The sequence below is a fragment of the Theropithecus gelada genome, chromosome 2 (assembly GCF_003255815.1).
Source record: "Theropithecus gelada isolate Dixy chromosome 2, Tgel_1.0, whole genome shotgun sequence".
Taxonomy (NCBI): Eukaryota; Metazoa; Chordata; class Mammalia; order Primates; family Cercopithecidae; genus Theropithecus; species Theropithecus gelada.
Genome location: NC_037669.1, coordinates 29,773,844 through 29,845,932, shown reverse-complemented (window position 1 = coordinate 29,845,932; position 72,089 = coordinate 29,773,844).

The following is a 72,089-nucleotide window of genomic DNA, read 5'->3' as shown; positions in this document are numbered from 1 at the left end:
TGGTGATTATTTTCGTTCTTGTACTTACTTGTAAAAGTTATTGATAAATGAATTCCTTTGTGTTTATGTTTTTAATGATCTGAATGCTCTGTTTGCACGTATCCATCTTTTGGGTTTTGATTGTCATCCACTTTTACTCAGTCCTTTTTTATTGTAATGTTCTTTCATCAAATAAGGGCACAATGTGATTAGAATAAATTTTTGTAGATTAAATTTCTTTTGATTAATGTAGAGATGACATAGTCAACTCCAAATATAAAAGCATTGGTCATTATTTCCCCAGGAAAATTAACACAAATTAATGAGTGCCTGTATTCATGTATTGAATAAATACTTATTGCCCACCTATTACGTGACAAACATTAAGTTCATCTCTGAGTCTGTAAAAGCAAATTAGATGGTTGTTGCCAGGGTCTGGGGGAGGGAAGAATGGAGGTACTAGTGTTTAATGGGTACAGAGTTTTAGTTGAAAAGATGAAGTTCTGGAGATAGATGATGGTGATGGTTGCACAACAATGTTAATGTACTGACTGCCACAGAACTGTACATTTAAACATGGTTAAAAAGGTAAATTTTATGTTATGTATGTTTTACTACAATAAAACTAATTAGAGAAGGTCTTCAAGGAGTTTACAACCTAGTTGGAGCAACTGAGGAGTAAAAGAATTGTTACTATTTACAATAGACATGAAAAGCTCTACAATAAAAGTATTCTTTCACCATTTAGTGAATACAAATGAGGGACATCGAGACCAAATCAGGGTGGGGAAGCAGAAGGAAGGGTGTTACTGCATAGTGTCCAAAAGAAAGGGTAGAAATGAGGTTGTTAACTATGAAATAGAAAGAGTATAGGCAGCCGGGCGGGTGCAGTGGCTCATGCCTGTAATCCTAGCACTTTAGGAGGCCGAGGTGGGCAGATCGTGAGGTCAGGAGATCGAGACCATCCTGGCTAACATGGTGAAACCTAGTCTCTACTAAAAATACAAAAAATTAGACGGGTGTGGTGGCACACGCCTGTAGTCCCAGTTACTTGGGAGGCTGAGGCAGGTGAATTGCTTGAACCTGGGAAGCAGAGGTTGCATGAGCCAAGATAGAGCCACTGCACTCCAGCCTGGGTGACAGAGCAAGACTCTGTCTCAAAAAAAAAAAAGAGAAAAAAAGAAAACAAAGAAAGATTGTATAGGCAGAGTTCCAGCAGTGAAGATTCCCAGTGCAAGAATAAGAACACATGAGTCCATCCTACTGTCCAAAGCTGGTTATGTCCAGCAGTCTTCTGCATGCCTCTCCTCATCTCTGGGAATTTATCCAATGGCTCACCAGCCTCCATCCTGCACCTTCAGCCTTGCCTATTTTACTGAGTAATTCCCATTAACACTTGGATATGTTCTAGTATCATCCATCGTCACACACACACACACACACACACACACACGTTTCCTGATTGTTACACTCTTCTAATAGCCCCCAATCTAGTTCGACAAGAACTACATCCCAAGAGTTATGTATAGAGTGAAAGTCGGGGAAGGCTTACTTGAGATTCTAATTTATATTCTTCAATATAGTTTTTGAAGGTTTAGATGAGGCTTATCAGGATTAATATGTTTGGTTTCCCTTTTGACTAGTCATCATATATGTCCATACTATTTCTGGACCGCAAGAATAAAGTAGATTGACTAGTAAGCTATAAATCCCCCAAAAGGAAAACAGAATCACATTCTGTTGCATGACAAGGAGAGGAGTGAGAATCAGACCAAAGGAGGAAGTGTAAACTGGGCATGGTTTTTACTAGTTAGGTCTGTTCTTATGAGTCCTCATCTAAAGGACTCATATCTGAATTGTAAGTAATGGGAACTACAACAACAACAACAAAGGAAGGGGGCCTAAACAAGCTGTTTTACTACTATTTCTGTAATGAGTGACACCCTTAACATTAGCCATTGACAGACGGAGAGAGATTTTTGCTGTCACAAATAATGATATCATTCTTTCCATCATGAGACTTTGAGCAGAGTTGGCTAGAGAAACCACTTCATGCCAAGTATTCGTTGGTCACAAAGACCATTAGGGCAAACATCAATGGCCTGAGCACTGTGTGTTATTAACCTCAGAGCATGTTTGCAGGCATCAGTTTCAGAACAAGTGGCATCTTTGAGACTCATCAGTAGCCTGGCTCCTGCTTTGCATATCGAGACAGGATGTTTCTCCCAGTGGGCCAGTGATGAAGAGGAGGAAAAATCAATGTCATGGAGTTTCCAAGAACAGGGGTCAGTGGAACACATATTGCGCACTTTCTAAGGATTATCAGAATCACTTGAAGGAAATTTTAGTGAAGTTAGTTCTTCTGCAAGTCAAGTGAATGTATGAAGCAAGAGAACTACTCTTTTGTGATTAATCCTATTACTCTATTTTTAATCCCTGACTAGCATAGTTAAATATATTTGAGGACACATTTAAATTGTCTCAAAGTTTAAAATAAATACATTTTGCATAATTAAGTTATGATTCAAGGAGATCACAAAGCATACTTTATAATAATGACCTAAGTTTAAAGACTAATTATGGTTAAATATTAACACTGTTTTAAAATATGACACATGTCCTATAAAGAATTAAAATGTTTAAGGCCCTGGTCTCCTTTTAAGATCAACTATTATCCATATTACTTTTATACAAGGTTCACTAAGCCCCTAGGTATTGTAACTATTTTTCACTTATGTCTAGGCTAGAATCAACTGCACATTTATACTGCAATAGGAAACTGCATTAAAAGCCACCCATGCTTTTCTTCATACCAATCACTTTATCTCTTATAACATTCTTAGTATCACTGTCCTGAACCATTTTAAATATTCATATGAACGTGTTAAGATGCCTTTAGTTTTAAGATAAGTAGATTATCAATGCAACCAAAAGGAATTATTCCAATTCTACAAAGAAAAACAAATCACTGAAGAAATCATAAATCTTGCCTTCATAGCATTTCCCAGATTTGTAATGCAGAAGTCTTTTTTTTATTATTTTTGTGAAAATAACATAATAACATAATGTTCTATGCGTAGATACTACTTTTCTAATAATTATCAACTCATTTATCTATTTGACAGCCCTGGGTAATAAAGAGTGAAACATTATTGTTTCTATTCTATAATGAGGAAACTGAGGCAGAGTGCCGAAAAAGAAAAAACTACCTATGGAAAACATTTGCCTGGCCAAAAAAATGAAAGATTAGCCTTAGTTGTTTATATACAACTAAGTTGAGTAAAGAAAAGACAGAAAAATAAAGAAACATGGGCCAAATTAATCACTGCTCCTTATAATTAAAAGTAGTTATGGGTTGTTTCACCATTGAAAAGAAAAGGGATTAATGGAGTTTATATATTATATAAAAATACCTTTCATTGAAGCCCATAGCTTGTCATGGACTATGGAGATAGAACAGACTATCATGCAGTAATAAAGAAACCCTTAAATCTAAGCAGTTTAACACAAGAAACTTTATTTTTTCCTTAAGTTAAAGTCCAGTAAAGCTGAGTTATTCTCCTTGACGGTTCTCTTTCAAGTGATGATTCAGGCATCTGAGCCCCTGCCATTATGTAGCTAAACTCTTTGAAACACATAGTTTCTGAAGTCAGCAGAGAAGGAAAAATGAGACTATAGGACAGGTTCTTATGGGATATAAGTCCCAGTCCTGAAACCGGTGTAAATCAATTCTGACCATTTCCTATTGGCCAGAAGTTAATCCAATACCCCCGTTTTAGTCCATTCAGGGTGCTATGGAAAACACCATAAACTATACGGCTTATGAACAAAAGACATTTATTTCTCACAGTTCTGGAGGCTGAAAATTCTAAGATTTTGGGTGCTGGCAAATGTGATATCTGTTGAGGGCAGACTTTCTTGTTCATATAGGATGCCTTCTTACAGTGTCCCCCTATGGTCAAAGCAGTGAGAGGATTATTCTTGAGCCTCTTTTATAAGGACACTAATCTAATTAATGAAGACTCCGCTCTTATGACCTAATCATCTTCCAAAAACCCACCTTCTAATACCATTGCCTTGGGAGTTAGAATTTCAATATAGGAATTTTCAGGAAACACAATCATTCAGGCCATTGTACTTTAATCTATGAAGACTGGAAAACATAGCCTTGTTTGCCTAAGAAGAGGAAAATGAAACAGGGCCTGGAAAGCATCATAACATTGTCTATGCCACTGGCTAGCACGTGGGTAAGCAAGAGGTTGATGGAACATGTATTAAAAAGCAGTAGATCAGCTTTCAAGAGAACCTGTGTTTCATCCTACTTCTGAAGATAGCTCTTAATTTTATTTTGGGAAAATTCCTTGACTCACAAGGCTTCAGTTTACTCAGCTGTAAAGTAAGAAAAGGATAAGCTATAGGAACTAAGATGATATAATACATGACAATAATATCAATCAATTTCTAAGTGTTTACCATCTGCTATATGCTGTGCTACATTCTTTAAATTGTATCTCATTTTTTCCTAAGTCAACTTTTAACATTCTATGATACCTAAGGATGAAATACACTTCAAAATTCTTATGTCAGACTACATGAAGCAATAAAATAAATTAGCATTAGGTGCTGTTCAGAATTACAGGGAAAGAAGAACTAGCACTTATGTCTCAGGAATGATCCAGTTAATAGAGAAGCTCAAATCTCATTAGAAGAAGAAAAAAAAATGATGGTAGGTTGGTGGAAAAGTCCCTTGTTGATAATCACAACTTTCCCCTCTTTATTTCTGTAAATCATGACTCATTCCTTCTTCTATTCCTTCAGATACATTTCTGTTGAGCACCTATAATGTGGGAGGTTTCAATGCTGTCGGTCTAGAATCAAGGGAAAAGACAATGATTTTTAAGTTGTGGATTTCTTTATGACCCATAAACTGAGAAAATATAATACATATTTTTATAAGAAATAAAGAAAAGTCAGTCAAATGGCATTTCTAGTTCTAGATCCTTGAGGAATCACAACACTGTCTTCCACAGTGGATGAACTAATTTACACTCTCACCAACAGTGTAAAAGCATTCCTGTTTCTCCACATCCTCTCCAGCATCTATTGTTTCTTGACTTTTTAATGATTGCCATTCTAACACAATCAAATCATTATGATTTTGATTTGCATTTCTCTAATGACCAGTGATGATGAGTTTTTTTTCATGTTTGTTGGCTGCATAAATTTCTTCTTTTGAGAAGTGTCTGTTCATGTCCTTCACCCACTTTTTGATTGTGTTGTTTGGTTTTTTCTTGTAAATTTGTTTAAGTTTCAAATGATTATAAATTATTATATCATAAAGACACATGCACGTATATGTTTATTGAAGCACTGTTCACAATAGCAAAGACTTGGAACCAACCCAAATGCCCATCAATGATAGACTGGATTAAGAAAATGTGGCACATATACACCATGCAATACTATGCAGCCATAACAAAGGATGAGTTCATGTCCTTTGCAGGGACATGGATAAAGCTGGAAACCATCATTCTCAGCAAACTAACACAGGAACAGAAAACCAAACACCACATGTTCTCACTCGTAAGTGGGAGTTGAACGATGAGAACACATGGACACAGTGGAGGAACATCACACACCGGGGCCTGTTGAAGGGTGGTGGGCTAGGAGAGGGATAGCATTATGAGAAATACCTAATGTAGATGACAGGTTGACGGGTGCAGCAAACCACCATGGCACATATATACCTATGTAACAAATCTGCACATTCTGCACATGTGTCCCAGAAATTAAAGTATAATTTAAAAAAAGAAAAAATATATTTTGAAAGAATCAGCCTTGCATGGTGGTGCATGCCTATAGTCCCAGCTACTTGAGAGGCTGAGGAAGAAGAATGGCTTAAGCCCAGGTAGTCAAGGCTGCAGTGAGACATAATTGTGTCATGGCATTCCAACCTGAGCATCAGAGCAAGACCTTGTCTCAAGGAAAAAAAAAAAAAAAAAATATATATATATATATATATATGTATGTGTGTGTGTATTTATATTTTATATGTGTGTATATATATGTATATGTGTGTGTGTGTTTCCATGGAGGGTTTTGAGGGCTTGAATACGTGTGTGTGTATATATAAGTTTTGCATATATATATAAGGGTTTATATATACATATATAGGCCCTCAAAACCCTCTTTGGAAAACCATGGGCCCCAGATCTTACCGTAATGTGTCTCATTTTCCCAGGCACATCCTCAACCTTGACAAAATAAACCTCTAAATTGATTGGAAAACAAAAAAAGAAAGAAAAGTTGAAAAAATTGAAATTCAAATCCTGTTCTTTGTGGACAATAGCATCAGTTCTACAAAGATGTCTTGCAACATCTTTTACTGAGGCACTTGTAAAATGAATAGAGCTTGTTTCATAACTATCCATAAATCAAAAACCTCTTGTATTAGAGAATTATACTCTCTAAAACTCAACTATTAATATTTCTAAGACACTTTTGCTGGAACCATGAAGATAGTGTTGTCCATCAACTATCAGGCTACTCCTCAGTGTAAATTGATATATAATTTTCTCTTAACATCTTTTTTCTCAACCTGCTTTGATAGAAGTAGATTCCTAGCAGATGAGGGCCACCTAGGGATGTCTTGGCTTGAAACTTTACTGTCTTATAGGAGAATGAACAATTAGTTTAAATATTCACATTATTTTTTACTCAGATCTAGCAAAGACAGATTAGGAAGGTGATTTATTTCTGAAGGAACTAAAAGATGTATTATGATACCTTTTAAGAGACATTTTTCAATGTTTTAAAAAATAATCAACCAGTGGTGTTATTCTGCACACACACACACACACAGACACACACACACACAAATGTTTAAAGACTTAATGGACACTTTTAAAGATCCTACCAAAAGGGTTTTAAGTTACTAATGAAGGGAATTTGTCCTTCACATTGGTAGATAACCAAGCAATGATAAATAATTGTATCAAAGCCAGTTCCTGATCTCAAAGTTCCAATAGATTTCACTCAACTCACAGACTGTTGGAAGCATCAAAATAATCTCCCCTTGTCTCTGATATAGAGCAGGTTTGATGCTCAGAAACCCTGGTGTTCTTAACTAACTGTAATCAAATCAGATAAATTGTCTTCAGCATTCAGCTGCCATTATCTTCTGTCTAGAGATTATTGTCTTTCTTTCAATGGAAAAGAAATATTACTTTGTTATGTAGAAATACCATTGCTTTTGCTAAGTGCCTACAGGAAAACATTCCTCATTAAAACATTAACAATGAAAACTCCAGAGTTGTTGATTTGTTTTTACTTCTCAATGACTTGGAATTAAAGATACTATAAAATTTAAAATATATACAGTTCTGGATTTATATTAGCTTTATGCACTATAGTGTTAAACTATGCTATTAAACCATATTTCTCGACATATTCAACTAAAAATTCAATCTCTTAATGAAAATGTTTCCAAGGCTTAAAAGTTTTAAACAATTATTTACTAACTCACTTACAGTTTGACAAATATATGTATATTGAAAATATACAATTATAAATAGGTGATTCCTTACTTTTTAAAAAGCTTTTGTGTCACAAAAGAACCTCATCCCAAACTCAGTGATTCAAAGTGGTTTTCACCAAGTGGTTCTAAACCTCTACTACACATTAAAGTTTCCCACGGAGGTTTTAAAAACTCTGACGCCAGATCACACCCCAGACCAAATAAAGCAGAATGTCTCTGGGCAGGACTAAGACTTTAGTATTTTTTAAAGTTCCCCAGGAGATTCTAACATGCCAACAAAGTCAAGAAGCACTGCTCCAAGAGATGATCATATCAGGTAAATATATTTGTTATTTAAGATCACAAATTTTTGAGGAAAATAGATATTCAATTTTCAGACTGCCATCATGAGCCTCATCTTTTACCATATTTACCATATCTTATCAATAAACTATTTATAGAATATTTTTTCCTAGTCCCTCGTCTATTTTGAACACACAGGCAAAAGCCATTCTTTCTTTTCACTAAATAATAGCATGTATTTAATTAGCATAACACTAAAATTAGCAAAGGTCATAGCTTTCTGACTAGTATATTTGCATCTTAAGGTGCCAAGGAGGACAGTTACCAGATTTAAGAGAGTCCTTTCCATTCCCCCTTCTTCTTTATTCCCCTTGGAGCTGTGTGAGAGCCCTTACAATTTACCTTTGCACTAACGAGGGTAAAGTGCCTGAGCTGCACATTCCATGGCAGGCACCGCAAACTTAACAACAGAATTTACGAGGTGTGTGCTTGCCAGAATGTCTCTAATGTTCAGGTTCACTCATCCCAAGCCTTAAATTGGCTCTCTTGGTGCTATTTTAATCTGTACAGACCCAATCACACACAGCGTACAAATGGTGGTTCAAAGAAATGCACATAAGAATGCGGCAGAGGATGTAATTTCTGTCAGAGAACACCATTGTTAACTATGATTGAAAAGACATGAATCCTGCTAAAGATATGAAACATTTTTTATGTCTGCTGAATTTTAAAGGAAAGAAATAGTCAAAAGGTAAAATTTAAATCCTCTGGGAGCCCCGACCAGATAAGGGCACCTACAAATAATGCATGCAGTAGTAATCTAGTTACATACTAATAAGCAAAGGTTGGAAGGGTTACAGTAGACCACACAAAATGCGTTAGACCTGTGGGGGGGGGGGGTCCCTGACCCGTGGAGTCAGCATGTTCTGTTACTTTTGTGCATCTATTCTGACACTGAGTTGATATTCCCTACTGAACAACAGGCATTTTGATACGCAAAACGAATACTGATTCGACTCCTCACCAAAGACCCAAGAGGACTAAGAGCCTGGTTTTGCTCCTAAGAACATAAAGCCAATATATTATTCAAAAGCAATTAATTTTATATTTCCTACCCCACGGCATCTTTTCTTGTTTGAGTCTTTGGGGGGCATTCCAGCAGTTAAGAATTCGAGCAGTTACAACTGATGTGACATGCGCTCAGAGCAGTCCAGTAAGAGACAAGAGCAGATCCTGCTGAGTCTCTACCAAGTCAGTGTCTAAAGCTTTAGTTTCTAGATATTGGAGAAATCTTGAGAATCTCAGGGACCCTTATGGACCCAGCAAGGGACTTGGTGGCAAGGATATATTCAAAGGTTTGGGTCAACAGATAGGTACAACAGATAGGTATTTCAACAACTGGCCTGGCTATCCTGAGTAAATATCAGCCCTGGCTCCTAATACACAGGTTTATACAATTCTAGCATTGATCCCACTGATCGAAGAATTAGGTTTATTTGGATTTTTAGCCTAATGGTGTTGGTCTTGGTTATTGCTATGTTTTTTCTTGTCTCTTATCAAAATAAAATGCTTCACAAAAGATAATAGAGGAAAGAAACATAGAGATGGGGGGAGGAAGGAGATTGAGAAAAATAAAGAGAGGGAAAGGCTGGTTTATCTAAACAATGATTCCAATTACACAAACAATCCATCCCCCCAACCTTTCCTAATATTTCATGCTTGCAAAGGATTTGCAGCCACAGGTTTCTGCCACTCACAATCAGTTCCTCCATTTATCAATTTTACCTTGCACGGTAGTCAGCAGAATACAAATGCAAAGATACAGGAATAATGATAATCTTAGCACACCCTCCCATAGATAGTAATGACTGTTGGCTGGAGCAGGTGCTGAGAGGTAATAAAATTCATGTTAAGCAGCATTCCTATTCTGTAGTCTATCACATGCACTATCTCTTGGTAGCATGTGGCAAATAATCAGTCAATTCTATTTGACTATTTAGTGAGCAGTGAAAGAAATGTGCTTCTGTCTGTACTAGGCCAATTCTACTAGATGCCATGAGGTTAACTCGACTTCCCAGCATTCACTGATTAAGTGGTAAAAAGTGTGAGTCCCCACAGCTATGTGGTCATGATTTCTGCATCTTTTATGCTATTAACCTTTATTCAGTTCAATTGCAAAATGCTCCTTTTGTTTCGTCTCAGACTGAATGTAATAACTGTTGCCAGATTGACAGTCTGACAGATTGAATCATGAAGCTCTGGCCAGTGATACCCTTAGGAGCACTTAGACAGGGGATAGCCAAGGTAGTGTCATTAGGGAGGTTCTGGGAAGTACCCAATCTCTTTAAATTATTTTCACTTCCTAAGCTAGGAACCTACTCCAACAAGATGTTGTATCTGTTAGCTTCAAGCTCTATCCCCTTTAGAAATGTTTCTACCATTGAATGAATGACTCTATACTTTATCAGTCATTTGAACCATTTAATGAAATTAGGTTTACCACATCCTTTCCTGAAATAAGTTTCTGTAAGTAAAGGGATGAAAGTACATCAGTCTTATGTCTTAAAAGATAAAGACTTGAGGAAGAAGATGAAGAGAGATGTATGGATGAGCAAAAAAGCATACTGTTGTCTGACTCCTGTTTTTGCCTAAATGGCCTTGTGCCTACCTCTAATTAAGGGAGAACATCCCACCTTACTCCCCATCCCAACCACAGGCTAAATCAACTTCTTCTCTCCTCCTTTAAAGATACTCATTAGGCAAGACATTGTTTCATACTGTGACGGAGACTAGTTGCTTTCTGTGTGCACTCCCCTTCTTCCCTAGCAAATAACATGGTTTTAGAAGAATGTATTGCTCCTTAAAATGAAAGATTAGATTTTCCAGAATCCCTATAAGCTATGTATTGCCACAGGACTAATCTGGCCACTGAAATGTAAGTTTTGGGGACTTCCAAGAGGGCTTTTTAAAAGAAGTTGACTAGTCTAGTCAGCACCGTTTTGCTGTCCTCTGCTCCCTTCTGTTACAAACTTGGTCAGTGAGAGTTTTAGCAATCAGCTTGCATTTCACAATCAATCACTAAATTAATTGCTTTGTATATTCTTTGTTTCTTGATCCTCTTTTCACATGACCTAATTGTCTTAAAATCTTGGGAAACTCACATTTTAATTTGCTCTTTATCTGTAACCACACTACTAAAACGGAATATAGACACAAAACCATAATGAATGGTCTCATCTTAAATTCGACTTTTAACTATTTTTTAAGTTTATTTATTTATTTATTTATTACATGTGCACAATGTGCAGGTTTGTTACATATGTATACATGTGCAATGTTGGTGTGCTGCACCCATTAACCTGTCATTTACATTAGGTATATCTTCTAATGTTATCCCTCCCCTCTTCCGCCACCCCACAATAGGCCCTGGTGTGTGATGTTCCCCTTCTGTGTCCACGTGATCTCATTGTTCAATTCCCACCTGTGAGTGAGAACATGCGGTGCTTGGTTTTCTGTTCGTGCAATGGTCTGCTGAGAATGATGGTTTCCAGCTGCATCCGTGTCCCTACAAAGGACATGAACTCATCCTTTTTTATGGCTGCATAGTATTCCATGGTGTATATGTGCCACATTTTCTTAATCCAGTCTGTCACTGATGGACATTTGGGGTTTTTTGGTTTGTTTGATTTTTCTTTAGAGACGATGTCTTGGTATGCTATTGAGGTTGGTCTCAAACTCCTGACCTCAAGAGATCTTCCTATGTTGACCTCCTGAAGTCCTAGGATTACAGGCTTGAGCCACTGCATCCACCCTAATTTTTCAATGTCACAAAATATACGTAATATAAGATTTACTATCTTAACCATTTTTTCAGGGTACATTTGAATGGCATTAAGTAAAATCACCCTGTGGTACAACCATTAGTAGTATCCATCTCTAGAACTTTATTTAACTTATAAAACTAAAACTCTGTATCCGTTAAAAAATAACTCTCCAATCCCTTTATCTGCAATCCCTGGAAACAACCGTTCTACTTTCTGTACTTGTGGTTAACATCAGAATAATATTTAATGTCTTAAAGTTATAGTTCTCTAATTTGAATCTATACCAGCTTAATTTTAATAACATACAAAAACTCTACTACTATATTATTTTATTTCTACCCCTTTTCAGTTACCAGTGTAATAAAATTACACCTTTATGCATTGTGTGTCCAGAAACATAGACTAAACATTGGTTTCTATTGTCTTAAATGGTATAGGAAAAAAAGTGGAGTTACAAACCAAAGTTACAATAATACTAGCTTATATAATTATCCATGTAAATACTTTTACCAGAGGTATTTATTGATACATACATATCTGAGTTACTATCTAGTGTCCTTTCATTTCAAATGGAAACAGGGCTTAATTTAGCATTTCATCTTAGTCTAGTGGTAACTAGCATTTCATACTAGTCTAGTTGTTACTGGTAACAAACTGACTCAGTTTTCGCTTTTTCTGGTAATGTCCTAATTTTTTTTCTTAATTTTGAAGACAGTTTTGCCAGATGTAGGAATCTTGGTTGACAGGTTTTTTGTTTTGTTTTGTTTCTTTTCTTCAGCACTTTAAATATACCAACTCATTGCCTTCTGGCCTCCAAAGTTTCTGACGAGGATCTACTGATGTTCTTACCAGTCATCCCTTACATGTAAAAAGTTGCTTCTCCATTGTGACTTTCAAGATTCTGTCTTTGGCTTTGGCTTTTAATATTTGATTTAAAGGTGCTTCAACGTGGGTCTCTTTGAATTTATTCTGCTTGGAGTCTGTTGGGTTTCTTGGATGTTTGTATACGTATCTTTTCTCAAATTTGGGAAGTTTTTCAACATTACTTTTTCAAATATTCTCTTCCTCTTTCTCTCTTTCTTCTTCTGAGACTCCCACAATGCAGATGTCGGACTATCTAATGGTGTACACAAAATCACTTAGACTCTATTCACTTTTCTTCAAACTTTTTTGTTCATTCTGTACCTCAGACCTTTTGATTGTCCTGTTTTTAAGTTCATAATTCCTTTCTTCTGCCTGCTTATATCTGCTTTTCCATAGCTCTAATTAGTTTTTCAGTTCAGTTATTGTAATTTTCAGTTCCTGAATTTCTTTTTGGTTACTTTTCAATCTCTTTATTAATATTTCCATTCTTGTTGCATTATTTTCTCTTGACTTTGTCTTCTCGTTTTCGCTCTTTGAGCAACTTTAATACAGTTCTTTTAAAGTCTTTGCCTAGTTAGTCTGCCATATGATCTGTCTCAGAAATGGGCTCTGTTGATTAATTTCATTTCCTTTGAATGGGTAATGCCTTCTTATCTTTTTATATGACGTGATTTTTTTGTCATTGAATACTGGACTTTCAAATCTTATAATGTAGTAAATTTGTAGATCCTTCTCAGGTCCTTCTCCTTCCTCAAGGTTTGCTGATTTATTTTGTTTTGTTTTGTTTCTTACTGTTGCAGAGTATTCACATGCTGGTAATCAGCCCAAGGCATGGATTTAAGATCTTCTCAGGTCTTTCCTGAGTCTGTACTTTCCTTTGGTATGCATAGTCACTTTCTAAATTCCCCTTTATATGTGGTTTCTTTTGAATATTTCAGTGATTAAACATCTGGCACCACAAAGGGGAAAGGAGAAAAATGAAGCAGAGATAATACTTTAAATTCCCTGGAAGTCACCACAGCTGGAAGGGGACAGGATTGCAAAAGGAAGGCAATAATGGCTCCGTGCCTCTGTGTCTGCATCTTCACTACCAGAGCAGCAATCAGCAGTCAGAGAACAAACCTTCACTATTTAGTGGACAGAGAGTCCTTATCACCCACACTGCCTCCCAAAAACTGCTCCAGGTATCTGTGTACAGGCTGTCTGGTATGGGGCCAGGAGTGAGGGAAAGGGTAGCGACTACTGGGCCAAAAGATAAAAGTGACTGAAAATAACCACAGTTTACCTTCCAAGCCTTCTCCTGGAGGTTGGAAGCCTTCAATAGACTCCAGAGTTCCAAAATAACTACATCAGACAGATTCTGTCAGTGCAATAGTTGTTTATGTGTAGAGATGTATTTCTGGTGCTTCTTGCTCTGCCATCTTCCCTCGAACTTCACCATGACTACTGACTCATAAAGTCACTTGCAAATTGTATCTTTCTTTAGTTAATTTATTCCTCCACTCTTTGTAAACTATGTCTTCTCAAGACATATACAAGAAGTTATGTATAACTTCTGTCTTCTCAAGCCTGGAACCCCTCCTCCCACACCTTTAGTCTCAGCTGATAATGTTACTTCTTATATGGGAAAAATGGATTTAATCAAAAGAATTCTTCTACATGTTTCCATCACCATATTGACTTATATAGTAGCATTTGGTGTCCCCCAGGTATTTTGTCTTCTTTCCTGTGACTATGGATAAATCCCACCACCTGTATACAAGATCCCATCTCCTCCGTTCTTTACAAAGACATTGCTCCAGTATTGCAAGAATTACTTCTTCTCTCTTCTTCATCAACAATTTTTTTTTCCTACTGGAACTTTCCCATTGGCAAAAAAAAAAAAAAAAAAATCACTGTTTTTCCTTTTATCACTTAAAAACACAAGAACTCATCCCTTAACTCCACACTGTCCTCTATCCATTAAACCACATTTCTTTCTTTTTTCATAGCAAAGCTTCTTAAAATAATCTATACAAACTGTCTATAATTTTGTTGTCTCATTCTTTCAGGAACCCACATCTATTAGAATTTAATTCCCTCTTCCCCAGTGAAACTGCTGAAACCAAATACCTTTACACTGCCCAATCCAATGGCAAATTCTCCACCATTTTATAAATTGACCAATCAGTTTCATTTAACATAATTGACTATATTATCCTCCTTTAAATACTTTCCTGTGTCTTTCTCTATTTCTTAAGACTGCTTCTCAAACCCCTTTGCTACATTCTCCTTATTTCTTCTTCCTGCAAATTTTAGAACAAGGTTTAGTCTTGTATCTCTTCTCTTTTCTCTCTAAATGCACTTCCTTTAAGAGCCAATTCAGTCTCATGCTTTTCGTCCTTATTTATACAATATTGGTTCCAAATATGTATTCCCACCAAGAATCTATCCTGTGAACTCCAAGCTTATATGTCCAACTGCCTACACGTCATCTTCAGCTGGGGGTTATAGTAGCCTGTGTCTAACTAGCAGATAGAAACCATGCAGTAGGTTAAACAGGGAAGTGTAAAATAAAGAATTATTAACTATTATAAAAGAGCAAACATATGGTACCCTAGGACTGAGGGAGGATACTCAAGCAAGGAAAAACTTGGAAGAAATTCAAATTTTACTGGAGAGGTTACAGTTCAGACTATTGGATAATAAAGAAGGCCAGTCTGTAGTTGCTGGGAAAGCAATTGGCCCCTCTCTGGAGTGCTGATGTGACAAGGTGATCGTTAGCCAGTGGTTTACAGAGGGAACTGGGGCATAAGCAGAGGAAGAAGGCCCTCACAGAATGTAGGGACTCTGGTTTCCATGTTAATGGGGCTTCAAAGAAAAAAAAAAAAGTAAAAATGTTATCACCAGCCAGGCTGAGGCTGCAAGGACACAGAGGGACCAGGTCTTGATCCTAGGACAAAGGGGGATTCGCTGGATGTGTTCACGCCCACGCTGCCAATGCCTAGCCTCTGACAGAAATGGCAGGAAAGTCTCCTTGCAATGCCCCCCAGCACTGTCTACTGAGAAATTTTATCATTGTGCTCACTTTAAAGGAGAAATGCTTAAAGCAATGCTATTATTTATCACAGAGCATACATTGGAGCTGAGAGGCAATAAATTGATAACTGACACAAATGTCTAATAGGCATTTTAACTTAACATGTTCAAACTGAACTCTTGGTCTCAACCCAAATCTTCTCCTCTTGCAGTCTTCCCCATCTCAGTAAACGGCAACATTCTTCCAGTTTATCAGCACAAAACCTTTGGAACCATTCTGACTCCTCTCTTTTGCTTTTCTGCCACCCTCATTTTGTTTACAAACAGTATTGGCTCTATCTTCAAATTAAATCTGGAATCAGTACACTTCTTATCACCTTTACAGCTACCATCCTGGTTGGAACCACCAGCATCTCTCACCCTGATAATTACAATAGCCTTCTGACTTGTCTTTAGGCTTTTTACCTGGTCCATTAGTTGGTTTATTCTCTAACACAGCAGCCAAAATGATCCTAATGAAACTAAAGCATAAGTCAGATCATGTCTCTTCTCTAACACCCTACCCTCCTTGTACTCTCAGGGGCGAAATGAATTGAAAGTCTTTTCAGAGCCTAGAAAGCTTACTCAGTATGTCCCCCTCTCCCATCTGTCTCATGTCCCTCCTGCTTAACACTGTACTCATTTAGTGCTAGCCACGTTGGCTTCTTTGCTTTTCTGCAAATACAGCAGGGACTTAGGTTTCTTTGCTCTGTGTGGAATACTTACCACAGATATCTGCATGGCTTGCTCCTAAACCTCCTTTAGTTTTTTACTCAAACATCACCTTTTCAGCAAGGTATTTTGTGGCCACTGTATCTAAAATGCAATGAGAACCTAGAACAGTTCCAGTGATAGGGTAGGCGCCCAATAAATAATGGTTACATACATAACAAATCTTGCTATGAGGTGATCTTGTGAATGAAAGTCACATGCTGAGAAAGAGGTGGCATGGGCGTGGGTTCCTGATAGCAGCACAGAATACCAGCCCTGCAGTGTCTCCCTCCAGATTTCTTTTAAGTAAGAGAAAAAAATATTTATTTTATTTAATCCACTCTTACTCAGGAGTTTTAATTACATGCAGCTGGTAGCTAACTAAGCCTGATAGCTCTTCCTATAGCTCACTGATTCTCAATCTTTGATTTATGTTAGAATCACCTGGAAAGTTTCAAAAACTAGTAATACTCGGGCCTTATCTCAAGGGCTGCTGATGTAATTAATCTTGATAGAGTCAAACATGACTATGTAGAAGCCTCCTAGCAATTCTACTGCGAAGCCAGGATTAAGATGAATTGCTATAATCATTTTGTTAAATGTTTTTGTAATATTATTTCAAAATAAATATTGTCATCCCTTGGTATCTGCGGGGTATTGGTTCCAGGACTGCCCACAAACACCAAAGCTGGTGCATATTCAAGTCCCGCAGTCAACCCTGCAGAACCTGCAGATATGAAATTCGCCCCCTGGCCCTCCGTATATGCAGGTTTCACATCCTGCTAACACTGTGTTTTCAATGCGTTTGTTTGGTAGTGGGTGGCAAACCAGTCAATATAGAAGCCCAGTTGTATTTTTTTTTTAATCTGATTATAGGTAGACCCATGCAGTTCAAACTTATATTGTTCAAAGGTCAACTGTAGTTCTTGATTTTTAGTTCCAGTTTTTATAAAGTGACTAGCATCTGCTACTATTGGGTTACACCACAGAAGTAGAGAACAATAGCAACAATAAATACAATTTGCATATTATTTATACTTTATAGTGCCTTCACATACAAACCAGTCTTATTGAGAGAGATCTGATTGCTTTTTTATTTGCAGAAGATGCGACCTCTCACTAAGTGAACATATCCTTGGCTCGGTCTCTCATTTCAAAACAACTCACCACTGTGCTCAATTCTTTGTCCCAAACCTCAAAATAACTTGGCACTGTTCAGCCCTTCCTCCATGGAAGCCAGAGAGTGGAATGGAGCTTTGACCTGAAATGATTAGAGAAAGGAAATAAGTCCTAGATCAATATCTTGTAGACCCTGACTCGCATAATTCCCAGTAAAGTCACTCAAAACCTGAAGAGTATGAAAAAACAACCAAATAAACTGAACAAGGAGGATGGATCCTAAGACTGAAAAATAAGACTTTAAATGCCCAGGGAGATTGCACCCTTAATGATTTAGGTTTGGCAATATTTCTTATTACAGAGCGAAATCTAGGCCCATTAAATTAAAAAATAATAATAAGGCTGTAGATTCGCAGCATTTCTATACTATGATTTTACCTATAACATAGAAACCAGAGACCCAAATATCTGTACCCTACAATAAAAAAAGAAGATAATTTTGGCCGGCGTGGTGGCTCACGTCTGTAATCCCAGCACTTTGGGAGGCTGAGGTGGGTGGATCACAAGGTCAGGAGTTTGAGACCAGCCTGGCCAGTATGGTGAAACCTTGCCTCTACTAAAAATACAAAAATTAGCCAGACATGGTGGCATGTGCCTGTAGTCCCAGCTACTCGGGAGGCTGAGGCAGAAGAATCACTTGAACTCGGAGGGCAGAGGTTGCAGTGAGCCAAGATTGTGCCATTGCACTCCAGCCTGGGTGACAGTGCGACTCCGTCACACACAAAATAATAATAATAATAATAAGATAATTTCAAGAGTTTTATCTCACCTCTGATGCCTAGCCAGCCAATTTTAGCATTACCAATGGCTACTGTGATGATTAATATTGATTGTAAACTTGATTGGATTGAAGGATGCAAAGTATCGTTGTGGGTGTGTCTATGAGAGTGTTGCCAAAGGAAATGAACATTCGAGTCAGTGGACTGGGAAAGGAGACCCACCTTCAATCCTGGTGGGCGCAATCTATCTAATCCGCTGCCACTGTGGCCAGAATAAAGGCAGGCAGAATAATGTAAAAAAAAAAAAAAAAAAAAGCCTAGACTGGCTTATGCTCCCAGCCTACATCTTTCTCCTGTGATGGACGCTTCTTGCCCTCGAACATTGGACTTCAGGTTCTTCAGTTTTGGGACTTGGACTGGCTTCCTTGCTCCTCAGCTTCCGGACAGCCTATTGTGGGACCTCTCCTTGTCATCCTGTGAGTCAATATTCCTTAATAAATTTCCCTTTATATATACATGTATCCTATTGCTTCTGCCCTTCCAGAGAACCCTGACTAATACAGCTACCGATGTTAAATGATAGGACAGAACCTTCAGGAACCAAGAACAAAATGGGAAATGTCATAGTGAGCAAAAATCCCTTCTCTGATCCAACTGGAGGATCAGTTATGCCATACTTTCCATGCTTAGTAATTACTGTATTACTTTTATTGGGATACAGTGTAGCCTAGTGTTTATAAATGTTACAGAAATATTTCATGCCTCAGCTTTCTGATTAATAAAATGTGAACAATATATCTCTTACGATAGACTATTGCAGGGATTAAATGAGTTATCACATAAAATGTTTTTTAAAAGTGCCTAATACCTATTTGCTATTATTATTTGTATTATTAGTAACATAATAATTTGTAACATCATCAGAGAGAAAACTTGAACACAATCTCAAACTCAGTTGGGCAAAATATAATTGTTATGGAATAAACTGTGTCCCGCAAAATGTATATGCTGAGGTTCTAAAGTACAGTCCCTGAGAGTGGGACAGTATACAGAGATAGGGTCTTTAAAAAGGTAAATTAGGAAAAATTAGGTCATATGGGGAGCCTAATCCAATATGAGTGGTGTACTTATTAACACATGGAGATTAGGACACAGATACACAAAGACCATGCACACACAGTAAACACACAGGGAGAAGACCAGACAAGAAAGGCCTCAGGAGAAATCATTCTACTGACACCTTGACTTGGACTTCTAGCCACCATATTTTTGAGAAAATAAATATCTGTTGTTTAACCCATAGGGTCTACGTACTTTGTTATGACAGCCCTAACAAACTAATATAATAATGCAATTCTTTATTTTCTATAAATGGACTTAATACTTACTTCTTGTCCACTTCTTGCCAAGATAGTAAAAAATCTATCTCAGCAATTCTTGGGGACCCTCTACTACCAGGGTAATGAAGTATGTGAAGGTCTTAGGTAGCACAATGACATAAGGTGGCCCCTGGGTCATTGGCCATGTGTCCAGTGTTTACTACCTAAACACTGGAATCTGTTCCACAGGGTCCCTCCAAATCCAGCCTTCTTCCTGACTGATGCTTCGGTGCACCACACTGAGGATGGAGCAAACTTTGGCAAGCCTGAAACCCACCAACATTCCTCCTGAAGTCTTACTTCCTCCACACAGCATTGATAGTGAGCAGGGCCCGGCTGTGGCCTTTGAGGGATCCCTACAGTGGTTCTGTGTCCTTGCACTCCTGTCTGGAGGTATCACAGATCTCCAGATCTAGGAGTAAGGAAACTGGGTGTAAGGAAACTCTTCACTATGAATAAAAGTAATTCCTTTTTTTTTAATTTTACTTAGGAGGCATTCTCTCTCTCCTCTCTTTCAAGGGAATCAAGCACAATTTTATCAAAAGGTATGGACTTAGAAAATGAAAACCTAGGTTGGAAGTAAAACTTCAGTTTTTTTTTTCAAACTCAAAACATCCTTGCGACAAAGAAGCACAGAGCCTGGCTACCTAATGAATGAAGGATATATGAATGAACGATAGAGACATATCAATTGATATCATTAAACGTACCCTAAAGTGTTACCAATAGTTTTTTACACAGATCCTTAAAGCCATAAATGCCATGATTGCCATAAATGCTGTGATTCTTTTTTTTTTTTTTTTTTTGACAGTCTAGCTCTGTTGCACAGGCTGGAGTGCAATGGCACAATCTCGACTCACTGTAAGCTCCACCTCCTGGGTTCAAGCAATTCTCCTGCCTCAGCCTCCTGAGTATCTGGGACTACAGGCGCCTGCCACCACACCCAGCTAATTTTTTTGGTATTTTTAATTGAGACGCGGTTTTGCCATATTGGCCAGGCTGGTCTCAAACTCCTGATCTTGTGATCCGCCCGCCTCAGCCTCCCAAAGTGCTGGGATTACAGGCATGAGCCACAGAGTCTGGCCAATTTTTATTTTTTTCAGTGTTTTCTTCCTCTCTCTTTCTCTTGTCAGCTTATTAACATGCTTATTCATTTGTAAAAGGTGACAGCATACCCAAGCAGAAAAGGCGAGATGTTTCCACCAGCCAGGCTCCTCTTCTCTGGCCTCTATTCTTTTGGCCTAAGAGATAGACAATACATCAAGCAAAATAAATCAATCATGACTGAATAAACGGGAGGATAAAAAAGACTTTATTTTAAAAACTAATTGGTAGCTCTCTGAATCACCAGGAGAGTGGAATCATGTTGCTCAGAACAATGAATCTTGAAACAATGCCCCAATTGAGGCTGCAAAACTGGGCTGATGAGGAAACTACTTCTGCCCCCACAAAACTAGAACACTGAGTGTCCTAGAAACTGTTGTCACTGATATATCAAGAACACAATTGTGCTGTAACCACTTCCTTTATCAGAGAATGAGTCACTTTCCATGTTTTTTGGTGTCACTAACTTCCTACTCAAAAACTGGTATGAGTGCATCCAATATAGAGAGCCCAAAGTATTTGCCCAAACCCTAGCTTCAAATCAGGATGAGAACATATCTGCATTTTTAGTTTTTATAGTTTATATAGTTAATGTTTCTAAAGTTTAAAGTTTGCTCTTTCTCCCACCAAGATGAAGATTAACCTCCCATAGAAAGGGGACGCAAATGCTAGGCAGACAAAAAGACTGAAAAAGAAAAAAAAAGGCTCCACAACAGAAAGACTGACACAAAGCTGAAAGAGAAAACAAGACAGGGAGTTAGGGTGCAGTTAGAAATGCCTTTGGTTTCAATTAATAAAATATCTGATTAGGTATTTTTAAAAAGTAATTTTAAAAATGGAGTCTTTTTTGTTTAGTCACAGAATGCAAAATCTGAAAGTCAGAACTTGTTGCTTTCATTAGCTCAGGAGCTCAGCAATGTTAAGATTAAGTCAAAAGTTCACTTGTCCTTTTCCTCCTAATTCCAAAATAACTATTTTTGCTTCAAATCAGGTAAAAGAGAGAGAGAGGATAAGAAGTGTCAACAGACTTCCCTATACATTTCGTGAGTGAGAAACATTGGCAACCAGTCCATAAAAAATGTATCACTGAAGCCACAAGCTAGAGCAATATTCTCCTTATGTGTCAAGTAACATGATCCTACAAGGTTCCTTTAAAGGATCCCAATTAAAACTACTTTCTAACAAATTTGTTGCTGTTTTCTTGCCAAAAGTGTATGCATCCCAACCTTGGATGATAAATTTTATGAGTAAAAATCTTTATATTTTCAAAAATTTAACCATTAATTGTGTATGGACTCATAGGCGGTAGAAAATATAAATGAATACACATTATGTCACAAAATTAAAATCAGGGAAATCAAGGGATAGTCACCTTGTCTATAACTGCCTTCCCTATTAAAAGATATATCTGTGGAATGGATGCACCACCTCACCCACTGTTTTATTTTTCTCTCCAATCAGATACAGTTCATAGGCCTTGCCAAGAGCAATCCCATTTACTTTAACTGTTATTAGAGTGTTCATGTTTTCATGCCTTTTCATCTGTTTTCTTTGCTTCTGGAACTCTGTGAAGGCTTACTTTAGATGGTCTTGCTTGGTAACATCTAAAATACCATTTCTAAGGTCCTGGTGTTCTCCCCAGTCATTTGGATAATTGCCACTATTGATGCTAGTGTGATTCTGGCATTCTGGACATTCCCTTATCCCATCTTCATATTGCTCTTTATTTATATGTAGTAAATGGAAGTCCATATCATATGTTTCCATATGAATGGGGCATCAGAATTAAATAGACATAAAAATGAAAAGATTCCTGGGAAAATCACTCAGGATGCTCTGCGTTGGAGTCTATCCAGGCTGTGCTATTTATTATTCAGATGACTTTGAGCATGTCACGTAATCTCTTGAGTCTCATTTTCATTGTATGTACCTTGCTTCATATGAATATTCTTGTGAGAAATCTTGTGAAGATTTGGAATATAGAATCTCTTTGAAGTCTGTAACATTGTGTAAAAAGAAAAGGTAACAAAGACGATATATTATTGTCTGATGTACTCCTTCATCCTCCTGAAAAGCATTCAACAAATTCTTCTTATCCTTACCTCCCCCATTTCCTGCTGTACTCTCCCCTTCAGGCTAGACCCCTACTACCTGCTTCCATCTTGACCACAATATTCTTACTCAACATGGGAGATAAAGCAGGTAAACAAAACAAGTTGGACTTTGTTAGATTCTGCTCAGGACAAACTATAGAGGTCAATCTGGTTTAAATTACTTTATTCTCTTTGTCAGAATTCCAAGTAGCGGGTACTGGTCTGTATATTAGCTGTAAAGGTCAATTATTTATTTCACAGTATTGAAGTCTCTGGCCCAGATGATTGATTTCTCTAATCTATCTAGGCCTATCTGAGACTTAGCTCCTGATCCGGGCCTTTGCTGCAGATTCTACATCCACCCTATGGGTTAACTATGTTGAATATCAGGATTCCTGATATTTGGCGTTAGCCTAGCAATTTAATTCATTGTGCCTCCTATTTTCTTGAGAAAGGGACAGTAAAGTGTTTAAAATGAGTCCATTAAGCCACCCGTGGTTAGATTAGACCACGGCTTTCACACCTTTATGACTAATGTTCCATGAAGCTGAAACTAATTGACGTGATTTCTATAAAGGCAGGGAAGCCCATAAGCCAGGCCTGACAGTACACACCCACTTACTTTTGAAGGATTTCTTTTGGCAGTTAATCCAAAAGGTGCTCAAAACCTAAAGGAAGATATACAGCATTTACTTATACTTTTCTCGTCCATCTTTACTTTTTCACTCCCTCCTTAAGACTTCTTTTTAGATGACGTCTTTTTTGCCTGCAGGACCCCTACTGACGATTTTAGTTTGTCTTTGATTTTTAAAATTTCTTGATATATGCATGAAGCAAAGTGCCTGTTTTTCTCTTTTTTATATCTCCACAGCTTTTATCTCTCAGTGTTTATACTTTGATAAATTTGGACTCTACATTTTTTCCAAAATGAATAAAGAACATTTTTCTTATAAAGTACATCACTTTTACATGTACTAAGTTTTTAAAAAATGTGTCCCAGCTTTTTCTCTTACCCGTGAAGGACTCTGTCCATGAAAGCCTTTGTGGTGTTGGGGACACAGGGGACCAACTGTCCACCAGCAAACATGACAGCAACTCAGCACATGCATTCTCTGGGGAAGCCTTGCTTCCTAAATGACCATTTCTAAAGCTGGCCACTGGCCAAGGGTCCAGAGCCCTGTAGCAAGATGACAAAAACACCAAAATCTAAAGCTTTTAAAGGAATTATTCATTTTTGAAATTAGAAAACAGACAAGCTGTCCCCCCTCCAGATATCTGAAGAACTGCCATTTGTGGGAAGGAAATAAGTTTCTCTATTCTAACACTGGAAAGAAAAAAAGTTTCCAATTGAAACATGAGAAATCATTGTTGGCAGATTTGTCCTCCTAAAAACTTTGTTTTTACATATCATTCTTTTTTTTTTTTTTTTTTTTTTTTTTTTTTTTTTTTTGAGATGGAGTCTCACTCTGTCGCCCAGGCTGGAGTGCAGTGGCGCGATCTCGGCTCACCACAAATTCCTCCTCCTGGGTTCATGCCATTCTCCTGCCTCAGCCTCCTAAGTAGCTGGGACTACAGGCGCCCGCCATCATGCCTGGCTAATTTTTTTTTTTTTTTTTTTTAGTAGAGACGGAGTTTCACCTGTTTAGCCATGATGGTCTCGATCTCCTGATCTCGTGATCCGCCCGCCTCAGCCTCCCAAAGTGCTGGGATTACAGGCGAGTGCCACCATGCTCAGCCACATATCATACTTTAATCAAGGTATTGCAGTTACTCCCTATTTCCTGTGACTCTATCCACTGATTACTTCAACAAGAATTTTTAAGGTCCTGTTGCAGGAAAACAGTGTGCTATGCAGGGTGGGGCAGCTTGTGTGGGAGGGGAGGTCTGAGTGTGTGCTGCTGCATGGAGGGCAAGCAGAAATGCTGGAGGACGCCAGGGGAAGGAGGAGAGTGTCGCATGAGTGACAGCTCACACTCCCACTTGCTTATACAAATAAAAGTAATCTACTGGCTGCCATAACTGAGAAAGATGCTGGAATGGTGCATAATATAAAAAGGAAGAGCTGCAGTACCAGAGCCTGCAGATAGGAGCTAGAATTTGGAAGACTTATCTTTCTGCCACCTCAGGTGTTTGCGCCCCTTTACTTGGCTAACTTTTCCTCTTATTCATCAGGGAAAGTGGCTATCAGATGGGCTGCAATTTAATCCTGTCCTGTACATCCTAACAGAAATTATTTCTCTTGTGTTCATATAAAATAAGCAAACAAAACAAAAGAAGTCTCTGGTCCTACTTATAGTGTTGTCAGATTTAGCAAACAAAAATAAAGGACACCCAGTTAAAATTGATTTTCAGATAAAGAACAAATAGTGCTTAAGTATAAATTGTATCAGTATGAATACATCCCACACGTTATTGGAGAAGGTTTCAACAGAGGTGAAAAATATATCCTAGACCCCTATTCATGTTTATCTGAAATTTAAAATTAAGTGGGAATCCTGTATGTTGTCTGACAACCCGACATACTTGGGTCTAGCTCCCATCCCAGAGCAAACACTGTGTCCAGGGAGTTGGCATCACTATACTAGGTCAAGTCTGAGCCCTGTAAATACCCCTGTCCCCATCCAATCCATACCTGAAGGTGAAGTCTGATACTAGGAGAGTGGTAATGAAGGAAAGAAACACTGTCATGTACAGCTAAAAATATTAGCTATCCAACTCCATGACAGAGATGGTTAAAAATGGGTAAAGAGAAGCCAAGGAAAAATAAAATAAATCAAATTTATTCACCATTTGCCTAAAAAAGAAGATGCCAATTAAAATTGTTTTTCACTTTTGATGATCCACGTTATCATGCATTTCCATTGATTACAGGACAAAGTCGTGGAAAACCCTCTTCTGATGATTTTAGAAAGCAGAATAATTCCTACGTAATTGACACATTGCTACAAAAGACAAGTGGTAGGGGTGGACTAAATTACCATGTTTTGATATTGAGGCATTGCCAGGATTGTAGCCAGTCTTATTTTACGGTTTTCCTAGGATTCAAGAAGCTTTGTTGAGCTTCTCTAAGTGGTGATTATAAAATAATAAGCAAAAAATATGTTGGCTCTGGCATGAGGCAGGATGACAGAAATGTAGGCTTGTCTGAGTTTGGCAACAGCACACTTAATTACATTGACAATGTGTAACAGTGTCATTTCTTAGGAACTAATTATTCTTTTGGAAAGAAAATGTCCCCAAAGACATAGTTTTTGAAATACAACTTTTCGACCGAAGACTTTAGAAAAAGTGTTTCAGATTATGATGATCAAAAGTTGATATGATGGCCTGAAACTTTAAAACAAGGATAACCATTTTAAACACCTATATTCCTTTACAGAGATAATGCAGGTAGAAATGGCTATTGAAAGGCCACAAAGTATTCCTCATAAAATTTCTAAGGTGAAATACGATTTCTCAGAGGAGAATCAGGCTTTAAAATTAAAATGTTCTATATAGAATGAGAAAGGTAATTAAGTTTTTCCTAACTAGCATCAATTTTAGTAAGAGGAACAAGTGCTGTGGATAAATAGTGCTTTATCAAAGATCATTTAACTCTAATGAACTAATTTGATCTGACAATGAAATTAGCATAGAAGTTGTCAAATGCTAATGTATACATAAGTGCATGTGTGAAAGAGGGACACTTATACAGAGAGACACAGACACACACACATATACACACAGAGAGAAAGACAGAGATACATAGCAAGAGAGAAGTTATATTGTGAAGGAGGAGCCACAGACTATTTTCACTTTGAAAGACTGAATCTTGAAGACTGTTTTAGACATCATGCAGAGAAAGAGACATGGGCTATGGCAACTGTACTATTCTCAACCAGCTTGTGACTCTCCCTCTTTCCCTTGCTGGTTTATCTTTCTTTTCCTTTTACCCACTAAATTTGGGCATTTCTCAAAGTTCTTTCTCTATACTCCCTCACTCAATGCCTGTAGTAGAACCACCTCTCTTTGGGCATGCAGCCCCTGTGTGGGTTTGAACTCCAGCACACAACCCTGGAGTCCCATTCACATTGTAGTCTATGTGCCAGGCAAACCTGTCAACTTTTATGTGGCAGTCAACTATGGATAATCCAAATCTCTCTCTATCCCTCTTTTGTCTTCTGATCTCTGGGCATAAAGTTCTACATGCTTATCCAACTGTTCCTTTTAATTGGAAAATAAATGCCAATTTTATTTATTCTCTAAAAGTAGAAGTTTTTTGGGTTTTGGGTTTTTTTCAGTAACCCCTTTATTTTCTCTCCAAGCACGCACGTATTTCCTGCCTTTGAGTAATGTATGCTCTGAAAGGGGAAAAAGGCATTGAGATACAAAAGCACATTATAAGATAGAAAACTCTATGTGCCATTTCCTATCATTTATCTTGATGTGAGCAACTATCTCCAGAAGGGGGACTAGGTGTCATTGCTTCATCTCTCTCTCATCTTTCTTCTACTTCTCCCTTTGCAGTCTTGTGCATATCATTGTGGCCTCCTCACCTATTCTCACCTCTTCTCAATTTTTTAAAATTATACTTTAAGTTCTGGGACACACGTGCAGAACATGCAGGTTTATTACACAGGTATACATGTGCCATGGTGGTTTGCTGCACCCATCAACCCGTCATCTACATTAGGTATTTCTCCTAATGCTGTCCCTCCCCTTGCCCCTCATCCCCTGACAGGCCCGGGTGTGTGATGTTCCTCTCCCTGTGCCCATATGTTCTCATTGTTCCATTACCACTTATGAGTGAGAACATGTGTTTGGTTTTCTGTTCCTGTGATAGTTTACTGAGAATAATGGTTTCCAGCTTCATCCATGTCCCTGCAAAGGACATGAACTCATCCTTTTATGGCTGCGTAGTATTCCATGGTGTATATATGCCACATTTTCTTAATCCAGTCTATCATTGATGGGCATTTGGCTTGGTTCCAAGTCTTTGTTATTGTGAATAGTGCTGCAATAAACATATGTGTGCATATGTCTTTATAGTAGAAAGATTTATAATCTTTTGGGTATACACCTGCAGGGGCCTTTGAAAACAGTATGCTGAGAATAGATAGGGCTCAAGGACAGTATCTCCAACTGAACTTTTAATGAACTCCCGTAGGCGCCAAGAAGGCGAGTAGATAAGTAAGAATATAGAAACAAGGTACTGAGTAGAAGGTTACATGTGGGAAAAGAAAGTTTGTTTTGCATTGCATTCTTTCTGCTGACGTGAGGTTTATGGAGTATAAATAAAGTGAGGCGGAGGCTCTGAGTGCGGCCGCCATGTTCTCTGTGTGTCTTTGTCTTTGTGTGTGTTCTTTCATTCTCTACCACCCCCGGTGCGGCCCCCAACATACACCCAGTAATGGGATTTCTGGGTCAAATGGTGTTTCTAGTTCTAGATCCTTGAGGAATCGCCACAATGTCTTCTACAATGGTTGAACTAATTTACACTTCCACCAACAGTGTACAAGTATTCCTATTTCTCCATATCCTCTCCAGCATCTGTCGTTTCCTGACTTTTTAATGATTGGCATTCTAACTGTCGTGAGATGGTATCTCATTGTGGTTTTGATTTGCATTTCGCTAATGATCAGTGATGATGAGCTTTTATTCATGTTTGTTGGCCACCTAAATGTCTTCTTTTGAAAAGCATCTGTTCATATCCTTCACTCACTTTTTGATGGGTTTGTTTGTTTCTTTTAAATTTAAGTTCCTTGTAGATTCTGGATATCAGCCCTTTGTCAGATGGATAGACTGCAAAAATTTTCTCCCATTCTGTACGTTGCCTGTTCACTCTGATGATAGTATCTTTTGCTGTGCAGAAGCTCTTTAGTTTAATTAGAACCCATTTGTCAATTTTGGCTTTTGTTGCCATTGCTTTTGGTGTTTTAGTCATGAAGTCTTTGCCTACGCATATGTCCTGAATGGTATTGCCTAGGTTTTCCTCTAGGGTTTTTCTGGTTTTACGTCTCATGTTAAAATCTTTAATCCATATTGAGTTAATTTTGTGTAAGGTGTAAGGAAGGGATTCAGTTTCAGTTTTCTACATATGGCAATCCAGTTTTCCCAGGACCATTTATTTAATAGGGAATCCTTTCTCCATTGCTTGTTTTTATCAGGCTTGTCAAAGATCAGATGGCTGTAGATGTGTGACATTATATATGAGGCCTCTGTTCTGTTCTATTGGTCTATATATTTGTTTTGATTCCAGTATCATGTTGTTTTTGTTACTGTAGCCTTGTAGTATAGTTTGAAGTCTGGTAGCATGATGCCTCCAGCTTTGTTCTTTTTGCTTAGGATTGTCTTGGCTATATGGGCTCTTTTTTGGTTCCATATGAAATTTAAAGTAGTTTTTTCTAATTCTGTGAAGAAAGTCAATGGTAGCTGGATGGGAATAGCACTGAATCTATAAATTACTCTGGGCAATATGGCCATTTTTATGATATTGATTCTTTCTATGCAGAAGCATGGAATGTTTTTCCATTTGTTTGTGTTCTCTCTTATTTCCTTGAACAGTGGTTTGTAGTTCTCCTTGAAGAGGTCCTTCACATCCCTTGTAAGTTGTATTACTAGCTATTTTATTCTCTTTGTAGCAATTGTGAATGGGAGTTTGCTCATGATTTCACTCTCTGTTTGTCTATTATTGGTGTATAGGAATTCTTGTGATTTTTGCACTTTGCTTTTGCATCCTGACACTTTGCTGAAGTTGCTTATCAACTTAAGGAGATGTTGGGCTGAGACAATGGGGTTTTCTAAACATACAATCATATCATCTGCAAACAGATATAATTTGACTTCCTCACTTCCTATTTGAATACTATTTATTTCTTTCTCTTGCCTGATTGCGCCGGCCAGAAATCCAATACTATGTTGAATAGGAGTGGTGAGAAGGAGTATCCTTGTCTTGTGCCAGTTTTCAAAGGGAATGCTTCCAGGTTTTGCCCATTCAGTATGTTACTGGCTGTGGGTTTGTCATAAATAGTGCTTATTATTATATGTTCCATCAATACCTAGTTTATTGAGTGTTTTTAGGATGAAGGGGTGTTGAATTTTATCGAAGGCCTTTTCTGCACCTATTGAGATAATCATGTGGGTTTTGTCATTGGTTCTGTTTATGTGATTGATTACATTTATTGATTTGCATATGTAGAACTAGCCTTGCATCCCAGAAATGAAGCTGACTTGATCGTGGTGGATAAGCTTTTTAATGTGTTGCTGGATTCGGTTTGCCAGTGTTTTATTAAGATTTTTGCATTGATGTTCATCAGGAATATTGGCCTGAAATTTTCTTTATTTCATTGTGTCTCTGCCAGGTTTTGGTAGGACGATGCTGGCCTCATAAAATGAGTTTGGGAGGAGACCCTCTTTTTGTATTTTTTGGAAGAGTTTCAGAAGGCATGGTAGCAGCTCCTCTTTGTACCTCTGGTGGAATCTGGCTGTGAATCTGTCTGGTCCTAGGCTGTTTTTAGTTGGTAGGCTATTCATTACTGCCTGAATTTCAGAACTTGTTATTGGTCTATTCAGGGATTCAACTTCTTCCTGGTTTAGTCTTGGGAGGGTTTATGTGTCCAGAAATTTGTCCATTTCTTCTAGATTTTCTAGTTTATTTGCATAGAGGTGTTTATTTTATTCTCTGATGGTAGTTTGTATTTCTGTGGGATCAGTGGTGATCTGTTTATCATTTTTTATTGTGTCTATTTGATTCTTCTCTTTTTTCTTCTTTATTAGTCTGGCTAGTGGTCTATCTATGTTGTTGATCTTTTCAAAAAGCCAGATCCTGGATTCACTGATATTTTGAAGCATTTTTCATGTCTCTATCTCCTTCAGTTCTGCTCTGATCTTAGTTATTTCTTGTTTACTGCTAGCTTCTGAATGTGTTTGCTCTTGCTTCTCTAGTTGTTTTAATTATGATGTTAGGGTGTCAATTTTAGATCTTTCCCACTTTCTCCTGTGGGCATTTAGTGCTATAAATTTCTCTCTAAACACTGCATCAGCTGTGTTCCAGGGATTCTGGAATGTTGTGTCTTTGTTCTCATTGGTTTCAAAGGCTTATTTATTTCTGCCTTAATTTCGTTATTTACCCAGTAGTCATTCAGGAGCAGGTTGTTCAGTTTCCAAGTGGTTGTGCGCTTCTGAGTGAGTCTCTTAATCCTGAGTTCCAATTTGATTGCACTGTGGTCTGAGAGACTGTTTTTTATGATTTCCATGCTTTTGCATTTGCTGAGGAGTGTTTTACTTCCAATTATGTGTTCGATTTTAGAATAAGTGCTATGTGGTGCTAAGAAGAACGTATATTTTGTTGATTTGGGGTGGAGAGTTCTGTTGATGTCTATTAGGTCCACTTGGTCCAGAGCTGAGTTCAAGTCTTGAATATCCATGTTAATTTTCTGTCTCCCTGATCCGTCTATTATTGACAGTGAGGTGTTAATAATATTATTGTGTGGGAGTCAAACTCTCTTTGTAGGTCTCTAAGAACTTGCTTTATGAATCTAGGTGCTCCTATATTGGGTGCAAATAAATTTAGGATAGTTAGCTCTTCTTGTTGCATTGATCCCTTTACCATTATGTAATGCCCTCTTTGTCTTTTTTGATCTTTGTTGGTTTAAAGTCTGTTTTATCAGAAACAAAGATTGCAACCCCTGCTTTCTTTTGCTTTCCATTTGCTTGGTAAATATTCCTCCATCACTTTATGTTGAGCCTATGTGTGTCTTTGCACATGAGATGGGTCTCCTGAGTACAGCACACCAATGGGTCTCGACTCTTTATCCAATTTGCCAGTCTATGTCTTTTAATTGGGGCATTTAGCACATTTACATTTAAGGTTAATATTGTTATGTGTGAATTTGATTCTGTCATTATGATGCTAGCTAGTTATTTTGTCCATTGGCTGATGCAGTTTCTTCACAGTGTCAATGGTCTTTAGAATTTGGAGTATTAAAAAAAATTTTTGGAGTATTTTTGCAGTGACTGGTATTCGATTTTCCTTTCCATGCTTAGTGCTTCCTTCAGGAGCTCTTATAAGGCAGGCCTGGTGGTGACAAAATCTCTCAGCATTTGCTGGTCGGTAAAGGATATTATTTCTCCTCTGCTAATGAAACTTAGTTTCGCTGGATATAAAATTCTGGGTTGAAAATTCTTCTCTTTAAGAATGTTGACATTTGTCCCCACTCTCTTCTTGCTTGTAGTGTTTCTTCAAATAGATCCGCTGTTAGTCTGATGGGCTTCCCTTTGTGGGTAACCCAACCTTTCTCTCTGGCTGCCCTTAACATTTTTTCCTTCATTTCAACCTTGGTGAATCTGATGATTATGTGTCTTGGAGTTGCTCTTCTCGAGGAGTGTCTTTGTGGTATTCTCTGTATTTCCTGAATTTGAATATTGGCCTGTCTTGCTATGTTGGGGAAGTTCTCCTGGATAATATTCTGAAGTGTGTTTTTCAACTTGATTCCATTCTCCCTGTCACTTTCAGGTATACCAATCAACATAAGGTTGGTCTTTTCACATAGTACCATATTTCTTGAAAGCTTTGCTTATTCCTTTTTATTCTTTTTTCTCTAATCTTGTCTTCACGCTTTATTTCATTGAGTTCATCTTCAATCACTGATATCCCTTCTTCTGCTTGATCAATTTGGCTATCGATACTTATGTATCCTTCACACAGTTCTTGTGCTGTGTTTTTCAGCTCCATCAGGTCATATTTGTTCTTCTCTAAACTGGTTATTTAGTTAACAATTCCTCTAAGGTTCTTGGCTTCCCTGCATTGAGTTAAAACATGCTCCTTTAGCTTAGAGGAGTTTGTTATTACCCACCTTCTAAAGCCTACTTCTTTCAATTTTTCAAACTCATTGGCCATCCAGTTTTGTTCCCTTGCTAGCAAGGAGTTGTGATCCTTTGGAGGAGAAGAGGCATTCTGGTTTTTGGAATTTTCAGCCTTTTTGTGCTGGTTTTTCCTCATCCTCATGGATTTATCTACCTTTGGTCTTTGCTGTTGGTGACCTTTGGGTGGAGTTTTTGCAAGATTGTCCTTTTTGTTGATGTTGATGCTATTCCTTTCTGTTTGTTAGTGTTCCTTCTAACAGTCAGGCCCCTCTGCTGCAGTTCTGCTGGAGTTTGCTGGAGGTCCACTCCAGACCCTGTTTCCCTGGGTATCACCAGCAGAGGCTGCAGAACAGCCAAGATTGCTGCCTGCTCCTTCCTCTGGAAGCTTTGTCCCAGAGGGGCACACACCAGATGCCAGCCAGAGCTCTCTTTTATGAGGTGTCTGTCGACCCCTACTGGGAGATGTCTCCCCATCAGGAGGCACGGGGGTCAGGGTCCCACTTAAGGAGGCAGTCTGTCCCTTAGCAGAGCTCGAGCACTGTACTGGGAGATCTGCTGCTCTCTTCAGATCCGGCAGGCAGAAACTTTAAGTCTGCTGAAACTGCACCCACAGCTGCCCCTTCCCCCAGGTGCTCTATCTCAGGCAGATGGGAGCTTATCTATAAGCCCCTTACTGGGGCTGCTGCCTTTCTTTCAGAGATGCCCTGCCCAGAGAAAGAATAGAAGTGTAATACCTGTCTCACTAGTGCTGAGAAAAACAAAATCTCTAACCACCTTTCTCATACAAAATTGTAAAGTAATCCTCTTATTGCCATGTCATTCATTGCTCAAAGCTTTCAATTACTTTCCGTAATGCAACAAACTAAGAAAACAAAATGATTAGAAATAATTTATATCATATTTCTATACAAGTCTTATCTCACTCCATTATCCCTAGAATGACTGGAGTTTACATCATTTCTACAATGCATTCTTTACATTGTATAGTTTGTTGTTCATTATACTCCCTCTACCTGGATTTACATCTACCTCACCAGTCAAAATGCTACTCTTCATTCAAAAGGTGACACTAATGCCACTTCTCTTATGAAATCTTTTAGTTACTCCCCAGACAATGGTAATCTCTCTATCTTTTAAATTGCACCAAGGGCCTTGCCAAGACTGTAGCCTCTGAAACTGAACAGAACAAGGTGTGAATCCATTTACACCACTTACTTAGCTCAGTAGTCTAGAGAAAGTTACATAACTCCTTTACCTCATTTTTCTCATTTGCAAAATGATTTTCTCATCTATAAGTATAAAAAATAATGTTTGCTTTTCAAGATAATTATAAGAATAATATAAATCACATAGCAGAGAGCCTGGCACACGATACATGCTAAGTTAATAGTACCTATTGCTATTACTATTAATTGTACAATCTTCTATACCTTTGCCAGATGGGTACTAAGAGTCTTAAGCCAAAAATCAGGAAGCCAAAGCAGGTTACTTAGAGAACAAGAGCAAATTCATAAGTGGTAAAGGAAATCCAAAACAGGTCAATGTTTTAGAATGTTCACAATCAGCCCAGAGCTCAGACCAAATTCTGACCAATCTTTAAAAGTTGTTTTGACTGAACTGTATGAGTTCTCGCTGGATATGTGAAAGTTTCTGCCACTAGAGTGCCTTAATAATGTCAAGTTAAATTTTGTGACAGCATTGTAACCTACTATTTTGTCACTGATTATCTAATTGATCGACACATCTTTACTTGTACAACAATCTAAAAATTTCCTATGTTTATAACTTAGCTCTTCACTTTGATTATCGGCTTATTGGGGGTGACCATATCATGTCCTATCATTCATTTTATCCCACTTAGATCTGTATATAGTAAATAATAGGCATAAATAAAGCAATTGTTTGTTTGGACCTAATTGTATGCAAGCAAACATTAGTGACATTTGTGTAATGCTGGCATTTCTCATAGAGAAATAGTGAACATCACTATCTAAGCAAAATATTAGAATCACTACTGGGCTATTGCCTTTAAATAGTGTATCATTTGGGGAATGTTTCCTACTCCTTGTACCCATTTCCTCGTCTGTAATCTAACATAAGACAGAAGAGTTCATGTGCAAAGCTGAAAAATCATCTCTACATATGTAGATATTAATACTTAAATGAGAAAAAATACAAAGAAATCTTTACCTTGGACTAAAAGTTGTTTTGAATTATAGGTTATTGTTTTCTTAAAGTTATGCAAGGTAGCTTCTAAACAAAAGTTTTACCCAGAAAATATTTATTCAGTACCTATTATGTTCATAAATTTTCCTATATGCTATTAAAGATGAAAAAAGAACAACATTTCAAAATTTAGTTGTAAGAATGAATATGTGAAAGGTTCAATTAATTAAATGCTAAAATGAATTATAAAGCTAATAGAGAGGAATAAAGGAGCAAGAGCAATTCATCCACCTTAGGGTATGCTGGAAGGGGAGATAGCACTTAAATGCTTAAAAGTATTTAGTATTAAAAGCACTTAAATGCTTAAAAAATATTTAGTACTTCAACATGCACAAGAAAAAATAAAGAATATTTCATGCAGAAGGAACAATATGAGAAAAGATATATCTGTATGAGTGCATGGTTTGTGGGTGTTTGTGCGTTTGAGTGACATGAGATCGTGTATATTCTAGTCAAATTAAGGTTTCTTTTTATCTTGCTATGGAGCTATATGCTGCTACAGTTGTCATCTTAAAAGTGGGTGTAAAGGCAGCTTTTGCCCCTCTCTCACCCATTTGTTCCTTTTAACATTGGTAAGTGTAATTCATTAATCACATTAATTGTCATCTTATTATATCTTAGATATGCTTAGTCTCCCTTCAGCTATTTCCTCAAGTCTTCTATTTAACTCTTTTCTAATTCCACCATTAACCACTGCAGCTAAATAAACATATCCAAATATCCTTTAACATTTCACTAAGATTTGGCTCGCTCACTCACCGCCCTATGATTACGAAAACCCTGTCCTCTCCAGGCCTTCTCACAGGGCTGGGGTAAGGTATGTGTTCACAGGTAGGGGTGTTCAGAGCAGATCAGGATGGTAATACTTTCCTAGTCATCAATGTTCTCATTATCCAGCTCTTACAGAACTCTCCATTTCAGTATCCCTTTTTCAGCTCCCTTCTCTCTGGAACTTACTTACAAAAAAAGAATATAGTTATGTTTTTTTTGATACTTCAGTGATACCATCTCACCCTCTCTATCCCCTACTCCACTCCCCAAATATACCTCATAAAGGACTTCTGTGAATGTAATAGTCTATTGACATTTGCATCAATTGAAGGGATTTATATCACAGAATGAATCCAGTAGTTTGCTAGGGCTGCCATAACAAAATATTATAGACTAGATAGCTTAACAGAAATGTAGTTCTTATAATTCTAAAAGCTAGAAGTCTGCGATCAAGGTATTGGCAGATTTGGTTTCTCTTAAGGGCTCTCTCCTTGGCTTACAGACGGCCGCCTTCCCACTATGTCCTCACATGACCTTTTCTCTGTGTGCATGCATCCCTGGTGTATCTAGGTTTCTTCTTATACAAACACCTATCAGATTGGATTAAGGCCCACCCTAACTGCTTCATCTTAACTTAATCCTCTTTTTAAAAGTTAGTGATTTTAAATTCTATCTCCAAATATAGTCACATTCTGAGGTACTTGGGCTTAGGATGTCAACCTATGCTTTTGAGGAAGACAATTCAGTGCATAACAGCAAGAAATTTCAAATTCTGTATCAGGTATCCTTCCTAACAGTAAGAATTTCTCTTGGGTGGTCTAATTTCTCCAGAAGTTTTGACTTCTGTATACAGAAACTCCAGTGCCAATCGGTAACATTTTTAGCAGTCAGCTATATGAAAGTGGGTTAAAACTAAAGTTTATTCTTTTCAGAATATACTGACTCCAGAGTTTCTCTACTAATTATTTACTGATTTAAGTGAGATGTTCCACTACGTCTGTTAAGCACTAAGAACTTTTCAACTTGTAATTGGGTTTGCACATAGCACAAGTTGACACTGCGGGAAAGCCACATTCAGTCCCGGGATTCAGACTGCCTGAGCATGCATATTTGTTCACCTGGTATCAGAAAGAGGTAAGTGAGGGAAAAAAAAAAAAAAACAACACACTCTTGTGTTTTAAAGACAGAGAACTTAATATAAGGAAGTAGTTAGAGGTAATAAAGAGATGGAAAGCCAAGCAGGGCATAGAAAAGTAACCAAATGATCAGAAACAGCAGAAAGCCAACTCTAAGTCCTGAAGGAATACAGTAGGGAGGTGGTATCACCAAAAATTAGAAGTTAGGAACACCCAAGGGGAGCTAGAACCACAGCAGGATTTCCCTGGTGGAAGATGGATATTAAAAAGGAGAGCTGCTCTGGCAGGACTTGCTACCCTGAAAGAGACACAGCCCACACCAGAAACTGCTAACTCAAGAAATATCCTGGTTTCTCTACTTTTGCAACCTTCTGATATTCCACCAGTGTCTTATATTGGTTGAACATATCTGGAAGGCTGAAAACACAATATAAGCAATATATAGCATAAACAGACAAGTTAGGAGACATAATAGGGCAGGAAATGGATCTTAGTGCAAACCAGCAATGACCAGAAATGTTTTCATGGGGAATTGGGATAGCATCAAGAGTCTGTCTTTCAGGTTATACTCTCAGGTATAATGAATGGATTCCGGCCTGAATTCTATAAAAGAATGGATGGGAGAATTTTAAAACACTGTGAAAGGAGCTCTTTATACCAAAATCTCAATATACTATTAGAGAATGTAGCTCAGACAGAATAATGGCCCACCAAAGATGTTCATGTACTAATCCTTGACATTTGCAAGTATGTCAAAACGGACTTTGTAGATATAATTAAAGACCTTAAAATGGGGTGACTATCCTGGGTCATTCAGGTGTGCCCAGTCTAATCAAGTGGGTTCTTAAAAGCATCAACCTTTTCTAGCTGTAGTCAGGAAGAATGGTCAGAGATGCAATATTGCTGGCTTTGAAGGTGGAGGAAGGTGGAAACATGCCAAGGAATATGGGTAACCTCTCGAAGGTGGAATATGCAAGGAAACATATTCTCCATTAAATCCTTGAGGAAAGAATGGGCCCCTAACACCTTGAGTTGAGTCTGGTGTAGGATTTTTTATCTACCAAACTGCAAGATAATGAGTGTTTATTGTTACAAGGCACTGAATTTGTTATGGCAGCAATAAAAAATTAATATATAAAACCAAAAGGTCTTCTGGGTATCAATAACAAAATTTATCTCAAATAAGTAATAGAAATAAAAGAAGCATTGTCTAACCTCTATATGGAAGGCAAGGTGGCTTTGGTGCATTGTGGTCTCCAGAGAAGTCAGCATCAGCATAAAGAGAACTGTGGAATGTGCTAGTAGTGTCTGATGAAAGGTAGAGTAGCCTAGAAAAAAGTAGCCTGAGGGTGAGCACTGAAGATCAGTTGAGGTAGCTTTGAAAGCTGAAAATATTTCAGCAGGAAGCACCATCAGGATTGCCAGAAGTATTAAAGGACTTAGCAAGTACCATGCAATGATGCACAGAAGTCCTTTGTGAACACACGTGCAATGCATGGTAAAAAATTTTGAAGGTACTCTGTTTGTTTGTTTGTTTTGTTTTTGATGGAGTCTCTGTCATCAGGCTGGTTGTCAGTGGTGCGATCTCAGCTCACTGCAACCTCCGACTCCCAGGTTCAAGTGATCCTCCTGCCTCAGCCTTCTGAGTAGCTGGGATTACAGGTGCGCACCACCATGCCCAGCTAATTTTTTATATTTTTAGTAGAGACGGGATTTCATCATGTTGGCCAGGATGGTCTTGATCTCCTGACCTTGTGATCCGCCCACCTTGGCCTCCCAAAGTGCTGGGATTACAGGCGCCACGCCCAGCCTCCATTCTTTTATTCTTAATCTCCCTAAAGCCTTCAGATTTGGGGTATCTAAAAAAGTATTGACCGGAAGTCCTCTGGTAATAAACTGTAACATAACATTGTGCTCCAAACACAATTTTGAAAGATTAAGAGATACTTTAGAGAGACAAATTAGTTGCTAGCAAAACAGGATAAAGAATAGTTACTAATTGTTTTTCCACACTCCTGTAGCTCGGGAATAAATCAGAGGCATAATAATTTGTTTATGGAAGAATGTAGTTAGTATGTTTTGTTTGTCCTGAAATTGGTTTTGTGACCTAATCCTGAAAAATAGAATTAAAAATATTATTAATTCTTATAAATAATCCTCCAAAAATATGGTTTGGAATTTAAACATTGAGTCTTATTACTTTTAAGTAATTGTACAATTCTACGAAGATGCATTCCTAAGGAATATCTATCCTACTCTTTCTAAAACACTCCCTTAACCAAATCTGACTCTCAGTTTTCCCTATGTCTTCCTTTACATTGCAGGGCAAAATGTAGTGGTTAGGTAATAGAAGAGAAGATAGATAAAAAGCACTTAAACTTTTTACAATACCGGTACCTCTGGGAATGAGCTAAGTACTATTAGAGAAATATGGTCTCTTTATCTCAAGTGAATTATTTCTTAAACTAAAATGTTTGATAGTCAAAGAAATAAACCAAGTCAGCTTTCCAGTCTAGAACCTTACAATGTCTTTATGATGGAAATATATTCTTTAGACACATTTTGTCTTCAGGATAAAAGTTTGGTAAAAGATTTTATTTTAGCAAACAAAATATCAAAGCAAAACTAGTGACTATTTTACAACATACATGAGCCCTAAAGTTAAATGCACTCCACTTCTCCACCTTAACTTACCTTTTGCTAATGGTCATCTACTTAATGTCCCCGTCCTTGATTACCTCTGAGCCATGGCAGTGACCTCATTTCTCACAGTACTTACAATGACAGTTTGTGTGTTAATATTATGCCTTTTGTATTGAATTACTTCCACTCCCCAGGGACGTGATCACTTTTTAGAATTTTTACTACACATAATACTCATAGCTAATATCAGGATTCAGGAGTAACCAAGAAAAAAGGCAAAGATTGAAGTAATTCCAGAATGCTACAAAATTTGTGATATTTAATCAGTGCTACAATGCTTGTCTGGACAGCATAAAAGCTGCAGTTTGTTAAGCTTAGTCAAACATATCATTTTGAGGACAAGAAATTTTTTAAGTGAATTAGTTTAAAAAATGTAAAAGCAATGTAAGGTGTTTGTACTGACTCAAGAAAGATATATAGGATAAAAAGTAAAAACCAGGGCAACAACATTCACTGTCACAAGTTTTATTTATTTATTTGTTTGTTTGTTTGTTTATTGTAAGACAGGGTTTCACTCTGTTGCCCAGGCTGGAATGCAGTGGTCCAATCATGGCTTACTGTAGACTTGACCTCCCAGGTTCAAGTGAGCCTCCCACCTTAGCCTCCCGAGTAGCTGGAACGACAGGTGAATGCCACAATACTTGGCTGATTTTCTTTGTTTTTTTTTTTTTTTTTTTTGTAGAGATGAGGTCTCATTATGTTGCCCAGGCTAGTGTTACAAGTATTATTTAACTTTTTATTCTCAAAGTCTTAGTCAATTCTATTAGAAAAGAAAATGAGGTTTTAGATCTATATATACATATATAGATATAGATATATATAGAGAGAGAAATGAAAAAAGAGAAAGTGATCATTAAATATTGATGGAATTACATATGTAGAAAAATAAGAGAAACAACCAAAATATTACAAACGTAGAAAATTTACTAAAGCAGCTACTTATGAAATTAATATATAAAGTCAATAGTACCGTATATGCAAAGAATCTATTCGAAAATTATATAAATATTTTTATGAAAGCATATGCAGGTGGGAATATATTTAATAAACGTGCTGGTTCTATAAGAAAACTCTAAAAATAAGGAAGAAAAATGTTTTAACTTTTATTTTAAGTTCAAGAGTACAAGTGTAGGTTTGTTACATAAGTAAATTTGTATCATTCGGGTTTGTTGTGCAGATTATTATATCACCCAGATACTAAACTTAGTACCCATTTGTTACTTTGCTGAAGGGAAAAAAACTTAAAGTAAGATATATCACGTTTCTGGATAGAAATGTTCAGTATTGTGAGATATAAGTTCTCTATACTTCACTCTATAAATGTTATACAATCTCAATTAAAATAGCATGGATATGTTTTCAATTGGAAAACCTTAGTAATATACACCATAAATAAGACTGACAACTCAGCACTCTCATATACCGTTAAAGCACCTTTCTAGAGAGGAGCTTGGCAGTAACTATCAAATCTTAAATCTCACAACAAATGATCTAGTAATGCGACTGCTAAAAATTAACCCTCTGCATTTTCTCATGACAGTTATAATACCAATCTAAAAATATCTTCACAGCCTTGTTTGCAATAGTAAAAATAAATACCATCAATAGGGCACTGGATAAACCTAATTTTGTATATATAAACTCTTACTGATTACTTTAGGATTAAATACACACACACACACGTATTGAGACAAATGTGAAGAAGACTTTTTTTTTTTTTTTTTTTGCATTGTGTAATTCACTGTTAGGTGAGTTTTATTACCTAGTAAATGTTAAAGTATATTGACCAGGGTTACCTTTTTGGTGGACTAACGGTCATTTTAAAATTTCTTCATCCATGTCTATTTTATTGCTTGTGGTTAGAGAATTTGTTTTGTATAATCTCATTTAGAATTAGCAGATATTCTTTACAGCATAATAACATGCTTGATGTTAATGAATGTTTCATGGACATTTAAAAATTGTATATCTTCTGTTTGTTGGTACAAAATTATATATACAAACCTAGTATATTGAATACAGTAATAGTGTTATTCAAACAACTTATACTATTTTACTTATTATTTCCTTCATCTGTAAATTTTCAAGAGAGGTGAATTAAAGCCCCCCATTAAAATTGTTGATTTGTTTATTTCTGTGTTTAAGTTTTTCTTTATATTCCTTGACCTTATGATGACAAGAAAATAATGATTAATAAAAATTAAAACTGTATCATTCATTAACTTCTTAATGTAAAATATTTCTTTTTCTCCTGTAATGTATTAGAGCTAGTCTATTTTTCAAATATTAATAACATCATGTTTTCTGAAGTACGTACTAGGTACACTTTTGTTCCAAACTTATATATTATTAAAATTTTGCCACCTAAATGTAAGTCTTTGAAAATATAATGTTTAATGAGTCTCTTTTAATTTTATTTCTAATGCACTTTACTTTTTCTGAGTGATACTTAATTTCTACTGCTTTGGTTTTAGTGTTTCATTTTGGTTTTTGTAATGGATCTTTTTGCTGACTTCCATTCCTTTTTCATGTTGCAGAGCTATGTCGCCAAATCATCTTTTTATTCCACAAAGTTTGTGTGAGTGATGAACATTTTGAAGTCTTGTCTCTGCAAAAATGAATATTTTACCCACAAACTTGATTATAGTTTGACTAGGTGGAAAATTCTGTGTTAAGAAATCATTTATCCTTTTGACGTTATTTTTCAGTGTCTTCTAGTAGCCAGAATTGTAGGTGGGACTCCTGATACCACTGATATTCTTGATCTTTTGTAGGTGTATACTTAGTCTGCTACCGTTCCAAGTTAGAGTAAAAAGACTAAAACAAGCAAAAAAAAAAAAAAAAGCTATTTTTCACTATGAAGGCTCAAGATAGGATAGTACAACTGTAGGTTAATTCAGTGTTACAACAATGTTGTTAAGGTCCAACTACTTTTCTACTCTTTTAATACTATTTGAACTATACTGACCAGCTATCCTTCTAGTCAAGACATTGCTTCCAGCATTCCAGAATTATATGTACCTTTGACAACATCTTGCACCATAGGAGGGAATGTTTGTGTTGTTGTTGTTGTTTCATCTCTTTCTCCAAAATAGCAAACCTTTCTTTGAGACAAACCTTCTCTTTTGTTCTATGAACTAGAATTTAATCACATTTCCATGCCCAAACCAATCCTTGCAAGTAGAATAAGAGCACCACTATTCTCCCACTTAAGGAAGAGACCTACCTTCCTAAAGAAGCACAGAACCTACCAATTACCTAATAGAAGCACAGTTCTAGCAGTATATATATATATATAGAAGATTGGGGAATGGATTACTAGCAGACATCCAGCAGTATCCATTGAGTAACTTTTTTGCTGTTGTTGTCTCTGGAATCTTTTACAAATTTTATCTTTGTCTTTATGAAACCAGTCCAATTGTCCCATGGAATTGATCTTTACTGTTTCTTTTGAATTAAAGTATAAAGTGACCCTCCCAATCTTAAAACTTGAGAAAGTTATATTTGTCTTATCTGAGTTTCTTTCTCAATAAACCAACCATCAGGCCTCCCAGATAGTATCAAGAAACTGAAACTCACCAGATCAGCACATTTAGACAATGAGACACCAGATCCCTCATTCATTATGATTGCTTAGTCAATCACCTGCTTCCTATTGACCAACTCCTCTTCCTTACCCATCCCTAATTGCTGCTTTTCAATACATAGTTACATTTTTTCCCTGATATATAAATCCCCAATTTTAGTCAATCAAGGTAATAAATCTGAGGATGATCTCTCATTTCCTTGGCCACAGCACCCAAATAAAGCCTTCTTCTCTCACAATACTCATTGACTCAATAATTGCCATTCTGTTCAGAGAGCAATGGGACCTAGACTGAACCCCTGGCGCTTTGGTAACATTTAGAGACCAGAAGTTTAACTAGAATTTACCTACATATTTATTTTTATTTTTTCCAGCTTTCTATATGGTGAGCTTTTACAAGTTAAAGGCATGAGTCTGTCTACAACTCAGGGAAGTTTTCTTCTATAATTTATTTGAATATTGTCTACCTTCATTCTTTCTGGTCTCACCTCAAACTTCAAATTTAACTTTCAGATAATTTCTTCAGCAGCAGTCACCTTAATTTTTAGCCTTTCTCTTGATTATTGTAATTGCTGTTTTAATAGAAATTGTTTTTATTTTGTTGTTACTCACTTTTTGCAATTTCTAGATCTTGTGTATGAATTTAACATTAGCCCCAATCTCTGCAATCACTAAAAAGCAAGTTTGTATAAGGTATATATTATTTCCAAAATCATTTCTGTTTTCACTGAAGTTAGTCCTGTTTTTTTTTATGGTCCTCTGCATTATACTGTTGCTTTAACTCAAATATTTGATGATTCTTCATTTTATAATTTTCAGTGAAAGTCTTGACTCATCAATGTAAGCACTCAACTTTAGTTTTCTTTGAGGTTCTAATGGTTTTCTTTCTTGTATTTCATGAAGGCGGTGGTGGTGTGGTGGGTGTTTGGGAGTAGTGCTAACAATAGGATGACAGATTCTCTATAAATGGGGTGAACCACTTGATATGCTTTCCTTATTGTGCATGGTTTAGTGCAAACAGGCAGGCTAAGACTCCCAAGTTAACTAAAGCAAGGAAAGCTCTAAAGACGTGATAAACATTGATATATTTTACATCTAAAAGGAGCTGCCTTCCTCACCCCCTCTCCTTATTTGTCTATTATAAAGATCCACAGTAACTTCAAAGTCTACCCTGCTTCTGTGTTCATTCTCAGTATCTAATATAAGAACTACCTACATGTAGAGCCTATTAATTGGTAAGTCATTCTTAGCATCTCATCCTGGAGCAAATTCTAAAACTAACAGCTCCTTAAAAGAGGCGTGGGGAGATTTAAGCAGAGAATGTTATATAAGAGGTCCTTTAAGAAATTACCCTATGATATCATTCATGCCTACTTCTGATTTATATGCCTAACTCCAAACCTGAAGTTTCTCCAAATTTTCCTTTCTGCCAATTCTCTCTGCCAATTTAGACTATTTTATTTTCACTCTGGCTTTTCTGTCAATCAGATCCCGTTTGCTTTTCATCTTCTAGAAATTCTTCATAATACGTTGTTTCCTGCTGATGCTTCTTCCACAATTATGAAATGTTTATGGGTTTAAAAATTAGTCTGCAATTTCAAAGGGTTTAGGATAGAGAGGATAGATAAGCTTGTGTGCTCAGCCTACTCTCTCAACTCATTATTGAAAATGTACATTTGCAAATACTTTCTGTGATTTTAACACTTCATAATTCTCTCCCTGTTTCAGCATTGTTCCAAAATCATGGTCATGAGGGATATAATCAAGAAAAGTTAATGAATCATTGGGGCCCTTGCCCCAAACTTTGAGATTGCCTCACCTCAGTGTGCCCAGCCTTCCTCCTGCACGTGCTATTCAACTTCACATTTAACCCCACAACTCAGATTTTCTCCTGTGTCCAGTACTGATAGGCTAGAAGTAAGATGAACCCGGGAGGCGGAGCTTGCAGTGAGCTGAGATCCGGCCACTGCACTCCAGCCTGGGTGACAGAGCGAGACTCCGTCTCAAAAAAAAAACGGGCGGATCACGAGGTCAGGAGATCGAGACCATCCTGGCTGACACGGTGAAACCCCGTCTCTACTAAAAAATACAAAAAACTAGCCGGGCGAAGTGGCGGGCGCCTGTGGTCCCAGCTACTCGGGAGGCTGAGGCAGGAGAATGGCGTGAACCCGGGAGGCGGAGCTTGCCGAGATCCGGCCACCGCACTCCAGCCTGGGCGACAGAGCCAGACTCAGTCTCAAAAAAAAAAAAAAAAAAGATTATTAAGACTCTCCCTGTCACCTTGATAAAAATGAAGTCAACTTTTCCTACAACAAAAAGGACCAGAGAGTTTTACTAAGTGATGCTGCTAAACAGATGAGGATATGCCAGTGCAGAAGGTGAGACTGTAGCCTGGCTTAGTCTCCAACTGACTCTGATTCTCGACCAGCACTGCTCAAGGAGCAAGTCCATTCAGAAAAGCTCCCTGGCTCAATTCTGAATACAACCTCAGTAATGCCTAGAGTAGAATTTTGGTAAATATTTATTTATTCATTCATTTTTGAGACAGGATCTCACTCTATTGCCCAGACTGGAGTGCAGAGGTGCAATCTCAGTTCATTGCAACCCCTGCCTCCTGTGCTGAAGTGATCCTCCCACCTCAGCTTCCCATGTAGCTGGGAATACAGGTACCATGCCCAGGAAATTTTTCTATTTTTAGTAGAGATGGGTTTTCACCATGTTGCCCAGTCTGGTCTCAAACTCCTGAGCTCAAGTGATCCACCCATCTCAGTCTCTCAAAGTGCTGGGTTTACAAGTGTGAGCAATAGTGCTGGGCCCTATTTATTTATTTTAATTTTTTTGAGACAATATCTTACTCTTGCTCAGGCTGGAGTGCAGTAGCAATCAAAATTCATGGCAGCCTCAAACTCCTGAGCTCAAGAGATGCTCCTACCTCAGCCTGCACAAGCATGTGTTACCACACCTGGCTAATTTCTTTATTTTTTTTTAATAGGGATGGGGTCTCACCATGTTGCCCAGGCTGATCTCAAATTCCCAGGATCAAGCAATCTTCCCACCTCAGCCTCCCAAAGTGCTGGGATTACAGGCATGAGCAATTGTGCCTGGCCACAAATAACCCTTTAAATGCATCCATAGAGGCAATGGTTGTCAACTCAGATGTCAAAAAAGTGAGAGATTCTGACACTGACTAGTGATTATCCTTAAATAAAATATTAATACTTAAACTCATCTCTCCTCAGTTTCTTTTGCTTTCCATAGCTATGTTATCCCTATATTTATCCCTCACAGATAAATATTTCTACAAGTCACAGCAAAAGAATGAGAAGGGATTTGCTATAATGCTTGGCAGGGAAACAGAATCATCAAATTTTTTAGAGCAATGTGTTTTATACAAACAGTTAGGACTTAGTATCCCTATAAGTCAAAAGTGCCTACATTTGATATAGTTTATGATGAAAGACAGGCTTCATATGTGGCAAATGTCTTTTGTTACAAATAAGACCTGGGGAATCTTCCTGTATTCGTAACCTCTCAAATAATTACAAACTGTATAAATAAAGTTTTATTTCCTAGATCAGGATGAGGATAATACTGGATACAACACAAATTGTATCAAAGGCTGATATCCCCTAACATCAATGAGAGACTGTGCAGCAATAGAAAGAACACAGTCTTAGAGCCATGTAACTGGGTGTGAGGTCAGACTTCACGACTTTTCACTGTATGGACTTGGGCAAATGAATTACTCTCTCATTTGTTTAAAGGTAAAATGGGATGCTGCTATGTGTGTTACCTGCATTGCGTGTTTATTGTGTAGAAAAAGGAAATAATGGGATTTGGAAAGCAAAAGCCTACATGTACTAACAGAGTTAAGTTTCTCCAGAAATTTTTTCCGGAGCAAATTAAGTGAGCAAAATACACTTTACTATTTTTAGAGGTCATAATCCTGTTCTTGGGGGTGGAGCTAACCTACTAAACATCCTTCCCATATCACATGGTAGGGGTGAAGATTACAGGCCCTGACATTAGTTATTGCATATATTAAAATCCATACATTAAGCCACCATTTTATGGAGCCCTAAGAAGTTAAAAGGAAATTGAAAGTGGGCTTAGCTGACAGGAACAGAAACAGGGGTGGAAGAGAGCCAATGTTCTGAGAAATGGGGTCAATCATAAATGGCTCACTAGCACCCAAGCATCCTGTTGCAAGCATTCAGTTCACGGCCCACCTGCACCCAAGCGTCTTGTTTGCAGGCATTCAGCCCAAGCAGCATGACCTTTTAAAACTTCCCTCCAGCCCCTTCCTCTTTGCAGACAGCCTTCCTTCTGCAGTATTGCCCATTGCTCTCTTGCAATGTATCTCCCACTTTTCGCTAATAAATCTGCCTTTCTTTCCCCACAACTGTCTTGGTAAATTCCTTTACCACCCAGATAAATTTCCTTTACACTGGTTCCAGGCAGTCATTGACGACAACACTCTTTATGTATTATGAATCTCTCATCTCTTGTGTACTCTCTGCTGGAAAGAGACTGATTTTGTTTTTGAAATAAGATGTTAGCTTTCACGTTGTGGAGCTGCTAAGTGTATCTGAGCTGGTGCATCATCCCCTACTAGTCATTAGCAGATGGCTCTTGTCTGGGTCAAGTGGATTATTGGATAAGAGCAAGATTTGGAACATGAACCTGCTCCAGGAACACATGTATTTTGTAAAATAGAATAGATATTCTTGTAAAAGAAATCATTTTGTTTTTCAATATTTCACATTTTTAAAAGTAACAAATATAAACAGCTGCTACTAATGGCACTAAACTGTAAAAAAAAAAAAAGAAAAAATCAGAAACAGTTAGCATTTCGGTGGTGAGTAAAACCAATACTTTTTAAATTTTGTCTATGATGTCTGGAAAGAACATGTGGAGGAGGAGATGAATCTAAGCTATGTCAGACTCACCAGGAAATGGCACCTGTGAACAAGCCCATTGCCAATTCAACGATAATTTGTCAGGTTTGATTAAAACCTGAATTAAGCAGTCCTCATTAGAACCTCAGAAGAATGAATTATGCTGCATAAACAGATTACTCATGCCCTGATAGAAACACTGGCACCACACACCCCACTAGTAACTTTCAATTACATTGATAAATGAGAAGTTAAACTGTAATTTTTTTAGCACCATCAATTTTGTCCCTAATATCCTGCCACTTCTGTTTTTATTGTGATTGAAAATAGAGGCTGCAATGAAATAAACAGTCGTCTGGATTAGTGTCACAAACCAGACCAGGAGATGATGCGGCTTTGAAGTTGCAGCAAGAAAAAGGATGTCAAGAAGGGTAAAAAGTGTTCATTATATATTTCCAGTGTTGTCCCAGATACTTATTAAAGTTGTATAGTAAGTGCATGTAGGACTTATCTTCACCTATCTCATAAATACAGAGGCCAAATTATGGGATAAGCCACTAATTACAGTGTCTTAAAAGTGCTATTGGAAAATTTAATTACATAAGTCAGGGACTTGTTAATCAGCCATTGAGTCAATAGATTTCATTTGCCATAGTTAATCTTCATAACATTTCAAAAATACAGAAGACAGTAAAGCACTTAGCATGTTGGTCACCATTTCCTCCTATAAGTGTTTGTAAACATTAATTAAATTCCCAGTCCATACTTTTGCTTCCTGCCACACAACCATTTTTCCTATTAATGCAGATTGTGAAAAATTTGGCTAGGCACTTACAGGAAACAGGGAGTGCATCAAAAATATACAGTTATATTTTCCAAATGAAACTGGGCCTTTGGTCTCCAACTCAGAGGCCCGTCTCAGCATGATGATACACCCAGTGAAACAAAAAGCCAACTTCCCAAAGATTTGAAAAGCCCTATATCTATACAGAAGTCTTTTGGAGAAGTAAAAAAAGGAAAATTGCATCTAATAATGATTCACACAAAGAAACTTAATATCTCCTCTACCCACATCTGCATCTCTGAATTTTTACTCTGGGACGTAGCTGTTAAAACTTGTTTTACTGACACCTCAAAATTCTTCCAAACTCTCTTAGCTTAACTTCTGCATCTTCTTTGTCTGACTGCCCTCTACTTGCCTTCAGGAACTTTCCTTTTCTTCCACGTGTAGGCTCATATTGAAATTAATGTGGGTTTGCTGGGCTTCCTCCAGTTCACTTCTCCACCCATTACTGCAATCAGGCAATAAAAAACCATGATCCAGATAGCGCAAGGAATCCTCCTGATAGGAGGAGAGAAATGATCTGATTACTTACCTTTTAATTTTTTTAGAATAGTTTTATTATACCAAGGAACTGGGAAGTTCTTTCCAAAAAATGAATTGCTAGAAACTTCTCTGGTAAAGGTGTCTTGGATAGAGGTCAGTGTGAAGACAAGTGGCTCTTAGCTTTTTTACCTATGGCACGTTTATGCCAGTATAGGTCAGAGGTCTTCAGAATCTTCCCCTTTAATATAAAATAACTTGGAGTTGGGAGAAAACAAATTTGGAGGGGACATTTTAGCACAGAGGCTTGGAGAAGGAAGGATAAAACAGAAGAGAGATGAGACGTTAGGCAAGAGAACATTAGAGACAAACTGCCTACATTAAAGGTAGCCTGAAGTTTGGAGCAGGAAGAGACCATAAATAAATAAAAGAAGACTGCAATCATTAAGCCCCAAATCCTGGAATTTGAATCCCACTATTCCATTTGTGTTAGAAATATCACCTTTCTAAGCCTCAGTTTAGTTTTCCGTAAAATGAAGGAATTTGACTAAAATATCTGAAAGACCCACATTCCATGATTTTATAAATCCTTATCAACTTCCTGCTTTATAACTACCTCTCCAACAACCCCATCATTGCTGTAATCTCCAGAACTCTAACTGTGCTCGTCTCCATATTATGAAGATACCTTGTGTTTTTGCTTACTGCTGAACTCTAGTAATCTCTGAATGCATGTACATTATCTCCATTATTAAATTCATCATCTACAACAAAAAAGTATTTTAATTACCTGATTTATTATAATACTACACTAAATTTACAAAATAATCTCATAGTTGTTGACAATTGAGATAAATGAAGCTGCTATGGCTAGAATTACACATTTTTAAAAAGCATTAAATTAAAATGCAATTCAGCTGTAAGGTATAAGTTATGTGAGTGCTTAGCTATGAGCTGTTTTAGCTGTTAAAATCTATATATTCAATGGATAATCTTTTTCAAAATAGTTACCTAGAAAGACATTTTTGCTCCTGTTGGAATTGTTCAGCAGTCACAAACTACATTGACCCTCCTTGACTTTATTTCCCAAAATGGAATTTATTGACTTTCTTATCTAACTTATTTACTGAACATGATTTCAAATGATCTTGATCTATTCCAAAGACAGGGATAAAAACCATGTTGCATGTTCCAAAGGAAAGTCAAAGGAAGAATTCTAAAATATGTTGCTCTATTTAGTATCTATTTTTCCAACCTGAATACTTTGAAACAGAAACAGTCATTTGGAAGGAAAAATTTTGGATTAATAAAATTATCAGGTTATTTTTAGTCATATGATTAACACCTCTGGTGTATTTTAGCATAAGAAACATCTTGGTAATAAGAAAATGCTTTATATGTAGTCCCAGTGTCACCAAGAAAAGATGCCATCATTTCCAGAGATAGAGTCCCATTCACTGCTAAGCTCACTGTTGGGCCCTGATATGGTTTGGATATTTGTTCCTTCCAAATCTCATGTTGAAATGTGATCCTCATATTGGAGGTGGGTCCTAGTGGGAGGTGTTTGGATCATGGAGATGGATCTCTCATGAATGGCTTTGTTGGTTGTTATGGTTGTTAAAAAGAGACTGGGACTTCCCTCGGTCTCTCTTGCTTCCTCTTTTGCCATGTGACATGCCTACCCTCCCTTTGTCTTCTGCCATGAATAACAGCTCCCTGAAGCCTCACCAGAAGCCAAGCAGATGCCTGTACAGCCTACAGAACCATAAGCCAAATAAACCTCTTTTCTTTATAAATTGCTCAGTTTCAGGTATTCTTTTAGGGCAATGCAAAACAGACTAATACAGGCCCTTAGTCAACCTACAGAACCATGAGCCAAATAAACCTCTTTTCTTTATAAATTGCTCAGTTTCAGGTATTCTTTTAGGGCAATGCAAAACAGACTAATACAGGCCCTTAGTCAACACTGTTACATGTTTGACTGAACAAGATGCAAATCTTCTTTAAGTCTGACAGAAAATTGAGGATTGGTCATTAAGGTTAGCAGGAAGTTGAACCAGAGATAGGATGAAAATTAAAAGCCCTAATTTTATTACAAGACTTCAACACCTGAAACCAGAAAAGTGTTTGCAATAAATTGAATTTTGCTTATTTTGATATATTTTTAAGAAAATGGTAAAAAATGAAACAGTAAGAAGAAAAAAATTGCTTTGTGTATATTATTTTTGTTATACTAATCTTTTCCTTTACTCCAGAATACTGAAGTAATATACAGATAAAAATTACATTGTAATATCCATCCATATGTACCCAAAATAAAATCATTCTGTGTTAGGGCCCGAGAAAATTCCCTAATTGTCAAGCAGTAAGAAGAGAGGAAATTTTTATTTTAAACTTTTCTACACTCATTTATGTGTTAGAATAATCAAACAATTATACAAGGTTTAAAAAATATTTTTAAAACATTTACAAGTTTCTGGTCCTCACCCCCACTCACACACCCATCCCACCTTCCTCCCTCTACCTGGAAATTTACATGGCAGGTGCTTAAACCCAGAACTTCATTGATCTCATCTCTCCAGAAAATCCACCTGCCTTCACTGAGGGGAAGGGAGGAGTAAGTACCTGAGATTCAGGGATGAAGGAGGAAATCTGGGAATCTGTTTCTTCAACAGCTTTTCTAACAATAATATTCCTACTTTTCAGTCCTACTTGCATTCCCAGTTTCAAAGATGCTTCATGTCTCCATGTGGTCTAAGCCACTGGGCTTTACTCCCTATCCAGTTTAGATTTCAACTTCAATCAGTCTGTTGACGATTAACTTTCATCTAGTTACTATGTTGCTATCTCTTATATTGTTTTTCTTGCCATTGTGAATTTGTACCTTAAAAAAAATCACTTTACTGTCCTTTTATTGGGGTTTTAAGAGGGAGCGTGATGGTTAATACTGAGTGTCAACTTGATTGGATTGAAGGATGCAAAGTATTGATCCTAGGTATATCTGTTAGGGTGTTGCCAAAGAATATTAACATTTGAGTCAGTGGGCTGAAGAAGGTAGACCCATCCTTAATCTGGGTGAGCACCATCTAATCAACTGCCAGTGAATACAAAGTAGGCAGAAAAACGTGAAAAGGCTAAACTGGCTTAGACTCCCAGCCTACATCTTTCTCCCATTCTGGCCTCAGAACATCTGAGTCCAAGTTCTTCAGCTTTGGGACTCGGACTAGCTTCCTTGCTCCTCAGCTTCAGATGTCCTACTGTGGGACCTTGTGATAGGGGAGTTAATACTACTTTAAATAAACACCCCTTTATATAAATATATTACACACACACATATATATATCTTATTATTATGTCCCCCTAGAGTACCCTGACTAATACAGGTTTTGGTACCAGGAGTGGTTCTAGAAAGAACAGAATATTAAGGATGGAGTTCTTTAGTTTATTTAGGGATTTCCAGAGTTGGCTGCTTAATATGATTAGACACAAAAATGCTAAGGACTCTACCTCTAATAGTATAGAGAACATACTGTTTTAGAGAGTTATGCAAAATAAATGCATTTGACACTCCTGACTCACCTCTCATGACAGGCAAGGAGTTTACTGACTCTATACATAATACCTTTGACCATATGTGGAGAACCAAGGAACAAACTAAAGCTGGTTGGCTGCTTCTAAGTTCACTGGACAAAGTGATGAAAGAAAATGATGAACTCAGGGATTCTAACTCCCAGGTTCAGAAGCAGAGACTGAGCCTCAAATCTGCTGAGATTGCCCTCAGTCAGAGACTAATCTCCTGTAGAAAAAAAGCTGAAATTATGGAAAATCAGACACAAACTCTTATCATGTGAGTGGCTGACCTGCAACAAAAGATGCATGCACAGCCTCACCAGGTGTCTACTGTTAAAGTGAGGGCATTAACTGAAAAAGAATGGGACCCTGCAACTTGGAATAGGGAAGTTTGGGAGGACCCTGATGAAGCTGGGGACACTGAGCTTGTAAACTCTGTTGAATTTTTCTTGACAGAAGAAACAGCTTCCCCGTTCCCAGTAATGACAACATCGCCTCGCCAACCTATGCTGCCATTTAGCCTTTCCACTTTTGTCTAAAGAAATAAACCCTGTGGTGCCTTAGGCAACAGTGATTGCCTCCCCTGAAAGAGTTGCCAGGCAAGATAATGTTGATTCTCCTCAGGAGCCATCCCCAGCACCCGTCTGCTTCTAGACCTATAACTAAAGTGCTGGCAGGCCCCTAGAGGTGAGGTTCAGAGTGATCCATGAGGAGGTGCACTACACTCAAAAAGAACTGCTTGAATTTTCTAATTCATATAAACAGAAATCTAGAGAACAGGCATGGGAATGGATATTAAAGGTGTGGGATAATGTCAGAAGGAAATTCTAGAGTTGGATCAGGCTGAATTTATTGATTTGGGCCCACTAAGTAGGTACTCTGCATTTAATGTTGCAGCTCGGGGAGTTAAAAAAGGTTCTAATAGTTTATTTGCTTGGTTAGCTGAAAATGGATTAAAAGATGTCCCACTGTAAGCAAGATGGAAATGCCTGATCTCCCTTGGTTTAATGTGGAGGAAGGGAACAAAAGGCTTAGAGAGATTGGGACGGTGAAGTGGATTAGTAACTTTAAACCTACTCATTCCAACTGGGAGGGTCCAGAAGATATATCCTTGACCAATGTCTTGAGAATAGATTTGTGAGGGCAGCCTCTGTATCTTGGAAGAGTCCTGTAATTGCTCTTCTCTGTATTTCAGATCTAACAGTGAGAACCATAGTCACTCAACTACAAAATTTAAACACAGTGGGAATAATTGGATCCTGAGGTGGCAGGGGCCAAGTGGTGGCACTAACCCATCAAAGGTAAGGTGGGTGTAACTACTGTAATGGACAGCAGAGGCAAAGTGGCAATCAGGATAGTTTGACTCACGTAGAGCTCTGGCATTGGCTAATTAATCATGGTGTTCCTAGAAGTGAAATTGATAGGAATCCTACTGCGTTCCTACTTAATTTATATAAGCAGAAAATTTCTAGGTCCAACGGACAAAAGACTAATTTGAATTATAAAAACAGAGAACTATGGCTCCTCAATCAATTTCCAGACTTGAGCCAGTGTACAGACCCAGAATGCCTTGAGTGAAGGGGAGACTGGATCCCCTTGAAGAAGGACCCCACTAAACTACTGACAATTTATGCTGTTAATCTTTTTCCCATCCTTCCCCAAGGAAACCTCCAGCCTTTTTTACCAGGGTAACTGTACACTGGGGAAAGGAAAATGATCAGACATTTTGGGGACTACTGGACACTGGCTCTGAGCTGAGATGTTGATTCCAGGGGGACCTAAAATGTCACTGTGGTCCTCCAGTTAAGTAGGGGCTTATGGAGGTCAGGTAATTAATAGAGTTTTAGCTCAGGTCCGACTTACAGTGGTCCAGTGGGTCCCCAGACTCATTCTGTGGTCATTTCCCCAGTGCCAGAATGCATAATCAGCATAGACATACTTAGCAACTGGCAGAACCCCAACATTGGCTCTCTGACTGGCAGGGTGAGGGCTACTATGGTGGGAAAGGCCAAATGGAAGCCACTAGAGCTGCCTCTACCTAGAAAAATAGTGAATCAAAAACAATATTGCATGCCTCAAGGACTTAAAAGATGCAGGAGTGGTTATTCCCACCACATCCCCATTCAACTATCCTATTTGGCCTGTGCAGAAGACAGATGGATCTTAAAGAATGACAGTGGATTATCATAAGCTTAACCAAGTGGTGACTCCAATTGCAGCTGCTGTACAAGATGTGGTTTCATTGCTTGAGTAAATTAACACATCTCCTGGTACCTGGTATGCAGCCCTTGACTTGGCAAATGCCTTTTTCTCCATTCCTGTCCATAAGGCCCACCAGAAGCAATTTGCCTTCAGCTGGCAAGACCAGCAATATACCTTTACTGTCCTACCTCAGGGATATATCAACTCTCGGGCTTTATGTCATAATCTTATTTGGAGAGACCTTGATCACTTTTCCCTTCCACAAGATATCACGCTGGTCCATTACATTGATGGCATTATGCTGACTGGATCCAGTGAGGAAGAAGTAGAAAACACACTGAACTTATTTAGGAGACATTTGTGTGCCAGAGGCTGGGAAATAAATCCAACTAAAATTCAGAGACCTTCTACCTCAGTAAAATTTCTAGGGTTCAAGTGGTGTGGGGCTTGTCAAGATATTCCTTCTACAGTGAAGAATAAGTTGCTCCATTTGGCCCCTCCTGCAACCAAGAAAAAGACACAATACCTGGTGGACCTATTTGGATTTTGGAGGCAACACATTTCTCATTTGGTTGTGTTACTCGGACCCATTTTTCTAGTAACCTGAAAGGCTGCCAGCTTTGAGTGGGGTCCAAAACAGAAGGCACTGCAACAGGTCCAGGCTGCTGTGCAAGCTGCTCTGCCACTTGGGCCATATGACCCAGCAGATCCAATGATGCTTGAGGTGTCAGTGGCAGAAAGGGATGCCATTTGGAGTTTTTGGTAGGCCCCCATTGATGAGTCACAGTGGAGGGCTCTAGAATTTTGGAGCAAGCCCCTGCCTTCTTCTGCAGATAACTACTCTCCTTTTGAGAGACAGCTTTTGGCCTGTTACTGGGCTTTGGTAGAAACTGAACATTTGACTATGGGTTACCAAGTCACCATGCGATCTGAACTACCTATAATGAACTGGGTGCTTTTGGACCCATCTAGCCATAAAGTGGGTCATGCACAGAAGCATTCCATAACCAAATGGAAGTGGTATATATGTGATCGGGCTCAAGCAGGTCCTGAAGGCACAAGTTAGTTACATGAGGAAGCGGCTCAAATGCCCGTGGTCTCCACTCCTGCTCCCTGCCTTATCTCCCCCAATCTGTACCGATGGCCTCATGGGGAGTTTCCTATGATCAGCTGACAGAGGAAGAGAAGACTAAGGCCTGGTTCACAAATGGTTCTGCACAATATGCAGACACCACCAGAAAGTGGACAGCTGCAGCACTAAAGCCCCTTTCTAGGACATCCCTGAAGGACAGCAGTGAAGGGAAATCTTCCCAATGGGCAGAACTTTGAGCAGTGCACCTACTGGTGCACTTTGCATGGAAGAAGAAATGGCCAGATGTGCCATTATATATTGTTTCATGGGCTGTAGCCAATGATTTGACTAGATGATCAGGGACTTAGAAGAAGTATAATTAGAAAATTGGTGACAAAGAAATTTGGGGAAGAAGTATGTGGATGGACCTCTCTGAGTGGTCAAAAACTGTGAAGATACTTGTATCCAATGTGAGTGATTACCAAGTAACCTCAGCAGAGGAGAATTTTAATAATCAAGAGGATAGAATGACCTATTCCATGTACACCACTCAGCTTCTTTCCCCAGACATCCCTGTCATTGCCCAATGGGCCCATGAACAAAGTGGCCATGGTGGCAGGGATGGAGGTTATGCATGGCTCAGCAACATGGACTTCCCCTCACCAAGGCTGACCTGGCTACAACCACTGCTAAGTGCCCAATTTGCCAGCAGCAAAGGCAAACACTGAGCCCTCAACATGGCACCATTCCTTGGGGTGATCAGCCAGCTACCTGGTGGCAGGTTGATTATATTGGATCTCTTTCATCATGGAAAGGGCAGAGGTTTGTCCTCACTGGAATAGACACTTACTCCGGATATGGGTTTGTCTATTCCGTAAACAATGCTTCTGCCAAGACCACCATCTGTGGACTCACAGAATGCCTTATCCACTGTCATGGTATTTCACACAGCATTGCCTCTGACCAAAGCACTTACTTTATGCTAAAGAAGTGGCAGTGGGCTCATGCTCATGGAATTCACGGGTCTTACCATGTTCTCCATTATCCTGAAGAAGCTAGATCGATAGAACAGCAGACTGGCCTTCTGAAGTCACAATTGCAATGCCAGCTAGGTGACAATACTTTGCATGACTGGTGCCAAGTTCTCCCAAAGACTGTGTATGGTCTGAATCGGCATCCAATATATGGTACTGTTTCTCCCACAGCCAGGATTTATGGGTCCAGGAATCAAGTGGTGGAAGTGGAAGCGGCACCACTCACCATCACCCCAGCTATCCACTAGCAAAATTTTTGCTTCCTGTTCCCACAATATTACATTCTGCTGGCCTAGAGGTCTTAGTTCCAGAGGGAGGAATGCTGCCACCAGGAGACACAACAACAATTCTATTAAACTGTACGGGGAGTGGAGAGGGGGGAGGGATTGCATTGGGAGTTATACCTGATGTAAATGACGAGTTGATGGGTGCTGACGAGTTGATGGGTGCAGCACGCCAACATGGCACAGGTATACATTTGTAACAAACCTGCACGTTATCCACATGTACCCAAAAAGTTAAAGTATAATTAAAAAAAAAAAAAAAGATTGCCACCTGGACACTTTGGGCTCCTCCTACCTTTAAGTCAACAGGCTAGGAAGGGAGTAACAGTGTTGGCTGGGGACATTGACCTGAACTATCAAGATGAAATCAGTCTACCACTGCACAATGGAGGTAAGGAGGAGTATGCATGGAATACAGGAGATCCATTAGGGTGTCTCTTAGTATTACCATGCCCTGTGATTAAGGTAAATGGGAAACTATAACAGCCCAAGGTCTACAAATGGCCCAGAGCCTTCAGAAATGAACGTTTGGGTCTCTCCACCAGGAAAAAACCACAACCTGCTGAGGTGCTTGCTGAAGGCAAATGGAATACAGAATGGGTAGTAGAAGAAGGTAGTCATCAATATCAGCTTGTGACCAGTTGCAGAAACGAGGACTGTAATTGTCATGAGTATTCCCTCCTTCTTTTGTTAAAAACATGTTCGTGCATGTATACACTTGTACTAAGAAAATATCTTCATTATATTTCCTTTTTCCTTTATTATGTGATATAAGATTTATTGACATAAGATTTAACAATACTTAAATTCATATCAGAATTTAAGTATTGTTAACATTATGTAATAGCATTTGGGTTGGGGATTGGTACATTACCGGTTGTAAGAAGGATAGTTGTATTATGCATAATTATCACCTTATTATTGTCTTTATTCGAAGATTTATGATCTCAGGAGATGTCTATGGGTTCAAGTTGACAAGGGATGGACTTGTGATGGTTAATACTGAGTGTCAACTTGATTGGATTGAAGGATGCAAAGTATTGATCCTGGCTGTGTCTGTGAGGGTGTTGCCAAAGATTAACATTTGAGTCAGTGGGCTGGGAAAGGCAGATCCACCCTTAATCTGAGTGGGCACCATCTAATCAGCTGCCAGCAAATATAAAGCAGGCAGAAAAACCTGAAAAGAATAGACTGTCTTAGTTTCCCAGCCTACATCTTTCTCCCATGTGGGATGCTTCCTGCCCTCGAATATCAGACTCCAAGTTCTTCAGCTTTGGGACTTGGACTGGTTTCTTTGCTCCTCAGCTTCCAGACAGTCTGTTGAGGGACTTTGTGATCGTGTGAGTTAATACTACTTAATACACTTAATAAACTACTTAATAAACTCTAATTCTGTCCCTCTAGATAAGCCTGACTAATAAAGGGAGCATGGGTTAAAACGTGTGTGTGGAATGTTTTATGCTTTAGCCAAAAACCTTAACTTTTATTTTTTCTCTATATACTTATACATTATAAATTCACCAGTATACTTTCTATAATTAAATATAAATGTAAAATCAGCCTATGGGATCTGTCATAGCTCTTCTTCTATGAAGAGACTATCTAGAAGTTTTTTGCCATTTCCTGTTTTGTGGCTAATTCTTGATGGTTAAACTTGTTTGAAAATGTATCTCTGAAAATTTGCATTCTCTGTATAATGCAAATACATTCAAAATGATATTCAGCAAAAAGATCAGTCAAGTCAGCCATATAACAGTTATGAAAACAAAGTGATGTTTTTTCTACAGAATGATTCAGGATACAGTTTATGAAGGTAAACTTCCCAAAACCTGTAACAACTGTTTGTTCTGTATGTTATTCAGGCTGTCACATATAAAACACTTGAAACATAATTCATACTAGATCCTTCTGCTTATAGTACCCTAACTCTCTCCTCCTATAAAATGATGAACCGTATTTATTCTTAAAGCACAGTTCAAATATAACTTTTCATTTTCTTTAGCTTCCTCTTTTCCCTTTTATTTCTTACAGCATATAGCACAAGGTATTGAATTGTTTTAGTCTATACCTACACCAGATTTTGAGCTACTTCAAGACAGAATCTGTGTTCTATTTTCTTTTGGTGTCAACAGTAGCTAATACAGTAGCTAGAACTCAAAAGAGTATCAGTAAATAATTTGGAACTTAATTACAATAACGTAAATACCCCTTCTACTTGAGAAAGCCCAAGAGTGAATAAGGAGAAATGAGGGTGAACATTCAATTCAAAGTCTACAATGAAAAGGCTATGTATTAATCCAGTTTCTCCTCACTAAAACTACTTGGGGAAGGCATCATCCATATTTGACAGATGAAAGAATTGAGACTTAAATAACTTAGTCAAGATCAAACCTAATAGATGTTAGAACAAAAGCATTTGAACCCTCATCTTGTCCTAATGCTAGAGTTTTAGTTTTTTTCTTTGTAATGCCCTTTTGAAAAGATCAAAGAATATAACACATAAAAAGAAAGTTTTTAATCTACATTTTGCTAGATCTCAGTTTATAATTGACTATAGCCTTCAAAATGTAAGTTAAGAACAGAAATACGTCCAAATGTTTGCTTTTTGATTTATTTTTACATTGTTCATTTCTGAGCCATTACATCTGCCATGGTTAGTTAAGCCTGCTGTGAACTTGTGTAATCTGAGATTGCTATTACTTTAAATGGTAGTTCTTAGTGCATGTAGATGATACTCCCAACTGTTCTACCTTCAGGGGAGGAAAAAGGGTACAACCAATTCCTTGACCTGGATCCTCAACCACATGTTGTGCTTCTACAATTTACATACATTGGCAACTGTGCCTACTGGGACTTCGATTTTTTGTTTTGTTTTTAGAAAAAGAAAGTAAATTGTATTGTGGTACACATCCATAACACAATAAGTCTTGTTGGATGTACAATTAGTGTTATTTACCTTGTTTGACTCCTTTGAGTACCTGATATATTGGCTACAATACTCACATTGGAGTCTTCATATATGTATCCATGAAGATTACTATATAAATATAGATGTGTCCTCATAGCTTAGCTGCCACTTATGAGTGAGAACATACATTGTTTGGTTTTCCATTCTTGAGTTACTTCACTTAGAATAATGGTCTCCAATTCCATCCAGGTTGCTGTGAATGCCATTATTTCATTCTTTTTTATGGCTGAGTAGTATTCCATGGTATATATATACCACAGTTTCTTTATCCACTCATTGATGGGCATTTGGGCTGGTTCCATAGTTTTGCAATTGAGAATTGTGTTGCTATAAACATGCGTACGGTACGCAAGTATCTTTTTTGTATAATGACTCCTTTGCCTCTGGGTAGATACCCAGTAGTGGAAATGCTGAATCAAATGGTACATCTACTTTTAGTTCTTTAAAGAATCTCCACATTGTTTTCCATAGTGGTTGCATTAGTTTACATACCAGCCAACAGTGTAAAAGTGTTCCCTTTTCACCACATGCACATCAACATCTATTGTTTTTTAATTTTTTGATTATGTCCATTCTTGCAGGAGTAAGATGGTATCACATTGTGATTTTTATTTGTATTTCTCTGATAATTAGGGATGTTGAGTATTTTTTCATATGTTCATCAGCCATTTGTACATCTTTTGCAAATTGTCTAGTCATGTCCTTAGCTCACTTTTTGATCAGATTTTTTTGGCTTTTTCGGTCTTGCTGATTTGAGTTCCTTGTAGATTCTGGATATTAGCCCTTTGTCAGATGTATAGATTGTGAAGAGTTTCTCCCACTCTATGGGTTGCCTGTTAACTCAGCTGATTATTTCTTTTGCTGTGCAGAAGCTTTTTAGTTTAATTAAGTCACATGTATTTATCCTTGGTTTTGTTGGATTTTTTGGGGGGATTCTTGGTCACAAAGTCTTTGCCTAAGCAAACGTCTAGAAGTTTTCCAATGTTATCTTCCAGAATTATTATGGTTTCAAGTCTTGAATTTAAGTCCTTAATCCATCTTGAGTTGATTTTTGTAAAACGTGAGAGATGAGGATCCAAGGTTATTAATTTACATGTGGCTTGCCAGTTATCCCAGCACCATTTGTTGAATAGGGTGTCCTTTCCCCATTTTATGTTTTTGTTTGCTTTGTCGAAGATAAGTTGGCCGTAAGTATTTGGGTTTATTTCTGTGTTCTCTATTCTGTTCCATTGGTCTATGTGCCTATTTTTATACCAGTACCATGCTGTTTTGGTGACTAGTATAGTTTGAAGCTGGATAATGTAATGCCTCCAGATTTGTTCTTTCTGCTTAATCTTGCTTTGGGCCCTTTTTGGTTTCATATGAATTTTAGGATTTTTTTTCTAGATCTGTGAAGAATGATCGTGGTATTTTGATGGGAATTGAATTGAATTTGTAAGTTGATTTTGGCAGTACAGTCATTTTCACAATATTGATTCTATCTGTCCATGAGCATGGAATGTGTTTCCATTTGTTTGTGTCATCTATAATTTTTTTCAGCAGTGTTTTGTAGTTTTCTTTGTAGAGTCTTTCACCTCCTTGGTTAAGTATATTCCTAAATATATTATTATTTTAAGTATATATATATATATATATATATTTTTTTTTTTGGCTATTGTAAAAAAGGTTGAGTTCTTGATTTGACTCTCAGCTTGGTTGCCGTTGGTGTATAGCAGAGTTACGATTTGTGTACATTAATTTTGTATCCTGAAATGTTGCAAATTCATTTACCAGTTCTAGGAACTTTTATGGTGAGTCTTTAGAGTTTTCTAGGTATATGATCATGTCATCAGTGAACAGCGACAGTTTGACTTCTTTTCCAGTTTGGATGCCCTCTCTTTCTTTCACTTGTCTGATCGCTCTGGCTAGGACATCCAGTATTATTTTGAATAGAAATGGTGAAACTGAGCATCGTTGTCTTGTTCCACTTCTCAGAGGGAATGCTTTCAACTTTTCCTCGTTCAGTATTATGTTGGCTGTGGGTTTGTCATAGATGGCATTTATTACATTAAGGTATATCCTTTCTATGCTGATTTTGCTGAGAGTTGTTATAAAGGGATGCTGGATTTTGTCAAATGTTTTTTTTTCATCTATTGAGATGATCATGTGACTTTTTAATTCTGTTTATGTGGTGTATCACATTTATTGACTTGTGTATGTTAAACCATCCCTGAATCACTGGTATGAAACCCACTTGGTCATGGTGGATTATCTTTTTGATATGCTGTTGGATTCGGTTAGCTAGCATTTTGTTGAGAATATTTGCATCTATGTTTATCAGGGATATTGGTCTGTAGTGTCTTTTTTTGTTGTTATGTCCTCTCCTAGTTTTGGTAATATGGTGATTCTGGCTTCATAGGATGATTTAGGGAGGATTATTCCTTCTTTCTCTATCTTTGAAATAGTGTCAATAGGCTATATGCCTGTTGAGGGCTTCTTACTTCAAGCATCTGTAGATCATTACGGAAGGCTTTATATACTTACCAGTGAATGTTCAGCCGAGCATAGGGGAGTCCACAGATGGCAGAAAGGTGAAGTGCCTAGAGCAACTCCCAACCACTGCAAAGAGGATCTCATAAATAAGTATCACAGCTTCTTCACTCATCAGGGAGACAGTTGTGAGATTTGTCCTGCTCTGACTCTCAGAAATCTCCAGCAGTCCTAAGCCCTACTTTCTCATGGTGGCAATCTTCTCATTAGAGTATTGGCTTCTGTCTACATTAATTTTCTGCTGCTATAACAGAATACCACATACTGAGTAATTTATTTTTTAAAAAAGAAATTTATTTCACACAGTTCTGGAGGCGAGGAAGTTCAAGAGCATGATGCTGACATCTGGCAAGGGTCAGTCTATGTGGAAGGCAAGAGGCAGAAGTGAGCACCAGAGACAGAGAACAAATGGGGGAGGAGTGAACTGATCCTCTCATCAAGATAACAAACCCACTCCTATGATAACAGCATTAATTCATTTATGAGGGCGGAGCCCTCATGACCCATTATAACCTCTTTAAGACTCCACCTCTTAATACTGTTACAAATGACAAATTTCTTTTTTTATTTTTATTTTATTTTTTTAGAGATGGGGTCTTGCTCTCTTATCCAGGCTGGACTACAGTGGCACAATCAGAGCTCACTGCAGTCTTAAACTCCTGGGCTCAAGGGATCCTCCTGCCTCAACTTCCTGAGTAGCTGAGGCTATAGGTGTGAGTCACCACATCTCACTATTTTCTTTTAAATGTTTGTAGAGATGGTAGTCTCACTATTTTGCCTAGGCTGATCTAGAACTCCTGGCCTCAAATGATCCTCCAGCCTCAGCCTCCCAAAGTGGTGGGGTTACAGGTGTGAGCCCTTCACCCAGCCTACATTTCAATGTGAGTTTTGGCAGAGACATTAAAACTATAGCTGCTTTTTACCCCCAACTGTGTCACTTCCCTACTGGTGTTACCTGTGATCTCCTCCCACCTAACTTCCAATCCCAACTCCTGTGATAGATAAGAGTCACTTTAGAAACAGTGTTCATCAGGTGACACTATGAAGATTTGTTCTTTCCCATATACAAAGAACAACATCAGCTCCTAACTCTCTCATTCCACTAGAATTGGCTTTTGCTTATGTCTTAAGTGTTTCAGTTCTTCTCTCTAGCTTGGGGGTCCTGTGACAGGGCCTGTGCACTCTGCTTATGATAGCAAAATTAGGGGCATTTAAAACTTCTTGGGACAAGAAGAGTCACTGTCCTGAGTCCAAGATGAAAATGGATTCCTCCCACCCTGACCATGAAGCAGTGCCTTTGCAGTTCCAATTACTCCTTCCTTTCCAAGATGCCTTCCATCTCTGTAGTTACTATTTCGCCATTCATATTCCTTTCGGCATATGCTCCCAAGTAAGCATTTACCATCCTTTTTATCTGGTAAGTTACACACATACATACACACACACACACGCACACACAGAGAGAGAGAGAAAGAGAGAGAGACAGAGAGACAGACAGCAAGAGAGGGAGAGCTTTATTTTATTTAATTTAATAAGTGTATTCATTTCTTATTGCTACTATAACAAATTATCACAAAATTACCATCTAAATAACAAAAAAACTTATCTTACAGTTCTGGAGGTATGTATATATATATAAGGGTGTGTATATATATATACACCCTTATATATAGGTAGCATTCTTAGCCTATATTTTTAGCATTCTTAGACCTAAATTATGTGCTGTGTATCAGGACAGTCTTATTACCCTACTCATCCTAGAAATAAAATGTATCTAAAACAGAATATTATACTTGTGAGTTCACATCCTCAATAGTTGCCATCATTGAGAACTTGTGGTATGTCAGATACTCAATGTATTAAGCTATATTAGTCTTAGCATGGCCTTCAGAATCAGACTGGTCTGAACTTAACTTTTTGTTTTGTCACCTGGTAAGTGAATAAAACTCTAGACAACCTATTTAACCTCTCTGAATCTCATTCTCTCAAGCATTAAAGGGACAATCATACCTCCTTCTAGGTGTGATGAGTTGATCACTTCATTATTTTAAAGGCTGACACTAGAATTCCTCAATAAAACGTTTGTCATTGTTTAAAAAATTAAATAAGAAGACTTTTAAATTACATACAGGATTACCATATATTTACATTTTTAACTCTTCCAAAATCATACCCAAATGACAATTGAGAAATTAAAATGTTATCAACCCGTAACATAGAGAATGACAGAAGAGGCAATAGTGAGTGGAATTATTTCGACAAATATTTGAGAGCAGAAAAAAGTAGATGGGAGAGTGGTAACTGACATCTCAGAATACAGAAAGTTAAAGCCTGCATTAATTGCAGAGGATACCAAAACTAAACTAGTGAATTTATCCAACAAAATCCCTAGAAGCTCAGCTTTTGAAGTCAACCAACAAAACTAGTGATGCAGTACAAACTTCAGTGGTTGCCAGGGGTTAGGGCATAGGAAAGGATGAATAGGTAAAGCTCAGGGAATATTAAAATATTCTTTATAATGCCATAATAATAAATTGATATCATTACACGTTTGTCCAAACCCACAGTGTGTACAATACCAAGAGTTAACCCTAATGTAAACTATGAACTTTGGATGATAATGCTGTATCAATGTAGGTTCATCAATTGCAACAAATGTACCACTTTGTTGCAGAATGCTGCTCGTGGCTGTGCATGTGTGGGAGCAGAGGGGCATATGGGAAATTTCTTTACCGTCTGCTCAATTTTGCCATGAACCTAAAGCCCTAAAAAAAAGCTATTTTTAAAACTGGAAACCGTTCTAGAACAAAAAAAGATCTTCTGAAAATGAAAGATTACAGATAGAATTTTTTTTTGAGACAAAGTCTTACTCTTGTCCCCCAGGCTGGAGTGTGATGGCATGATCTCGGCTCACTGCAACCTCCACTTCCCGGGTTCAAGTGATTCTCCTGCCTCAGCCTCCTGAGTAGCTGGGATTACAGGCGTCTGCCCCCGTGCCTAGCTAATTTTCATATTTTTAGTAGAGATGGGGTTTCACCATGATGGCCCAGCTGATCTTGAACTCCTGACCTCTGGTGATCCACCAGCCTTGGCCTCCCAAAGTGCTGGGATTACAGGCGTGAGCCACCACACCCAGCCAGAATTTTTAAAAAACAAAAGCAGGGATGGCAGTTCAAGTTGAGAAATCCAGGAAAGTAAACTAAAATGTAAAACAAGATAGAAAATAACAAACACAATAACAAAATTAGAGAATTGCACCCAGCTTTCCAACATCTAATAGGAGTTCCAGAAAATCTGAATATTGATACTATTTAGATATTATAATAGATTAGGTTTCCTTGGAGTGAAGGAAATAATTTTCCAGAAGGAAAGTGCTCCAGAATGCCTAGCACAATAAATGAAAGAAAACCACAATTGGAAACATCATTAGAAATGTTATCAAGTTAAGAGAAGAGTTTGAAAGCTTACAAGATACACACACACACACACACACACACACACAGAGAGAGAGAGAGAGAGAGACAGACAGACAGAGAGAGACAGAGAGATAAATAGACCCTTAGAAAATAATGGGCATCCATAAAAAAGAATGAGTTCCTGTCCTTTGCAGGGACATGGATAAAGCTGGGAGCCATCATTCTCAGCAACTAACACAGGAACAGAAAACCAAACAATGCATGTTCTCACTCATAAGCGGGAGTTGAACAGTGAGAACACGTGGACACAGGGAGGGGAACATCACACACCAAGGCCTGTCAGAGGGTTGGGGGAAAGGGGAGGGAGAGCATTAGGACAAATACATAATGCATGCAGGGCTTAAAACCTAGATGACAGGTTGATGGGTGCAGCAAACCACCATGACACATGTATACCTATGTAACAAACCTGCACATTCTGCACATGTATCCCAGAACTTAAAGTAAAATAAAAATTTTAAAAAAGAAAATAATGGGCATCACATGACAATAGCAGCACTAGATATCCGAAGATAATGGAGCAAAATCTCTCAACTTTTGATGCAAAATTATCCTCAGTCTAGAATTCTATGCTAGCTGTATCAGCCTAGTTGCAAACAAAATTCTATGCTAGCTGTATCAGCCTAGTTGCAAACAAAGAAATGCATACTGTAAGCCATGAGAAATTAATATTTTAAGGGTAGTAGGTAGAATCATTGGAAGAGCTGGAGAAATAAGCTCAAGTTCAGGCTTCCAGTGCCAAAGCCCAGAGCCATGCTGCAGGACCACACTGGTGAGAAAACTTTATTCCTCCACCAACCTTGAACTAGAATTCATCACAACTCTTCCTGTTACCAGCACCTACGAAACTGCTGCTGCTGAATCTTCACCAGTAAAACTTTGCCCCTTTCAAAGCTCAAGCTATGTGTTTCTTAGTGGAAATCTTGTATATAGTTTGTCTTATTGGTTGAAGTCACATAACTGCACAATAGTTGTGAAGGAGGCTCGTGAAAAGGATATTGTGCATCACACCTTGGAAAGACAGAACTCACAAAATAGGGAACCATAAAAGTATAGAGAGGATGTCTGAGAGGTATTCAATGGCCACAATTCCAGCCAAATGATAGATAAACACTATTCTAGACAAATTATCAATCAAATGTAAGAAGAAAGTAAAGGGATTTTCAAGCATGTAAGAATTCAAACAATTTATTTCCCATGCACTGTTTTCTAGACAGATGCTGAAAAATTAAACTTCACCAAAATAAGGGAGTGAACTAAGAAAGGAGAACACATGGCATCCTTCTTTGCAGATGCTGCTGGGGGGAAGAATGGGAAAGGAGTGAGGAATAAAAGACTACCTATTCGTTACAGCGTACACTGCTCAGGTGATGGGTCCACCAAAATCTCAGAAATCACTAAAGAATTTATTTTTGTAACAACAAAACTATTAAAATAAAAATAAAAAATCAATTTTTAAAAATGTTAGCTACAAAAGAAGAAGGAGGAGGAGACGGAGAAAAAGGAAGAGGAAGAGGAAGAGAGAAAGAAGAAGAAGAGGAGGAGGAGGAGGAGGAAGGAGAGGAGGAGGAGAAGGACATAGTATTTTAGAAATAGGAATGAGCACTGAAGAAGATTATGGAAATTACAGGATGACTTTTGTTCATGAGGCCTAAAGTGTAACCAGCTGAGATTGGAGAATGATGGAGGAATAGGAGGCCTTATTTCAGATGGGAAAAAACCTGTATGTGTGTTATCTATGTTTTAACATTTGAAAAAATATCAGATTTATTGGAGCCTTTGGAAAAATGGAAAATAAATAGAAACAGAATGATAAAAATAGTACAGTAATGGAGTAAATTTGAAAACGAAAATGATAGTATACTACTAGGCTCAGCAATAAATAATAATTCAACTATTCAACAATGTGGATACTGGGTACTGAGTTAATTAAAAATTGTATTAAACTAATATTGAGATAACAGTATGAGATAATGTGTGTGTGTGTGGAGGGAGTCCGTTAAAATGGAAAGGTCCTGAACTACCAATATAGGAACTCTAAAAATACTAAGATTGATAAATTAAGAAACAGAGGTACAAGTATAAATATTTTAAAAGATGCTGGACAATTACAGAAGAAACCAGAAAATAGCTGAAATTCACAAATCAGGAGAGTAGGACTGAAGAACAAGGAAAAATGGGACAGGAGAACATGCATTTTTTTAAATGCACCCACTAGTCTTATTTGATTTTAACTATATAAATGTATTACATTGATAAATGTAGCATTACTTTTTTAAAAAACTATATTTGCACATGATGATGTGGAAAGTGGGATCTCAAGAGCCTGAATATCATGATACATGAACTTTTAAAAAGGAGAATTTGTTTTGCATAATAGAATAAACCAATTTGAAATTTCTAGGTAAATCTAAGAAGAAAAAAGGTTAAAAGAAAGTGTGGGGGTGGTTAAGAGTCAGTAGCCAGCAAGAAGGTGAAATTTTGTGCCACATGTATATATTTTTTTCCATGATACTACAAAATCATCAGCACCATATTTTAAACTCAAAGTGATTGGTGTGGGTGATTTCTGACAAAGAAACTAAAGAAGAAACTGTCATTCTTTAAAACATAGTTGGCAACCCATGGAGGATCCAGTAGGCTGAGTTAGCCCTTAAAAATAATGTCCTTGAGAATTAGCAGAAATCTGAAGAGGATTTTAAATTTTCAGATTTGATTTTTCTTGGAGCTACAGCAGCCACAAAGTACCCAGTTGATACAACATTTATTGTGGAGTGTATGTAAAATAATATATCTGATGAGCTTAGCACAGTGCTGGCCCATAAAGCATTCAGTAGAGGGTAGATATTATATACAATCTCATACGAGCCTCACAACAACCCTTTAGGGTAGGCAATATTAACTTTACTTCAGAGGGAAAAGCCTCAGCGATATGATTTCTTCAAGATCACACAGACCAATTTCTTATCAAACCAAGGTCTCTGCCCAATACTAATATAATCATCACATTCATCCTGAGGTAGAAGTAGAACCCTGCACACTGTTCAAATTATTTCCTCTGTATACTGTTTTTAAATGAGTGTGACAAGATAGGAAATATACAACCTTTCTCTTTAGAACCTAAGATGCTCTATCCTTAAACAGACTGAATGGGAGAAACTGAGTAGGAGTGGAAATGATGGTGATAATTTACAGAAATTTTCAAATATGTTCATATTTCATGTAGGAGAGTTGCTGGGGTTTTTTATGACATCTTGTTGTGGGAGGTTAACTTCTGTCTCTATTCTGTTTTAAGAAACTTATTTCCCCAATCACTCAATATGTTATTAGATCCTGAATTATTATTCTGATTCTAAGTACTGTATCTTCAACTACCAAAATAGAAAGTCTGAAAATACCAAATAAAATTGATGAATTAAGAAATACTGTATACAGTATATTATTTAGAAGTATATTGGAAAATTAGATGTGAGCATGATTTACCAGTGCCTTCTATCATTAATAAACATGTTGTCTATGCTGGATCACTAATAGAATTATTTAGTTTTCCACTGTCCCAATTTACTGTATTCTTTTGCTAAATGGTGTCACAGAAAGGAGCTCACTGAAAACTGTATTTCCTGTGTCTTACAGATTACTCTTTTATCTCCAAATTTTTACAGACCATCCAGTCTTGCCATTATGTATTCTAGAACCTTGAATAGGATCGACGTTAACAATCTATTGGATTCTAAACCACAGATGCAACCAAGAATTACCCATGAGATAAAACTGGGGAACACAACAGAGGGAGGTAGAAACTTATAAACTAGAAGATACATGTCCCTAAAAGTACTCAGATTCAAAAACCTCTTCTGTACAAGTCAACAGATTCTTACCAGCTTTATGTGTCTGTCCTACAAGCCACCAGTTTGTGACTTCTTGTTAAAAGTGCTATTTGCCATCAATATCTTTTTCAAAATCAGACAGATATTATCATCCACAGTTCTCACTGATTTCTCAGAGGCCACATACAAGGATTCAGCAAACTCCTTTGTTCTTTGAAAATATGCTGAGTCCCAACTCACTTTCAGAGGTACTAGCTACCAGAGGAACTGGGGCAGGGGGTGGAGAAACAACAGACTAAGAGCTTAGAGTCTAGATAGAAAAATAATTATTGACATAACCATAGAAATATATATGTACTTACAAATTAAAATACACATTGTTATGCAGGGTGCTAGGAGGGACTATGAGTATTGATCTGTTTTAGGTTGTCCTAGTCTTCAAGGGCATATTTCATCTAGCAGGAGACCTGAGCTCATTTAAATCTGTTAGATGCTGTCTCAAAATATCTTTACCTACATAGATTTAGATTTCTCAGTAACCAATGTTTGTTTCACCCTCCTATGATTTGAAGATCACTCTATTTTACAGTAAAGACAAAAGTAAAACAAACATTGAGGGCTTCTGCTCATTCCTGTCACTTTTCAAGTGGCCCTAATCAGCACACTTTCTTCACTGACATTTTTCTTCAAACACAGCTTTTTAAAAATTAACTTCTAACGGTCTTTGTGTGTTTCTTTGAGTCTCAGGTTAATTTGGATGCCAAACTTTCTGACACTATTCTTAAGCAGTTAGCTTAGTAAAAAGATGACTGGTTCAGATTCAAATCTTTAATCAAGCACTAACAAGTTATTTTATCCTAAGCAATTTATTTTGTCTAAGCCTCACTCATTTCAAAATGAGAAGAGCAATTTATAACTTGCAATGCTGTAGCGAAGATTAGATTAGGCTATGGGAGCAAAATGCCTAGTACAACGCCTGGCAGAGACACCAGCCCACCAAATAACTTATGGCTATTATTCTTATAGGTCCAATCGATAGATGTTCTATGCTGTGGATTTCCTAGATGCAGACTGATCTTTCCAATTCTTTTCTCTCTTGTACAATATCTAGACACAAAATACCTAATAAATAGAGCATACTATCATATTAGTCAAGGTTCTTCAGAGAAACAACAGGCAGGTGTGTTGAACATTAATACTACTGGGGAAATCTTAAAAGGAATTCTAGATTTGGCAGTATTTTTTAGTTTAGCAAGGAAGAATCACTTTTACCTTGTACATATTAAACTTCATGCTCCTTTTCCAGTTAAACATAGTTTGTTTACCACCAATTGTCACTGTACTGGCTTCTGCTCCAATGAATGTTCATACACTGTGTTCACAGGTCTACACTTCTACTTTTGCATTTCTGTTCTCAGAAAATACATATCCTACATAACCGGGACTTAGCTCCCTACCCCAAGCAACCTTCTAACTTATATTTTCATTAAGCAAAGCAAAGTGCTCAGTTATTTTGATGTTGCTAAGCAAAGGTAAATTTCATTAAACACCATTAGTGTGAGGTAGAGAAGAAAAAATATATAGTTCTATATTTTACAGACTCTTTGCCAATAGCAATGAACTCCTAACTCTAGGTGGATACGATGAGGAAAAAAGAAGAGAGTGCCTACTACCAAGTCATTAAAGTACTATTGTAAACATGTCAAATTTTACCAGTGAGCCTCACTTTACAAAACAGAACAGAAAACCATGTGTGTTTAATGAATCAGTTGAGTTCTAGCAGTGTAGTCTAACAAACGTTTTTCCAGTGGCATCAGAATAAGGCTATGATCCACTTATTAACTAAAATTTCTCTGGATCTCTGTTTTGTTTTGTTTTTTTTCTTTGAGACGGAGTCTTGCTCTGTCGCCCA